The sequence below is a fragment of the Cavia porcellus genome, unplaced genomic scaffold (assembly GCF_034190915.1).
Source record: "Cavia porcellus strain 051 isolate PalLab524CR breed Dunkin Hartley unplaced genomic scaffold, mCavPor4.1 scaffold_11, whole genome shotgun sequence".
Taxonomy (NCBI): Eukaryota; Metazoa; Chordata; class Mammalia; order Rodentia; family Caviidae; genus Cavia; species Cavia porcellus.
This window is the reverse complement of record NW_026947494.1, coordinates 8,006,579-8,077,434: the sequence shown is the minus strand read 5'-3', so window position 1 is coordinate 8,077,434 and position 70,856 is coordinate 8,006,579. Positions and strand designations below refer to the sequence as shown.

The following is a 70,856-nucleotide window of genomic DNA, read 5'->3' as shown; positions in this document are numbered from 1 at the left end:
GGGGAAGATGGTGCTCTTGGTTCTCCTGGAGGAGCTTGTCACGCTGATTTACCTGATATGAACCCAACTGTTCTCATCCTCGGAGGAGCTCAGGTCCTCACTGTCACTGAGGATGGCTGCTGTTCTTTGGGGGCCTCTGGTCCTTACCTTGAGCATTGCTTCCTGGCTCCAGTGCAGATCCCTCAGCCTGCTGGCACAGCTCCTTCACCCCGCTGGCACAGACTTTCTAGCTTCCCCCACTGACGTTGAGGCCTTCCCAGCGCAGATCCTTGGTACAGACTTGCATGAGACATTGTCATGGGCTCTCGGCCTCCAGCTGGATTCATGGAGGACACTGCCATGGGCTCTAGGTCTTCAGCTGGACTCATGCAGGACATTGCCATGAGATCCAGGCCCTCAGCTGGATATTTGAACCTCTAGTGCATGGACAGACAGATCTCTTGTGCTCATCTGTATTTGACTTTTTGGGTGAATATTCTAAAATAATACTATGAATTATGTGTCTTGTATGAAGACTACTGAGTAACCCAATGCCAGCACTTGACTGTTTCAGAATTTCTTATTAAGGGGTTGGTGGGGGACCTCACTCCTGAGCTGGTCTCTGTTAGCACGTCTATTACTTGCATCCTAATTGGTGTAACTCTCTGGTCTCTGTGAAAAGCTTTGACTTTTCTTTGCTACCCCTTCTCACCTTTTTCTTCAGCCACACCTGGGAGGGGGTCCCATTTTCTCCCCAGAGCACGTTACACATCCGGGAAGCATCGTTCTCTTGGAAGAATTAGCCGGTAGACTGATTGGTACTTTTAGGGGTGACCGCCTATGACTGCAGGGCACCTCCTTTGAAGGACTGTTAATGTTCCTTCAAAATTGTTTCCTTTCGGTTTGTTTTCAGCTGAGGCCCTCTAGAGAAACTTATAAGGAATCAGCCAAAATTAGTTTCTCTGATTCACTCTTTTTAAGTGACCTAAAGTCAACTTGGTGACATTCCCTGACCCACCATTTCTTTCGTGTGGATGCACCCCCTCCAGCTGAGCACCCTCGGGAATAGTGCTGAGCTCTTTTTCCCGTATGAAAGTGTACATTTCTTTAACACAAGTCTCTTGCTGTCTTTATGCCAGGCAGGAACTGCTTTGAGAATTTTCTCCAAAGTGCTCTCTATTTGAGGCTATTTCACTCTTTTATCTCCCAATTGTGTTCAGGGCTTTTGCACTTGCCAAGAGGCAAACCCATTGTGTTCACTTACAGAGAGACTTGGGCCAACCAGTGCAGTTTCCGGGCAGCCAGAGCACACAGGTTTCACACTGAGTGCTTCCCACGCTGCGCCTTCTGCTCTGCAGCGACTGGGCTGCTGCCCCTGGACACCTTCCGTGTTTGCAGCATCCTGGAGCTCCTGTTTCTGCGCCCTAATCCAGAGCTCCAGCTGCAGGCGCGCAGGCTTTCTCCAGGCACTGTTCTTCATGCTTGCCAGCCTTCCTTTCTGCTGTGCATCAAACAGCATTTCTCGTTGATAAGCAAACACTCCAGCAACCTTGGGCCACCGGCCTTTCTTCCTGCATCCGGTCCCCGCGGTGAACCGGAAACAGGGGCAACAGCAGCAGCGCACTGCTTGCATTACCTAGGCCTTTAAGTGAGTGGAGCATCGTCACGCAGGCCAGCTTGCTGAATCCTTTCCGCAGTGTATGAGGGAAGTAGAGCAGGCACAATTATTCCCATTTTACAGAAGAAGCAGTAGTTTAGAGGATGGCTGCTTGGGCCACGGTCAGACTATAGCCAGGTGGTGCAACTAGAAGTCAAATCCAAAACTAACCAGAGAAGCAGAGTTTCCCTCCGTCTGATTTAACCCCTCTCCACACATAGTCGATCAGTGTTGCCTTTGTGCACTTTCGGGCTGGCCTGGGACAACCGCTGTGTTCGTGACCCTGCTGAAGAAACAGGAGGTCAAACTGATGCCAAGCAGCGGGGTCTGGAACTGAGCAGCCTCCGACTTCACATTTGTGTGGGAATTTAATGTTTCCAGGAATTTCATAGATTCTGTCCCTTCTATAAGAATCCCTTTTGATGTGTTTTTCTGACCATCTATTGAGAATGAAGAGCAGAAAACAAAGGATGCTCAGGATTTCTAAAGCTGGCTACTATGGTTTGGATCTAAAATGTCCCCTCAAAGTCCCATTTGCATGGGAGGTGACGGGACCATGGGGTGCTATACTCAAAGGATTCATCCGTTGATGAGTTCACAGTATGCTGTTAGGATACGGGGTCTAACTGGAAGCAGCTCACTGCAGGTGTGATCTAGATGGGTGATTCCTGTCTCCCACTCCTCCCTTTTCTTTCTGCTGCCCAGCTATCATGGGATCAGCAGCTCTCATCTGCCAGGCCCTTGCACAATATTGTTCCTGCTATGGATGTGGCTAACCATGGACTGAACCATTGTCAACTGTGAGCAAAATAAATTCCTCCATTGAGTATTTTGTCCCAGGATCAGGACAGTGACTAACACACTGATCGATGCCTGTGCTGAGTGGAAAGCAGAGCCATGCAGGGCCAGAAAAGGTGAGCATGTTCAGTGGTGAAGCTGGGACTTATTTTGTGAGCTGTACAGAAATCTAGAAACTGTCACTGTATTTGCCAAAGTTGATTGTGCTCCAGGTGTGCTCAGTCAGTTATCAGTAGGTAACAAATCTCTGTGGTTATAAATGCTGTAAAACCATAACCACTGATCATTCCTGAGTCAGCTGGGTAGTTCCACCTATCAGGGCAAGGCTCAGGATCATCAGCGGGGATGGCTCATGCATCTACAGTCAGCTGGCAGGACAGCTGGGCACAGGCTGTGGTGGCTGGGCCATCTGGCTTTACCACACATGATCTTTCATTTTCTCCCCGGCTAGTGTGGGCCACTGTCACAGCAAAGCAGGAATGTGAGAGCAAACACACTAGTCTCTGCTCAGCCAGGCTCAGCCTGCCACCACGTTATCTCTGGGGCATTCCCAGGGTCACTGCAAACACAAAGCCAGGCCACACCCAGGGCTGAGGAAGCCAGTGCCACCTCATGTTATGCAGAGCTGCAAAGCCCCATGATTAAGGCTGGGGAAGAAGGAAGGGTGGACTTGAAGGGTGCAGAATAGGTTCAGCATGGGGGCTGGGTGGCTCCCACAACTTGTTAATACCTGCTGAACAGGGACACTGGAAAAGCTTCATTTGAGATTTCCTGATGACTAAGACATCAAGGTGATAATTTGACATAAAAGACTTTTGACTAAAAATACAAGAACATACCAAGGAGGACTCAGGCCAGGACAAGGCCACCAGCACCCTCCTGAAGCACTGTCACCCCCAAACTGAGGACAATGACCATATTTATGCAAAGGGCTCCACCCACAGGGTGGAGTGGAATCATCATGATGCCGAAAGCAACAAATGTTCCAAGATTTATCACTGAGTTTCATTCATCAGACTTTTGAAAACTCTGATGGAGAAAAGTAGACTGTAGATTGATCCACCGTGTATTTTACTAGAAGACCTCTTCTACAGAAATAAAAAAGAAGAGGATCCTTTATACTTCCTGTTACACAAAAGAAATACAGTTGCTTCCAGGGAGCCTCCTCAGAACTATAGAATCATTTAAGGCTGGATGTTCTTCTACTCAAAGCTCCAATGAACTGTCAGAAAAAAATATATAAATATGTGAAACAGATTAGTTCAAATATATTTTAATTGTCCAATTATAACTAGCCAATGGTTTATGAAACCCAAAAGATCACACTTGATCTAACACCTAGCAACTGTAAATCAATGGGGCAGAAATGGACATCACTCGATGAAGCCAGTCACGAGAGTGCTCTTACCTACTGCAAGGAAAGTTTTCTTCGTAGTTAACCAAGAATGTCTATCCTTAAAACCATCATGACTAGATGGAAGGGATGGAGTTAGTCCCAACCACCTGCTAAAAACAAAACTTTATGGAATTCATAAAGTTGCAAAATCCAAGCATATTTCCTTTCATTAGAAGGTAATATGTGTCAGCCATGCCAGACAAACAGGTGTGGTGGTTAAGGAAAGGAAAGTCCCCGAAGAGTTCTCTTTCCATCCCTGCTGGGGCCACATCTATTGGACGATGTGTGCTCTTGAGCCAGAAGCCAGAAAGATGGCCAATCAGAGGAGCCCGGGCAGAGCCACCGGGTGCATCTTCCTCAGCTTACCCATTCACTAGCACACACTTCGAGTACCTGTTTCACACAAGGCGTGAGCTTAGAGCCTGAAACCAAATCTTCCTCTAGCTCGACAATGTTCTTTGTGTCAGGGTCTGAGGGCGTGAAAAGACACCAGTCCACACCGCACTCCATCAGTGCCCCCACTCAAATGGTATCTGCAGCCTGCCATGCAGCCAGGACACTTCTGCATCTCTTCCCAGGCTTTTTCTTGGGTCCTCCCTGCAGCCCTGTCTGGTGGCAAACAGCCATGATTTCGTGGCCCCATAAAGTGTTCTCCATGCCTCCTCCCTCCTCCCACCAGCAAGGCTCATTCTGCACCTCCAGGGGCACAAAGAGCACAGAGGATGGTGACCGTGCTGGCCAGGGTGAGCCTGAAGTCCAGCCTCTTCCTTAGATGGAGCTTTCATTCCAGTTTTGGAGCAAGGGTCTGGGTTGGCACATGGGCACCTCCTGCTGCAAGAACCTGTTCAGTCTGCACCAGGAACTCCTTCTGGGTCCAGCAGAGTCAGAACATGGAGTAGGGCTGATGTTAAAGGCTCTTCAGCAGAGCAGGCTCGGAAGGAAAGACTTCTGTGGTCACCCTTGAGTCACAAAATCGATTGAAGACTGAATGGTTTGAATGGCTTAGATTTCCACTGCTGTCACAAAATGGCTAAGGTAAACATCTTGAAAGGATTTTTTTTTTTTTGGCTCATGGTTTCAGTCCATGACTGCTCAGCCTTATTGCTTTGGGCCTGTGGCAGGACAGAACATCATGGTGGGAGTGTGCAGTGGGTAGAGCTGCTCATGTTACAGCAGCCAGGAGAGAGAGAGAGAGAGAGAGAGAGAGAGAGAGAGAGAGAGAGAGAGAGACAGAGACAGAGAGAGAGAGAGAGAGAGAGAGAGAGAGAGAGAGAGAACCAGGTCTCAGTAGTCCCTTCAAGGCCACACCCCCCACAATCCACCTTCCTTTCCCTGGGCCCCAACTCCTGAAGTTCTCCCACCTTCCTGTGGGGTCACTGGCGTGGGACCAAGCCATCTTCACAGGGCTCTTGGGGGACCCTGAAGATACCAACTATGACTGAGAGAAATTCACAGTGGAGATGACGGAAACCAGCAAATCAACTAAAAAGCTGATTTTAGGCAGGGCAAGCAGAGTACAGATGGAGCAGGGGGCTCAGAAATGTGTCTTCCACTTCCATTTCTACCCCGTGCTAGCTAGGAGATTCTGAGCAAGTTACTTCACCTCTTAGGACTTCAGTTTCTCCACAGTACAGCAAGAACATGAAGACCCACCCATCCTCGGTGCATCCTTGCGAAGAGGCTGCTATACATCAGGACTGCAGCACAGTGAACAACAAAGACAAACCCTAAGCAACCATCAGGGTCAGGGCAGTCTGGCCTCAGCACTGGCAAACAGAGGAGGCTGGGCGGCTCCAGCCCACGTCTCTTACTTTGAGTGTTGACTGAGACCTCCACCCCCAAAGCACAAGCTGTAGATGCAGAGCCAAACAAAAACTAAGAGCTGTTCAAAAGCTCAGGTCCTTGAGGTCAGGCTATGTTTTCACTGGTAAGAAGTCAGAGAACCTTCAGAAGGTCCTAGAGCAGCCCAAGGCTCCCACACCTATGGCCAGTCCACACTCTCAGTGCCAGGCAAACACAAAGGCTTACTTCTCCCTCCTGGCCACCCCACAGCATCCAGAAGGGACAGGACAGGGGAGGAGTGGCCCTGACCCTTTGTGTTCTTAGCAAGCCCCATCTCTCAGTCTGCCCCAGCACATGAGCTTCAATGTTAGTTACTTTTCTTTTGTTGCTGAGACAAATTCCCAATGCCCAAAATCAAGGAAGGAAAGGATTATTTAGCTCACAGTTTGTGGAGGCTTCAGTCCATAATGAACAGCTGACTCCAGTGCAGGGTGGTGTGGCAGAGGGACAAAAGTTCATGGCAGGAGAAAGCAGCAAAAGCAACAAGAGCAAAAGAGGGAGGAAAACACAACTACTTCTGTCCTTTGCATTGTATGTAGGCCACACTCACATTGTATGTAGCACCCACACCCATAATCACAGCATTGGACCATGAGTCATCCACAAACTCTAGAAGCCTGCCCCATGACTGCATGAGGCTTTGGGGGGACATCCAGACACAAACATAGCAGCCTGCTAGCAGCTGTGTGCCCAGGTGCTGAATGTCCAGCCCTGGTCTGATGGGCTAAGGGACAAGGTGGGAGTGAAAATGCAGCAAGAGGAATAGGCTGCTGGGAACTTGCTTACAGGAGCTACAGGATGTGCATACATGTGAACATATGTGTACACATATGCACGAGTATATATCTGTCCCTACATGTATAGCCATACATGTACACATGCACACTCATACATGTATATGCCCACAAATAAACAAAAAGGCGCATGTGTTCAGCATATACATATGTACATTTGGCCACACACATGCACAAAGCACATGCATGAGCACACATGATTTCAGCACAAAGGGGCACACAGGCGTTCATGCACACATGCACATAGATGTACACACAGGTACACAGAGACATGCTTGAACATATAGGCTCACATATGTATGTGTACATAGGCACACAGCACATACATGAGCACACACAGACACACACAAGCTTCTCTATACACAAACACACTCAGGCACAGCTCCAGCTCCCAGGTGAGTGGCACAGAGTAGATGGCCCAGCTCCGGACAATGTTTCTCAGCCATTCCTGAAGCCACAGATCCATTTTCCGGATGGTGACTTTCTGTCCAGTACTGTCACCTGTCTCTGAGGTTTGAGGCACCAGAGATCTGAGACATTTAGCAATGAGGTCTCCGGGAGAGGGCATGAGGAGTCCTAGTGAGCAGGGGGTGCCATTCTTGTGATATAAAATCTCCCTCCTGGCCAATTTCAAGCTACCAGCATGAGGCCACTGACAGGACAGTCAGAAAGAGAGCCTAACAAGCAGCTCTTGGTCAGTGCAGAGTTCCAGCTGGCTCAGGTTCTGAGGGACCACAAGTCCTGGGAATGGCAGGGCTGGTTTTCCAAACCAAAACACTGGGATACACAAAAAGCCAGCCAGAAACAGAGATGACTCAGCGTCTCATCTCTCAACCAGAAGTTACCTGGGTCACTGACAATATTTATTCAGTAAATTAAAACAATGAGAGAATCTTAGGAAAAGCCCCCTCTATATTCTGGCACACTGTTTAAAAATGTAGAACTTTTTCCCATCTAGGAGACGCCTGGTCTTCAGAGAGTTTTGTTTGCTTTGATTTTGTTCAGAATAATCTTGAACAGCTTTATAGCACACTAACTTTAGAAAAAAGCGCCTTAGTCTATCTGAGACCAGTGTGGAAGGACTCTCTGACCCACTGTGTCAGGGTTCTTTGCCAAAGGGATTAATGGGCATCTGAACCTCAGAAATGACGAGTGAGAAGTGTAGAAGCGACCTCCGCTCCTCTGCCTAAGAATGGCTAAGACCTTCTACAAGCGGCAAGCTTGCCCCATTGTTCAGTAAAATCCTCACGAAACAACCTCTTTTCATTCCTCGCTTCCACCCAATTGTCTGCAGCTCACAGTTTTATTTCTGGATGCAAACCTGAGATGACTCCCAATGCAAACAGAGAAAGCTCTGGTTACAGTCCATTTGAAAATCTGCCCACTGGAATAAGGGAAGAGAAAACACAGTCTGTATTTACCCAAAAGCAATGGAGCCTCCAACAATAAGTTAAGTTTATAATATTCTTGAGGGAGGCCAAATCCTCAACTCCAATATAAACTACACAATTGGTTCTCTCTGTACCATTAACAAAGTGCCCTGGCTGAATGAACTAAACATACACCGGGCAGCCAGGATGCCTTACACAAAAGCCATCACAACAAAGGCAAAGATGAGATTGAGATCACAGTGCCTGCCCCACGCTGGACCCCAGGCAGAAGGCCATGACCTTGTTAGAAGCGTGGGTTTAACACCACAGCCTTCCAGAGTTTGTGAATGAGGCATTTACGAGCCTCAGACTTCTTTCCATCCTCAGATAAACACTCTGCTCCAGCTTTAAGGGCAAAGCAACCCAGGAGCCTGGGAGTGGCCACCTTTAGTAAATGTGGTACCCAGAGTTTCACCTGCAACATATGCAAATACAACTGCACACAAGCCCAACCCAACTCCAACAGAGCCTTGGGGCAGGAAAACAAGAGTGACAAATGTGAACCATCCTCCTGTTGCCACAGCTCGTGCAGAGGTTTCAGAATGGACCCCAAGTTGGCCTGCTCCAAGAGGAGCTGTGTCTCAGGTCAGGAGCTTGCACCAAGGCTGTATAATCTAGAGCATTCTTTCCGTGACACTCTCCCAACTAATAACCCCCTGTGGAGAGCTGGAAGGACCCACACATTCCATTTTGTGCACCTTCTAGAAACTTGTTCATTGAACTGAGGCCAATCTGCTTTTCCAAGAAAAGAAGCAACAGTCCAGAGGGCACAGAGCAAGGGTACAGAATGACATAGCTTCGCGTCATCCACCATCTCTGGGCAGAACACCCAGAGAGGGAGGTCTGGGGGCCCTTGTGCTGAGTCCCTTCTCCACCATATTGGAACAGTGTGGCTTTTGTGAGTTACTTATTCAGTCCGAATCTCAGTTCTTCTCACTGTAAACTGGAGCTGACAATCGGTCTCATCACTGTAGTAGGCATCATCGTTGAAAATGTTTGCCAAGATAAACTCAAAATTGCCTGGTACACGGGAAGGCTCAGCCATTTCCAACTGTTTCTGTTTTGCACCAATCCTAAGATGCATATTTTTCTCATGTTTTAATGTGACAAGCTTTGGAATCCCAGTGTTGTGTCAAATTGTGATGGTGCATCCTATAACCAATGGAATCCTGATTTGATGAAGTATAGTCTTGTGACTATCGGTATTATCGTTACTAAGAGATTTGACTATGAAGTAATAACGAGACTGCTTCCATGAGCCGTGAACAGTAAGCAGCCTTACTATTTTATAATAGCATGCCACAGATTTTCCAATGGGAAGACTCTCTCAGGGGGCTCCAAGGAATAACTAAGACAGATGTGTATTGCTGTAGAGAAGTGGCAGCCTTCCTATAGATCTGTCTTACTCAAGCATGCTCAAGATGTGAAACACTAGATTTCTGTACACAATAAGCCTTTTGAGATATTTTTGTCCTGATGACTGTTCAATGAAATTCCAGTATTGAAGACCTACTCTATGTCTTCAAAGACACTGTTTGACAATGTGAATAAAAGAGTGCCATGCTTCACACACATTCATCCCTCAAATGCATGGACATAAATAAGTCTTCACAGAATGTGAAGTTCTGTATGACTCAGGACAATTTTGTTTGCACTCAGTGTTTTCACGATGTGTCAGCTGTGGACAGGAACACAGCTGAGCCGCATCCTTGATCGAACGCCCATGGTGGGCTGCCTACTCTGTTCTCGTCACAGGCTGATGTCTGTCTAGTTGGTTTTAGGCCAAACTACCTGACCCACACATGGGAAGGTGGGACACATCTGGGCCATATTTAATTGCTTGTCTCAAAACTGAATAAAACGTTTCAAAATTAAGGGGATTTTTTAACATATGTACAAGTGTTAGTCTACCTTAAGGGGTCATTCAAATAATCACTATTCACATGATTTCTGCAATAGCTCCCCAACATTTTTTGCTTTCTCATCTTGTGATTTCTGTAGGACCTCAAAGGGACATCCTGGTCAACAATCCCCCAAATATTCTCCACGATTTAACCCTGTACTAGTTAGCTTTCTGTTGTTATCACAAATAACTGTGGTAAACCAACTTATAAAGAGAAAAGGTTTCTCTGTGCTCACAGGTTTAGAGATTCTTACATTTGGGCCAGTGCTGAGGTAGAAACACGCATCAGAACAAATCCACGGACCTCACAGCCTATACATGAACTAGAAAGACTGAAAGAGAAAGAAAGATGGAGGATCTCCTATTATCTTCAGGGGGCAACCTCCCATGAGGCCCTACTTCCTAAAAGTTCTACCTCCTCCAAGCGGAGCTTACTGGGTGTATTCCAGATCCCAGCCATAGCAAACCTTGGGGCACAATCCTGTACAGCCCTGATCTCAAGTTCCTGGATGGGTAGAAGTTTCCTCGGACCTCACCCGGCCTCCAGGCCTCAGAGGAAGGATTCTGAAGCAGCCACATCTTTTCCTGCTTCCCACTTTCTGCTTCTGACTTCCGCTTAGCTGAGGGTCTAACGCAGCAGCAGGAATGAAGGGGGAAACCTGGGGAAAACCTAGGCAGAGGTACACAGGACAGACAAAGGTCCAAGGACAGACAAGGGTACCCAGGAAATAAGCTCCGCAGAGCTGGCAACATCTGCACAAAGTCGGGAAGAACTGAGGCTAAAGGAAGACGGGGTGACAGGGCGGGGGGAGCCTCGGTTTATGTGAAGATGGCAGAGGGTCAGCTCACGAGGAGGAGGTGGCGGCTTCACAGAGCAGAACTCTGAGGAAATGGGGCTGCAGTGGGGAAGCCAGGCCTCCTAGCTACACCTGCAGCCTCGTGGTCAGAAGCCTGGGGGTGGCGCTGGTGGCTCACAGCAGTTGAGAGAGTGGTTTCCTAATTCCTGGCCACTGGGGAGCAGACTGAGAGGGCCTGAGGCTCCCTTAAGGACTGGTTTAACCTACATTCAACCTTGAATAGAATTTCCAGGTGAACCTGAGGCCAGACAGAGCAGGACCCTCACTGTAATCCCCTGCCCAGGAGACAGGCAGTTTACTTTGATGCTCGGCTGGGTAATCCAAGCTAAACCTCTTTAAAAATTTTAAAAATAAAATTGGATAAAATCCTGGGAGGGATGTAAATTAGTGTAGTCATCATGGAGAACAGTGTGGCGGTTCCCCCTCAAAACTAAACATTGAACTATCACACGATCGAGCACTCCTGTTCTAAGTGTACAGCTGAGAAAATGGAATCAGCACACCAGAAAGATCGTCCATGCTTATCGTAGTTCTGTTCACAGCTGCTGGGGTATGGAGCTAACCTAGGAACCCATCCGCAGGAGAATGGGTAGAAAGAACATGGCATTTACATGCTCTGTCAGTCAGCTTTTCATTGTTAGAACCAAATATGTGAAGAAAAAAAAAAAAAAACAACTTACAGGAGGAGAGGTTCATTTTGGCTCAGGGTTTCAGAGCCTTCAATCCAGCTGGCTCTAGTACACGTAGCACAACTGGGGTGGGAAGGCCACACCTCTGCCACCTGCCTGAATTTGTACAAACCACCCTCACCCGCCCCGTCCACTCCTCCCCCGCCCAGGGCCATTCCTCCTTCCTTGATCTAGGAGAAGCAGAAAATATAAAACAACAAAGCCCCAGGAAATCACCCTAGGCCAGCGGGCATGCACGTTAGATCCCCCAGTCCAGTCCACAGTAACCTTTTTGTCCCCTCAAAGTTCATTAATGGTTCATACGTAGGATTGCATGTCATGCGTGTGATTAAAACAGTGAGAAAGACTTGCACACTAAGGTGCTCCCGTGATGACGCAGCACCCTGTCAGTCACATTCAGAGAGCTCCAGTGAGGTCTTCACCTTCCTGCTCCCCACTGCTGTGCCACTTCTCTGTTTGTACCAACCTTTTGTTTCTGTTGGCACGGTCCTACCCTGGGCACACCTTCCTGTAAATGTAGCTGCTTTTCCTTCTTTTACCATTGGCTGTTTTCTCACAATTCTTTGTTCATTGTGCATAAAAATTCGGAATCTATTTCTCAGATGCATCATGCACGGTGTCAGAGCCAATCACTGAATGAGACCAGCAAGCCTGGGGCCCAGGAGGTGTGAGATCCTACAGTCCCTTGTGTCCCTGTCCAGGTTCCAACTCTCCAGGTGTGCCAACATCAGAGTGCTCCTTTTTGTGGCTTCTCCGGCAGACCTGTGCACCCTGCCTGCGTCTTTCATCTCTCTCCTCAGCTACTTTGCAAGGCTCCAGGTGTCTAGAAGCAGGAAGCACTTTCCTCTTCTCCGGCTTAATGTCTTCCGTTAGTTTAGTAGACTCGCTTTAGATAAATGATTGTCTTTTCAATCCTTAGTTTTAAACCAACCTGCTGCACCATGCAGGAAACTGTGACCAGCAGTTCAAGGTTCCAGGCCAGGGTGGCCTTGTTGGTCCCAGCACCTGTTAGGGGCTAAGCACCTACCTGCTGAGGCCCCCCACTTCCGGGCCTCAGGATAAAAGTTCACTTAACAGTTGGATCTTTGTAGAGGAAAAAGGCTTACTGCTTTGCTTCTGCTTCTTTCCTGATACCTGTGACAAAGCTACAGTGTGAAAGAAGGAATCCTTGACCTAGTTTAGTGTCCACAAATAAATCTGTGTCTAATCCCGAGATGCTGCCCTGATTGGGGCCATGAAGAGACACAAGGAGCAGAGGTACCTCTTCTGAGTCTACGAAGACCCATCTAGTAAAGATGCTTTATTCTGAGGGCATCTGGCCCCTGACACAGTTATTAATCCTGCTACTGTAACACAAGTTGCCACACAAAATGGGTAAAAAACAGTGGGTGGGACTGTGTGCCAATTAAACTTTATTGACATGAACAGACACCAGCTCGGATTTATAGTTTACCACCAGCTCAGGCTGTAGTTTATCCGTCCTACCAAAAAGAATAACCTGTATTCTACTTGGGAATAAAACTAAAAATACTCATACAGTAGAGCTAATATGTTACTGTTTCTGTTAATACATTAAGGTGTTGTGTTGGTTCCTTTTCTCTCACTTCTGGAACAAAATACTCAGCACCCAAAATTAAGGAAGGAAAGGTTGATTTAGCTTACAGTTTGTGGAGGTTTCAGGCCATAATCAGCTGACTCCAAGGCAGGGTGGCATGGCACAGGGGCAAGAGTTCAAGGCAGCAGCCAGAGCAAAAAGGAAGAAGAGCAAACCTCTTTTCCTCCTTTATATTGTACACAGGCCACCAAACCCACCCCCTAACTAAGGCTGGTGTAGCACTCACAAAATCCCTGTGCCCTCCTCGTGCACAGGATGAGAGTATTTACAAAGTAAGAGTTTTGGCTCCCTGATGAGTTGTTTAAACTTCTAAACTTCTCAAGTTGACACAATGTATCAACCATAACAGGTGTAATGTCTACAAAATGCTTTACAATAAATATATGCTGAATGTATTAACAAGATCTACTGACAGTTGCCACCCAAGTACTGAAAGGCGACCTCCTAACCCTCTTTGTCTGTTATCATTTAAAAATTGTGTGAAAGGGGGCTGGGGATTTAGCTCAGTGGCATAAGCACCTGCCTTGCAAGCAGGCAGTCAAGCGGGTGGTCGTGAGTTCGATCCCCAATACTGATAAAAAAATTGTGTGAAACTATGGAGCCAATGAGATGATGGTGGCAAGACCTCAAATCTTCCCTTTGTTCTCCCAGGGATGAGGGTTTTATCTAATAACCAGAGCAGTGGGACCAACCTCTTTTAGTTAATAATGTGATCAAATTTTTTTAAAAAATTACTAGATTTCTTATAAAAATTCTATTTGGGGGATACAATTAATACAAATGAAAAAAAAATCTCACAACAGTAATTCCTAAACCTGAAATGAAGACAAAGGAGAAGTTTGATCAAAATTTTACAAGTCTGAATGTCTATAAGCAAGAGTCAATCCAGTCATAAGTCAAAAAACAAAGGCTGATGGAATCTTACACTTGTAGTCCATGCACACAGCCAGCAAAGTGCATTATTTCAAACAACAGCCTGATGGCTCCTCGGGTGGCTCATGCGTTGGTTTCATCATTTACATTGCATCTTGGGTGGAACTCGGTCTGGTGTGTGCTGTGGGGAGGTTGCCAGGCTTCCAAGTTTCCCTTTTGGTTCCTGTGTCAGAAATTACTCCCAAAATAATGCCAAGAGATGAAATCTTCGAGAGGTGATAAGGGGCAGAGAATGTAGCTCACTGGAAAAGCACTTGCCCAGCATGTGTGAGGCCCTGGGTTCAATCTTTAGACTGGGGACAGGGTGAAACTATGTCAAGACTGACTGAGTTAATGAGAACTGTGGTTTAGATCTAAAATGTCCCCACAAAGTCTCACAAATGGAAAGTGATCCAGTCATGGGAGTGCTGTAGCCACCAGTGGATCCATCCATGGATGGATTTAAGGCTGGGTGTGTGTCAGGAGTGGGCCTGGCCTGAGTTGGCCGCTGACTCTGACTTGGAAGGTTGCATCCTCATCTCTGCTGCTCCTCTGTCTCTCTGCTTCCTCACTGCCAGGTGGCGCCCATCTTTCCTCCACCCCGCCTTCTGCCTTGGAGCCAATGTACCACGAATGAATCCCCAAAAATCTTGAGTCAAAGTAAACTCCTCCTTCTTTGAGTCATCAATGGTGGGTATTTCATCCCAGTGACAAGAAAGTGACTTATACAATGAAAAACTGTTTCATTATCATGAGACTGGTTTTATTACAAAGCAAGTTTTGTCCTTTTTTGCTCTCTCTCATTCTCTCCTTTCTTTCTTTCTTTCTTTCTCTCTTTCTTTCTTTCTTTCTTTCTTTCTTTCTTTCTTTCTTTCTCTATTGCTCTCTCTGACATAGTGCCTTCCACCATGTTTATAAGGCAACTAGAAGCTCCCTCACCTCATGCAACCCCTGACCTTGCTCTCCCAAGACTCTGGAGCTGTAAGAAATAAATCTCTGTTCTTCATGAATTACCAGTCTGTGATGCTCTGTTGCAAAGCAGAGTAAACCAAACAGAGACCAATAGTGGCCAGCAGACAGAAACCTCAGCTGCAGCCACACAACCCACCCCAGACTCTGCAGTATTCAGACTTTCCCATGCCTTTTATGGGAGTCTGTCCTCCCAGGACAGCATGGGCACTGTCTATAATCACAGCACACCAACACACACCATCAATCAATGTCTTCTCAACTGTGATAAAAAATTGAGAGAGATTTAACTTGAAAAAGGACATTGATGTAAGGTTCATAAATCAATGAACTAATTATTCACTCTCATAAATATTATAAAATCAGTTAATGATTCTTTCTGTGGTAAACACAGTTCTTAATTATTAACACCATTACACAAACAGCATCTCCTGACATGGTTCTGACAATACTTCACAGAACACAAAATTCAGTTTCTAAGCAATCTCATGAATAAACAAGGAGGTATTAGGAGTTCAAAATTCCTGCAAGTTCCAGAGTTCATGCAAGTTCCAGAGTCCAAGTTCCAGGCTGAGTTCTCTAGAAACTATGGATCACTGGGTCCGTTGAATGGTTCTCAAACTCCGTCTAGCACCCAATCACTAGGAAGGCCCCCATCTGTTTCTGGTTTAGCAGATCTGGGAGCAGGGGAGAACCTGGGCTTCTTTATAAGCAATTAGTGATGCTAATGCTGCTGGACCTGGGACCACGCTTAGAACCACTGCTCTGGAGAAGAAACCTGCAAACTTCTGTAAGATGCCTGGCAAATATCGTGGCTTTGCAGGCCACAGCACCCCTGTGGAACTACTCAGCTATGCTGCTGTAGGGCAGAAGCTGCTGTGGACAACACACACCCCCTGGGAGGGGTGGAGGTGCTCAGGGAAACCTAACGCACAAGCCTGGATGGCAGGCTGGATTTGCACTGACTCCTGGAGGGAATGAAGGCCTCTACAAAAGCCCTGCCCTTCCTCCCCACATGATCAATTAGGAAGTATAAAGTACACGCCAGCCGGTCCACACTCACCCCAAACCCACGACTCCCTGGAGGATCTTGCCTTTAGATAGCCCGAAGCAGAAATGCCATAATATTAAGCTTCTATCTGTGAAAATACACCCCAGGGAAACACCAGTAGAGCCAGGAGCAGTGCCACATGCATGTAGTCACATCGCTCTGGAGATCGGAGGACCACAGGTTCGAACTCAGTCTGCGTAACTTACCAATTTAGTGAGGTCCTGCCTCAAAATAAGAACAAAAACATTTTTCACATGGCCAGGAATGTAGCTAAGTGCCAAGGCCCTGGGTTCCAGCCCCAGTACCACAAACAACAAAAGGAAGCGGAAGCAGCCCTTGCCCAGACACTACAGAGCACTAGATTAACACTGCAAAGCCTCAGCAACTGCTGCATCATTCAGCATGGCACTTCATTTTGGGGACCATCCAGTCCTTCCTCTGTCACTTGTCACCAGGCATGTTCATCCCCCGACGGAGTAGATACTCACACCGTATCCTCACTTTCTAGAAAAGTGCTTGGTTTAAAGCACATGCTCAGAAATATTTGTTGAATGAAATTCTGCAAGTTTAACAAATCCTTTCCAGCCTTGAAATTCCTAGATGTGGCCTTGGAGCCTGGTACTGCGCCTCCCCAATCCCAGCATCCCACTGTGGAGTTGTAGGCATGGGAAGAGCCCACCCGCCAGGAGGGAGCTCAGGGCGAGCAAATGGAATCACAAATGGGAGGTGTCAAGGAGAGGACTCTTCAGCCACTCGGCTACTGAAGCAGCAGCTGCTCAAGGACCACTTAGCTCTCCAGGCACTTAAAGGAAGCTGGAGAAGCTGGAAGCCCAGAATGTGGTGCCATGAGTGGTGGGAGACCGGAGTGAACTCTGGGTCTTGCGGAATGATCAGACTCAGTATCAGAAAGATCGGCAGGGTAGCGCAGGCTGGTGGGGGGAGGTAGGGGGGAAAAGGTAGGGAGCAAGACTTCCTGTTGGGGTATTAATCCATTACATGGAAGCAGCCCAATGGCTATCAACAGGGAAAAGCATAACAGGAGTTACTGAGACAGGAGCTAGGATTCTAACAGACAGGAGAGCAGCCCCTGGACGGAGTCTGCTGAGCAGGACCCTCCAGGGGTCTTACAAAGGCATCGGCCAGATGTCATCTGGCTGTCCAGAACCTCTCCACACATGATCAGGTGGGCCACTGGCTGGAGGGCTCGTGGGCCCTGCATGACACTGTGGGAGTGTCTGAGTACAGTCTCCTCTACAGTACAGATTGTGCCATTCACACAACAGTCTAAGCTCCTGTCTCAGACCCATCAAACCCCCACACAAAGAGTCTTCATGAGTGTCCTCCTCTGAGCACTGTATGGCTAGTGAAAGCTTTACCTCCTTGCCTTTATACTTGTTACTTTCTTCTTGTTTTTATATGTTTTAAATAAATTTGCTTTCACCTTATCTCCTCCATCTGCACTTCCATTCTTTGTCACCATGGGACATGACTTCGTGTTCTGGTAACAAAAAGATACAGAAAATATGGTTTTGCACATGCAGAGAACACTACTCAACCTTTGAAAAGGAGCAAATCTGCTCACGAATCATAGCTTGAATCAAGCAGGAGGACACGCTTCCAAGTGAAATAAGACAATCAGAGATGAACGAAGGCTGCACAGTCCCACTTGTACGAGAATAATCTAGAACAATCCAACTCATAGAAGCTGAATAAAACACTGAGAGGCAGGAGCAGAGGGAGAGGAAATGGAGAGTCACCACCCAACCAGTACAAAGGCCAATTAGGCAAGGCCATTAAGCTGCAGACGCGCACTCTACAGCTCTAGGCCTGCAGTTAACAGTGCTGCCTTGTGAACTTTGTCAAGAGGTGCTGTGGTTTAGATCTAGAAAGTCCCTCATGGTGAAAAGATTTAAGACGTGTTATACACACGTACCCACTCCCTGCATGACTGTCAACATTGTGTACTCAAATGTGTACTAATAATAAACGTTTTAAAATGGACTATTCCCCAAAAGCCTCATGTGCTCCGAGGCAGGAATGGGTTTAGAAATGTGATTGGAGCATGGTGTAGCCGTACTCACAGTGGATCTCTCCGCTAGTGAGTTCAGCAGCTGAATCTGGTGTGCATTGGAGGAGGTCACTGGGCTGTGACCCGGAAGGGCTTATGTCCATCTCCAGCTTTTCCTTCTGTCCCTACTTCCCGGCTGCAGCTCTCTCCTGCCCAGGCTCCATGAGTTTCCGCCTTGGAGCCCGCTGATCATGGACTGAAAACATGAAGCAAAATAAACTTCCCCCACTTTCAGTGTGAGCGTTCAGTGTTTCTGCCAACGACTGCAGGGTGATTAAGAGAAGAAGGTAGATCTTACATCAGATGTTCTTACTGCAATTTTAGAACTTCACTAACAGCACTACTTTTTAATTATGTGCCATTCACAAGTTAGTGAAGAGAAAAACTAGACTGAGGCTTGAGAATCTTCTGACAAGTCAGAGAATTTACCTAAGGCCTATAACCTAGTGGACAGCTAAGCTAATTAAATAAGGCCAAAAGTCCGTTTTGAAGTTTAATTCATTGATCATAGCTATGACTTATGAAGTGGCACTCTTTCTTAAAAGAGAGACTAATGGAATTCTCTTATATTTGTTTTACAACTTGAAGTTATATAAGATATGAGGTTAAGGGGTAAAGATGGAATTGGAGAATAGGAGTATCCTTACCTCTTGATGTGGAATTCCAGAAAAACCCATAGGGGAGGATCGGGAACTTTGAGAGGTAACAGAACAGACAAAAAACTAAGTATGACTTGAGATCTCCTAGCCTATTCACTAAAAGGGCTCCTGGATTGGTCACTGGGTTGTAAATATTCTATCCCCTTTATGTTGCAGATCAGCACTTGAAAGGTTACTGCAGCCCGGCATCTGAACTCCAGCAGGCTGAGGCCTCAGGGCGTTGAGTGCTCTCTGAATCAGAATGGTTGTCCCACTGAAGGGAGTTTTATGGTGGAATGCATTAATTAGGGTTCCTCAGAGGAACAGGGGTGCCTGAGTTACTTTGCTCATTGCTGAGACAAAATACTGGATGCCCAAAGTTAAGGAAGGAAAGGATGATTTAGCTCACCAATTTGTAGATTTCAGTCCATAGTTGGCTGGCTCCAGGGCAGGGTGGCTTTACAGTGAACAGTTCATGTAGAGCAGAAGACAGCAAAACCAATAATAGACCCTCACAGCATCTTTCTGCCCCTTTTATACTCATGCAGGCTGCTGGGATTAGGGCGGTGCCAAACCAATCAGAGGGCTGATCACGCCCTTAATCCCAGCGTCACACGATCTAGATTCAGCCACCTCTAAAAAAACTCACCCCCTCATGACTGCATGAGGCTTTGGGGGACATCTAGATGCAAACCATACCAAGGCCCAACAGGAGTGTGTGTGTGTGTGTGTGTGTGTGTGTGTGCACGTGCGCACGCACATATGGGTAAAGAGAGGCAGAGGCAAAGAGGCAGAGACACAGGAAGAGAAAGGTTTACTGTGAAGGGTTGGTTTTGGGGGATGTAGCAGCCGCAATTTGTATTTTTCTATGAAGGCCTGGGGGGAGGGCTACTCACATAGTGAAGGTAACCTGCTCCACACAAAGTTCACCGGTGTGAAGGTTCATCTCATCACAAAACACCTTCACAGAAACAGCCAGAACAATGCTTGGCTGCAGAGCTGGGTACTGCAGTCCAGCTGTGTTGACTCCTAAAGTGAGCTGTGGTGAGGAGTTGCCTGCTGGTGGGTCCTGGGTAGAGAAGGTCACTTGCTGGGGTACCCAGAGCGTCCCTGGCTTTCCTCCCTCCTGAGGCTGCAGGGGTCTCCTCTCCTCTCCTCTCCTCTCCTCTCCTCTCCTCTTCTCTCCTCAGTTCCAGAGCTCCTCCTGTATTTGTAAATACACCAATATTCCAACACAAACTCAAAGCTGATTTCTTTTGAGAAAAGAAAGGCAAAAAAAAAAAAAAAAACAAAACAAAAAACAATACCCTTAAGTGGCAGAGGAACCATAAGTAAGTCAAGTTCAAGCCATTCTGGCCCATCATGTCACCTTCTGACATTTCTGCTGGGCCATATCAAGCTTTTTAACTTCCTGGCGTAGAAACCTTAAATTACCTTTTCTCTACTGGAAGACCTCATGGTTCTTGGTTACAAAAAGAATAGTCATGTTGTGAGTCTCAAGTGAGCCACTGAAATTGTACATTTCCTTTTTCCCCCTGACCAAAGGTAGCCTATTAATTTGTGTCAGTAAAAAGTCCCAGAGTAGCACCCCTGAGGGTCCCTCCAGCCCTAAAGGATAGGTTTGAGATATGTTTTTATATGGATTCAAACAACTGTATTTCCCAGACTCAGACTTTTTCTAAAATTAAATAAGAACAGAATGCAACTTTCTGCAAACACATTTAGGACTAGGATCTAACAGAAGTCATTGCTTACAACCTTCTAGGCTTTCAGCCTGAACGGAATAATTAACCCATGATGGGAAATCACCAGCTCAGAAGAAAAATGGTTTTAAAAGAAGCTCAGGTAACTTTACCAGGAAAAACTGGCTTAAACTCACTGTAGAGGACTTGCTGTCTGTAACCCCAGAACAGGCAAAGAACAAAGCTGAGATGGGAAGACCACACAGGTGTCCTCCAGAGCCTGCCGGTGTGTGCAGGCCTTGGCGGTCACTGGGACGCATTAAGGGTATTGCTACAGTTTAGCTTTCCTTACCATAATGAAGTACCTGAAGCAAGCTACTTTGTAACAAAGAAGGTTTATTTGGCTCACAGTTCTGGAGGTGCAAGGTGTAGAGACTTCCTCTGCTGATGACCTTGCTGCTGGCAGCATCCCGAGGCAGGACATGTGACACATGGCAAGAGACAGGAAAACACGCATGTTTTTCTTCCTTTTCTCATAACTCTATCAGGATGCAAGCACAGGGCTCCACCTTCATGAATTTACCTGGTCCCCCTCAGTGCTATACTTAAGTGAGGTCTTTTCGCTCTGGGGGATTAGATCTTAACACATGAAGTCTTGGGTGACACCCACATCTCCGAACACAGAGAACTGAGCTCATGTTCACTGACTCCTGGTAAACAGCTGGATTCTCCAATAAATTAACTTAACCTTTATTAAATGACCTTATTTTGAGACCCTTTCTATCAGCCAGACAATCCAGGTAACCTCTTCAGTGGTGAATCCCTCTTAGTCACATACCACCTTGCCCGGAGGGACTGATGACAGCCCTGTGGGGTCCCTCACAGTTAGGAGGTGAGAGAGTTAAAAACAACGCTTCTAGTTTACTCTGGGGGGGGGGGCTGGAGGGGCACAGAACTCCATAAGTGGTCAGTCCCATATATTAGTGGGAATTGTGGTTTACAGCTAGATGTTCCCCACAATTTCTCACTCAATTGTAGATGGGGCTCTAGGGAGGAGACTGGATCACGGGGGTTTATAGCTGGCTGTTGTGGGGAGGCCTAGAGGGCATTAGGGCCGTGGCCTGGAAGAGTTTGTGTCCCTCCCCGGCTCCTCTCTTCTCGCTTTGCTTCCTGTATGCCCAGTGGTAAGAAGCTGTCCTCCACCAGGCCCTCTGGTGTGAGCATCAGGTGTTTTGCTCCAGCAGTGATGGAAGTAATTAAGACACCGGTTTATTGAGAAGCAGTGACTCGCTGTTTCCTCTGGAAATTTATGATTTTCCCAAGCCCACACCCCTCTGCCAGGAAGGGGCTGTTCAGGGCCTTGAATCAGAGCAGAAATTGAGACCCCCAAGAACCCCCCTGCTAACCCTGGCCCCTGGGGGCAACACCAGTGCCCTCTGCAGTCCCAGCATGGGGTAGGACCATGTCCCCACCTGCCTACACTATCATGGTAGTTTTATTAATCCAGATTCGTTCGGACTCCGAGTACTCAATCAGTAGGTATCTAACGAATAATCCAGAATGGCAAAACCCTGCGGGTTCCCTGGCCTATTCAAGGGGGGGGGGTGTGTGTGTGTGTGTGGAAACTCCGTGATCGTACCAGAATCTTTGTTTGCCACTTTCATCCTCTTTTGACTGTGCTGTTTGTTTCCCAGTGGCTCTGTGACAGGACACAGCCAGAGACCGCAGAAACATAGCCAGGATCCAGCTGTTTTCTGCCAGGTGGGGCCAGGGCAGGACCTGTCTGTGCTCACCCCACCCTCAGATTGGATACGCTGGGGGCGTGGCCTGATGGGTTCTGCCTCTGTGTGGGACACGCTCTCCCTATCACCTGCATGTAAAAGGTTCAAGTCCACCCTCCTTCCCACAGCACCCTCCCTCCCCACCCAAGCCAGTGAGAGCCTCTCACCATTTTAAAATATTCGCCACATTCTGCCTGATATGGTAAGTACAGGGCATGATGCTATTTCTGTAGTCTCCAGTGAGAAGTGCTCTTGCACTGTGCTATGGGCCACACCTCTGGTTAACATTCTAGTTGGTGCATTATCGTCTGTGCTAAGATGAGGACCTAAGACCTGAGCGCATGGGGTATCCAGACAGCACTGTTTGGAGTGGAGTAAGTCTGGGTCCCAAACCCAGGTCTGGAGACCCCACCAGCTCAGTGCTTGGTCATTGATAGGCTCTCTTCCGAGGCTGTCCCCTGCAAAATGTCTGAGCCAGGTCACATCGGGCTGAAAGGGGACCCATTTCCCCTCTGTGGTGTCTCTCACACTTTCTCGGTATGACATGCTCACACCTAAAGAGCCTTCTGAAAGGTTTTCATGTATTCTTAAGGGCAAAGGGGTAACACAATGTCCTTGTACCGTTGCCTCCTGGATTCTTTTCTTAAAAAGTATAAAAAATATTTTTCTTCAATTTCAAATTTCAGGCTCCCTTGAGATTATTTTGTCTTGCTGAGAGCCTCTTTATTCTTGATGTCTTTGTCATGTTTATTTTTCATACTTACAGCAATTCATATACCCTTGTGAGAATTTTTTTACAAGGAGATAAGTGCTAAGACATAATATTGAATAACTGTTTGAATCCCTAAATAAGATAAGCATTATTGCCTCCAATGTGGAATTATAATCACAGAATGTGTTAAGTAGCTTGCACAAGGCCAAATAATGATTCAGAGAGAGCCAGGAACACAATTTATCTCTACTTTTCTTCTCCTTTCTCTGCTAAAAAATGCTTTTTTCATAAATAACTGCCAGGAAGTTCTGTAGGAAATCAGTATTCATGGTTGCATTACTCTCCTCTGCTTTTGTAGTTTCTATATTCTAACTTCCAAATAAAATAAGAGGGATATTTTTCCAAGGTTCAGATTGCTTTTAAACCTCTTTTACTAAAGTATAACTTCTTAAAATTGACCTCAGTGTTACTAGCTGTTGAATTACTTTTAAAAATTCCCCCAAATGTTTCTCAATTATCCTGTGACTCAGTGACAAGCAGGTAAGTGAAACCCCCAGGAATTCCTCACAGGTGCATGTGTGAGATGTGTAACACTCCACCATTTTGTGTACCCTCTTTAAGTATTGTATGTGCATGTCGAATTAGCTATCTCTACATTAATATTATTTAAAATCTACATAACAACATAAAGAAATATTCTGAGTGTTAGAAAGCAAAGTCACAAATAACCGTTGTTTTCCCTTTACGAGCAAAATCAACACTGAAAATAAATCCTGTGTCTTGGGTAAGAATGGAAAAATTCTCATGCATCAGATGACAGCACAGGGAGACAAAAGGAGCTAGCCTAGAATAAGCAAGCAGTGCACTGACTTGATAACGGAGTTATTTTAATATGCCAGTGGACAAGTCCTGTATTTCATGAATGTTGATGAAAAACCCCATGGGAGTAATGACACTACCTTCTCTACATGGAATCAGTGTAGTAGCAAAAGCTAAGTTCTCTCTGGCCTTCTCCTCTCATCACCAATCCCATGGGGCCCTGCATTGGCTGCTTCTCCATCGTGAGCAGCAGAGAAGTCCTCAGGTCTCAGGACATTGTGGTAACAAGTGAGAGGGTACGCAGCTGATTTCTCACAACATCCAGACACAGGTTCTTAGACTGGATCTGAAATGCCCAAAGGGCCCATGTGGTAAAGGCCTGCTGCTACTGGGAGGCCCTGGGACCCTTAAGAGATGGGGCCAAGCAGGAGGCTTGAAGCAGCATCCCAGACTTCCCAGCCATGAAGTGGGCAGCTGTGTTCCACCACGTACACTCGTGATGCACCGTCTCACTGCAACAAGACCCATCAATCAGGGAATAAAGCCTCCAAAATCATGAAGAGTAGATGAATTAATGAGATCGCCATACTTGCAAGGAAATATCTCCACCCAAAGTGACTGCATAGCTCAGCACAAAACAAACAAAAACAACACAAATACGAGAAGACAAGGCAGCCAAATGCATTCCAAACTCCCAACTCCCCTCAGCCAACCTGTGGGCCAGTGATGGGAGGAAAGCAAAAGCACATGTAGCTGAATTATTTAAAATAACAGGGGATTTAAAAAAACAAATCAGTGAGGTGCTCAGCAGGCTCACAGAAAATATAACCACCAGGTAATAGAGGCTTTCAGGGAGCTTATCAAAGACACTAACAAAAAATTAGCTGAGATAAACAAAATGATATTTAGCAAAGAACAAGTCCACAGAAAGGTTCCAAACAGACATGCAGGTTAAAAACTAAACTGAAAGTACGGGCAGCAGAAGTGACTCATGGGAGGGTAGATTATCAGCAGGAGTAGACAGGGATGCTTTTAAAGACCAGTAACTCAGACACATTAAAAACAGGAGAACATAAATTGGATTCAACAGCTGCTAGACGAGGCAAAGAGTAAGGTCAATCGGAATAAGTAAAAAAAAGACACAAGAAACACAAATGGCATAAAAAACCCATTTACAGGAATAGCAGAAAACTTTCCAAATATTGGGAAAGAATTAAACATACTGATGAGGCATAGAGAATGATCAGAAGCTACAATCAAAAGAGAGCCTCCTACATCACATCACAGTCAAAATAAAGAAGTCCAACACAGGAACAGAGTCAGAAAGAAAGACAGACAGAGTCAGAGACAGAGACGGAGACGGAGACAGAGACAGAGACAGAGACAGAGACAGAGACAGAGAGAGAAGAAAAAAGAAAGAAAAAGAGAAATATTCCTGAATTCTACAAGAACTTTTGGGAAGAGACCTGACACCAATACTCCTCAAACACCTTAATGAAATAAAAAAGGGAAGGTTTACACCCAAAGTCATTCCTGGAAGAAAATACTACCTTGATTCCAATACCAGAGAAAGATCCCACCTAAAAAGGGAACTACAGGCCAAACTCTTTAATGAACATTGACACAAAAAAAATCCTTAACAAAATACTGGCAAAAAGAATGCAACAAATCATCAAAAACAATACCCATCATGACCAAGTAGGATACACTCAGGGATGCAATGATGGTTGAACCTATATAAATCAATAAATGTAATGCATCACATAAACACAAGCAGTGACAAAAATCACATAATCACCTCAATTCATACAGAAAAAGAAAGGAAAAAAAGACAGAAGAATATAGGTATAGAAGAACCTTTTCTCAATTTGATAAAAAAAAAATTATGACAAACCAACAGATGGGGCAAGGCTGAAAGACTCCCCTCTAAAATCAGGAACACGACAAGGAGGTTCACTTCACCATTACTGTTAGTATAATGCTCAAAACATTAGCCAGAATAATCAAGCAAGAGAAACAAACATGTACTGGAAAGGAAAAAGTAAAACTGTCATTATTTGCAGATGACATGATCTACATAGAAGACCAAAAAAATTCCGGCAAAAATGCCTATAAATAATTACCAAATTCAGGAGTATAGCAGGGTACAAGGTCAACACACACCACTAGTACATTTATACACCAACAATAAACTCACCAAGAGACAAATTAAGGAAATGAAACCTCTCACAATAGTATCAAGAAAAAGGAAATACGTAGGACCTAACCAAGGAAGTAAAAGGCTTCTACACCGAAACCTGCAATACTCTGTAAAGAGATTGACTGGAAAGATATCTTGCTTTTGGACAGACAGAACCAATATAGTCAAAATGGCCATACTTTCAAAACTGATATACAGATTTAACACAACCCCAATCAAAATACCAACAGCATTCTTCACAGGACTAGAGAAAACAATTTGGAAATACACATAGAACCAAGAGAGACCTAAATAGTAAAAGCAATGCTGGACAACTAGAGCAAGGCAGGAGGAATCACAATTCTTGACTGCAAAGCTACAGTGATTAAAAACAGCAGAAAACAGACATGTGGATCAATGGACAGAACAGCAAATTTAGAACAAACTTAGCATAATTTGCTACCTGTTCTTGATCAAAGTGCCAAAAAATTAAACTGTAGGAAAGATAAGTCTCTTTAATTAATGGTGCTGGAAAAACTGGCTATAAATATGTAGAAAATTGAATCAACTCATATTTCTCACCATGCACTAGACTAAAATCGAAATAGATGGAACAGGTAAATACTAAAATAGAAACACTTAATCTGCTGGAAGATTAAGTAGGTAAAATTCTTGGAGACAAAGGTGTAGGCAAGGACTTTCTGGACAAACCTCAACTGCACAAGAAGTAACGTCAAGAATCAACAAGTGGGATTATATCAAATTTAAAAGCTTCTGGACAGTAAAGAAAGAGAGACAGTCTACAGAATGAGAAAAGCCCTTTGCCAGCTATTCTTCAGATAGAGGACTAATATCTAGAACATAAAAGGAATTCAGTATAATTAGACCCACCTAAATTAAAAGAAAAAGATGAGCAACTTAAAAGATACTTCTCTGAAGAAGAAATAGAAACAGTCAGCAAATGCATGAAAAAACGTTCAGCATCTCTGGCCATTAGAGAAATGAAAATTAAAAGATCACTAAGATTCTATCGTGCTCCAGAAAGAATGGTTATCATCAAGAAATCAGGTACCAACAAATTCTTATGAGGCTGCAGAGGAAAAAGAAGCCCTCCTTTATCATCAGTAGGAAGGTAACAGTACAATCATTAAGGAAATCAGTATGGAGACATCTCAAAAAATTAAAAATACAAATTCCATTCAACTAAGCTGTTCTCCTAGGTATCCTCAATAGTTTTGGTTTTTTTTTTTTTGTCTTTTTCCTTTTTATCGGTACCAGGGATCGAACTCATGACTGCCTGCTTGCAAGGCAGACGCTTATGCCGCTGAGCTAGATCCCCAGCCCCTAATAGTTTTAATCACCATATTATAGTGCTCACATTTATAGTAACACATGTTACTATAGTAACCCATGGCCACGTTTATAGTAACATAATTCACAACAGCTGAATCTTGGAAGTGACCCATATGTCCATCCACAGGTGAATGGATGGAGAAAATGTGCTATTTATACACAGTGGACTATTTACTGCTTGCCTACAAAAGATAAACTTCAGCCATTTGTAGGAAAATGGATACACCTTGAGACCATAATCTTAATTGAAACAAATCACACACAAACTTAAACATTTTATGTTTATTTTATATGAGAAATCAAAAATATACAGAGCAAAATAAAAGACAGATAATGGGGGGGGGGTAAAGGGAAGTCAGGAAAGTACGGAAAAAATGAAGCCAAAAGCAAAGGATGGGAAAGAGGATGTAAAAGAATTAAGATGCGTTAGATACACAAATAACGCCATGTAATGAATACAATCAGTATGTACTGCAAACATATACTAACACAAACAATACTGTACATGCAATACTGTTTGCAACACAAACAATACTGTACACAAACAATACTGTACAAGTTCATCACTTCCTTAAACAACATTTCCCTCAACAGGAATGCTATTGAGTAGGTGGATTACTCCACACTGGATTCTGTTCCAAATGGGAAGCTACTTGCAGGTAGACGGGTGAAACTGGATTTGAACGTGTGAAACTGGACATATTGTTACATTAGGTTGTCCCAGTAAGTGTACTCCTGGAACACAGGTCAGGGGCAAAGGAAAGTGCTCTCACAGGTCAGGCCAGTTTGGTGGTACGTGGGCCACCAGAATCTGAGTGGCCCTGCTCCTTCCTCAGAAAGCGCCTGCCCATAACCCAGCATTTGCTAACAAAGCTCTTTGCTTTTGAATCTATTGAATCTAGATGCCAGAGTGTATGCTTACAACTTTGAGTACTACAAAGGGAAAAAAATGTTGCCAATTAAATAGTGATACAGTGTTTTTTAGCAACCTAAAGTATTTCTTAGAAACTGTTTAAACTTAAGATAATCAGGGTCTTTTTTCCTCGTATTTCAGCAAGTGTTAGTGATGTAGCGTTTCTTAAAAGGTACTCTAGGACTGAGATATATCTTGATGGTAGAGTGCTTGCCTCACATGCAAGATTCATGTTCAATACCCAGTCTGGGGAAAAAGAATTCTCCACTAGATTTCAAGATTTTCTTCTACACTGTTGATTCCTGGCCTGTAAATTTTTGTGTGAATGCAAGACAATGAAAATTGCGTCATTACTGCTGCTTGGCCAACAGCTATTAGTGGTACTGCAATATGTGAGTGGGGTGCAAGATCAATGTACACAGTAGTATGTGCATTTCCAGATGTACCCCAATGCTGAGAGATTTGGGTAGTGCTCACTTTGCGACATCCATGCATATGCAGTGGGATATATAAACCTGGAACTCAATCAAGAGATCAAGGATAAACAGGTTTGTAGAACTGGCATTTGTAAGCAAATGGATTAAACTCATGGGCCTGCACATGGTCACCTGTTGTGATCTGAATATATCCTCCAAAGTTCGTAAGTGGAAAACCGAATTCTCAATGCAAGAGTGATGGGAGAGGGGGTTCTAATAAAAGATGATAAGGTTATGGCCTTCTTGAACAGACTGATGTTGCTACTGAAGAAATGAGTTAGCTTGAGAGTGGATTTCATACCAAGGTAAAGTTCAGCTCTCTCTTGGTCCCTTCCTTGTTCTCACCGTCTTCCCGCCTTCCACCCTGGGATGACACAGCGCCAAGGCCCAAACCAGATGCCAGCATCATGCCCTTGCATTTCCCAGTCTGCAGAATTCTAAGCCACCTAAACCCTTTTTCTTTATAAATTGCCCACTTGCAGCTATTTCCATAGCACCAGAAACCCGACTAAGACACTGTCTTAACAAAGTCTAGGGAAGAGAGCCAATGCTGAGCCTTAGAATAAATATTTAGAAATCTAGAAGAGAAGCCAGCCAAGCCAACTGAGTGAACAACCTTGGTGGCCCAGACTGGACGTCATCCCCAAAGCTAAAGAGGAGGAGGACGGCCAGCTACCTCATACACCGCTGGCCAGGTCACACAAGAGGCGCGCGTCAAAAGCCACTGATTTCAGCAGCAAGGAGGTCATCAGAGACCTCGACCAAAAGGACTGCGAGTGGCTGTGGCCAGCACAGAGGGAGCTGGCTGCAGAGCAGACAGGCTGGAGTGGGAGAAGGGATGAGGTGTCCAACCCCTTGGAGCAGCCGAGAGCGGCGGCCAGTGGCGCCAGCCCTTCCGAGGCCGTGGAACCTGAATGCAGGACGGTTCCGGAGGGAACCACGGCTGCGAAACGACTCGCAGCGTAAGAGCAAACGGTGGTTCTGGCCGGAAGCCAGGGCCACGGCGGCGGCAGCCTGCAGGGCGCAGGCTCTCCACGCTTCAGCCTCTCCTGCGCACCTCTCTCCCGCCGTCCCGTCGCCCAGCTGGTGCCCTCAGAGCCGCACACCAGGGGCGCCGCAGGGCCGGGCACTTGGCAGGCGGCCCCTTTGTTGCGGAGACCCCCTCAGTTTCCCGGGGACTCTGCACCGTGCGGCTCAGCATCCCACCGCCTCCCCCACCTATCTAGCAGCTTTCATTGAGCGGTTTCTATAAGGAAGCACTATTCTTATTCCGGGACCGGTTTAACTTCTGTGACGATATCCCGCCATCAGCCCGGGCCCGGCTCTTTCTACCCCTAGACACTAGGGCCCTGCGCTCCCCACTCATCTCGCCACAATTTCCGACGTGGCACAGACCATTGCGCATGCTCCGTAGGGCGCGCGCCCGAGACCGCCGTTATTGCGTCAGCGCGCACAGCGTGTGTGGGCGGGGCGCGCCACGTCGGTGCCTGGCGCTCACGCCCCTGCCCGGCGGCGGGGTTGATGTACCCGCGCGGCGCGCGCCTCACTCGCTTCCTCATAGGCGCGCTCCCGCCCCGGAGCCGCCGCCCCAGCCCCAGATCAAGCTCCAGTCCCTTGGAAGCCCGGTGTCACCATGTCTTCGCCTCCCGAAGGGAAAGTAGAGACTAAAGCTGGACACCCGCCCGCCGGTACTGACTCTTTCCGCTTTCTCGGGGGCGCCGGGCGGGTAGGGCCCGGGTACAGGGTCGGGGTCCGGGCGCCCTGGTGCGCATGCGCGGGCGCCCCGGCCTGCGAAGGCCGCCCCGAACCTGCGACCGGCTGCACCCTGCGGGCCCGCGCTGCGAGCACACGCTCCACACGCCCGCGCCTGGGGGCTGCACGCGGAGGGGGCGGCCAGAGCCGCGGGCGATCTGAGCGCAGTTTCGCTGGTTATTTATTCACTGCGAACGTGCAGATGCAGGAAAAGAAAAAATTAAAGGGCAGTGTTTTTCATATGATGATCGCACTTTACACGAAAGAGCCAAAGAAGCGCAAATCATTCTTAAGCGCAGTCTCTCAGTATGACTTCTTTCACCACCTCTTTCCTGTCCAGCTTTTGTTCAAAAGTCCTTAAAAGAAAAACAGCAAATCCTAAACTTCTGAGCCAAGGAAGTTAGGCCCGGGAACGGGCCGTCTTTTTTGGACAATAGGAACTGAAGCAACCTTCTGTTCGTGCCCACAGTTCACACCGGTCGGTTTCCATCGCTGCTGTCTTTCCGGAAGCCACTTGTCTCTTTGGAAGGACAGTGGTGAGTGGCCCGAATGCTTCGGGCCCCAGAAACTAAGTCCCATCAGGGTGCGAGGGCCTTTTAGGGCCATCGTTACACACATCAATGCTAAAAACTCAGTCTTCTGGTACTGGAAGCTTAAAGGAACTCTTTTATGCCATAGAGTGCGGTGATCTCAGACCTTTGCCTCTCCCCTTCCCCACAGGGCACGCACTATCTGCCTTAGCAGGGAATTTGAGCGATTCTTTAAATAGGCTACATTCCAAGATAGAAATAAGATGTTTCTCAACAGCAACAAAAGTTAACCAGCAGTGGGGTGGAAAAATGCCTGACTTAAGAGGCAGAGGTGTAGAAAGTGGCCCGCTGTAACGGGAAGGGATTGGGGAGCTTTGGTGTTGCATTGGTTTAAAAAAAAAAAAAAAAAAAAGGAGGCTGGGGTGTAACTCGGAGGTAGAGGACTGGAGAAACCAGCACCAAAAAGAAAACAAAAGCAAAAACACCCTCATCAGAATCTCCGTTCAGGATAATTGACCTTTCCTTCCTGCAGCCGGGGTTTCTGTCTGCTCCGCAGGCCGATGAGGTGGTTGATGTGTTTCTGTTGGAACAATTCCAAGTCATGGTGGCAGTGAGTAGGTTGCATATGGAGACATATGCGTAGGGAGACTTTTTTAAGATCAGAGGTATAAACTGTACCTATTAAGTCCTTGGGGGAAATTTCCTGCGGGATTCTGATTGAGTTGTGAGCAGCTAAGTTTTTGAATTTACAAATTAAAGGGCTTATCTCTGCCTATGGAGAGAGGAGGCCGCTTGTTTGCATTGATTGACTCGGGGCTTGGGCCCAGGTTTTGAGGCCCACTACTGCCCTTTTCTGAGACTGATTTCCTCATCTGTGAAGCAGGAGGCCGCCTCCATCCTCCTCTAGGCGGTGGGAGGAGGGACTGCCTGTGCTGCTGGGAAGCTGGGACTCTCACTCTGTCGCCTGCAGCTGTCCCCCTTCTTCAGGATCGAAGCCCTGGGGCAGGTCATCCACTGGTAAACTCAGCAACTCCAAGCCAGGTCCCCTAGTCTGGGGACCCCAAATTTAGCAGGTGGGCTGAGGGGAGCTGTTGCTGCTACTTGGCGGTGTCGCAGGCCCCTTAGAGACATGATCCGAGCTGAAGGAAGGGGCGGGGCCCCGGGTGAAGGTGCCTGACTGCTGCGGTATTACACTCTCCACAGGGCGTGTCTCCCGTGCACACCCATCTGCAGAGGCCCCTGCGTGCACACATTTTCCTCAGAAAGTGCACAGTGTTATCGTTTACTCTGGCATTGTCAGAGAATAGACTTTTAGAGTCAACATTAGGCCAAAAAAAAAAAAAATGCAGCTTGCTGTTACAAAGGGTAACCATCAAGGGTAACTAAGAGCACAGTTCATAGATTGAAATAACTGCCTTATAAACTTTGGGAACACTTTAATTAAGTGACTAAATTGTTTAACAGACGTGTGTTTAAATCTTCAGTCCGAAATAATAAAAAATTCTTCCACAGCGACTCTCTTGCTGTTCTTTTGTGTTTTCTCTTTACTGCTCTCAGAACCCCATCCCTTCTCCTCCTGTATCCCCGTGGTACCCCCCCTTCTCCCTCTCTCCGTGCCTGCCTTTCCTCTTCGTGCTTCCCCAGTTGGGTCAAATGCATGTCTTCATCTACAGTGCCTGGCACAAGTAAACTCAGTAAGTAGCTCCAGATGGTGCTTCTTTTTCTACGCGTCACCGCTGTGCCACTGCTGCACGGCGAGCTGGGCCCGCAGGCTTGATCTCAGAGCCCTCTGCAGCCTGGAGTGACGGTACAAGGGTTGGTTGCCTTGGCCCATTTAGGCGAAACAGTCACGAAATCTGTTGAGTGGAACAGCGTGTCCACACACTTCTAAGAACCTGACACTTTCCTTATGGTAAGGGCACTGAGGACAGTGCCATCCACAGCTGTAGTGAGCCCAGCCTGGGCAACTTAGCAAGACCCTGTCTCGATAAAAGGACAGAACATGTAGCTGCAGAGGCCTGGGGTTTGATTCCCAATGCTACAACAAGACCCTGCCACTGCTCTCCAATGCAGAATACTTTGGAGAAGGGAGGCGAAACCATGTGTGATGAGAATGACTACAAAGCTACATGAGCAGACAGAATTAGTGGAGGCTTCCTGCTTTATCTAACAGCAGTAATAACATCCCACAGCCTGTACAAGGCACACTATTGCTCCTCTCTGCCAGACCTTGGCTTTGCCAGTGGTGTGGATGAACTCTGTAGATGCACGTTGCTGGCCCTGTTCTTACGCATCCCCATTTCCCAGGGGAGCCCGAACCCTGTGTCAGTAAAGTCTCCTAAATCACTGTTGTGTTTTGCTAACTTAATGTCAATTTTCTGCAAAAAGTAGACAACGTTCGTATGGATCTGAGTCAAATGAAAATAATGAGCATGATTGTACCGAAACTGAAGTGGGAGATACAGACCATTTTGCTTCTAGTAATTCAGTTCTGTTGCATGAATCAAACTGGCATTGAGGCTGCATTTAAAAGGTTACAGGTGATGACTCTCCCTGAATTATCTTCCTGCAGGTAGGTCTTCAGGTGGTCCAGGCGGCTGTGCTGCTAGAATTGGAAGGCCGATCTGTGTTTTGCTGTATGTAGCTCCCCCTCTCAGGCTCCCTACACAGGCTCCCCATGTGTGCGTCGTCAGCCCTGGTCAGAGGTCACAGGCACCAGGAGCAGGGACTGGATCTGCCCTTGCTATCTCCCAGCATGCACAGGACCAGCCCATTAGTCAATGACTGTGTTGTTTCAGCAGCTGCCAAGCAGTTTGCTTTCTCTGGGGTGCAGGTTCAGGAACGCATCAGGGACGTTGCTTCCACTTGTGCGCATACCAGCACACCCCTGGCGGGACCCACATGGCCAGGGGTAGATGCAGGGCTGTGTTGTGATCTCCACTACTGATGATGCTGTTGGACATCAGTACTTGGGTTCCGCAAACATTTTCTCTGCCTTGGGCTTCTTACTCTCCTCCGATTTCCCCTTGCAGGCTCCCCACCCTCAGGTGTCAGCCTCCATGAGAGACTGTTGGATTGCCCAGTGATTCCAGTCTCCTCTGTCCCCAAAGATCTGCCTCTCTTGACAGAAATAGACTGCATTCCCAGCCAGGCATGGTGACCCATTCACCTTATATGTCGCCCTCCTGCACAGCCACCCTGCAGGGTAGAACCCAGAGGCACAGCCAGCACACTGCATCCTGGGAGCTGCAGAGGCCCTCACATGCTGGGCCTCCAGCCAGCACATAGTATCCGCCTGGAGACAGATCTGGCTGTAATCCCAGCCCCCTGAGCATAGAAGCAGGAGGCTCACAGGTTCCAGCTCAGCCTAGCAGTGTAGTCAGTGAGTGAGACCGTCTCAAAATTAAATTAATACATGGAGGCCCGGGTATAGCTGAGTGCAAAGATAGGTCCTGGGTTTGGCCCCCAGTACCACAAATTAATTAAACTGGATTCAGTGGCCAAACTGTTTTGTCCCGTTCCCTTCAGGAAATTCCTCCCTCCTCTTCTCTCAGGACATGGAGGCATTCAGTTCTGTTTCCCCTTGCTCACTGCCACCGCAGGACTCTACCTGAGAGCCTTAAACATAATCCTACCTATAGCACGCTGGCGATTTTCTTCTGTTCTTCCTGCCAGAGCAGTCCTGAGGACCTCTCAGCTCCCTAGGGGGACTAGCATCCCTTGGAATAACATCTCAGCTCTTCCCAGGAGAACAAAGGCAACTGCACTTGCCAGTCATGCTTCAGCTCCTGCAGGCACCGCTTTGGGGACACCTGTGTCCTCAGCAGCCCCTCCTCCCTGCTGGACGCTGCATGCAGCTCATAGGCTCCTATGGCAGCAAGCAGCCCTGGGAAGACCTCACTGCCCACCCCTCCTCCCCAGGTTTCCCAGCCTGCTAATGTGTGTTAGCAGTACCCTGATGCTGCAGGAAGTGTGGCCAGTGACGGTCCAGAGTCTTGCCTTCCCAGAGCTCCTGGACGTGACACAGTACCTGGGATCTGTCTCCAGGCCAGTACCGTGGGTCACTGCAGTGCCCAGCTCTGTGTTGGCGGGATGGCCAGCAGGTGACTGACTGTGGCCCCAGAATGCCATGTGTGCTGCTGGGCAGGAAGGGTACACATGGGGTGGAGGGGCAGCACCTCGCCCAGCAGTGATGAGACGGAGCATACCTGGCTGTTACTCAGGCCCTGGAATTCTCCCAAAGCAAACAGAAAACTTTTAAACTAGGATTCACAGGTGAGCAAAAAGGGCTGTGCTGCGAACCACAAAGGAGACTGATCGTGAACGTCCTGGTGATGTTTGAAATGACCGAGGCATGTGGTGCTGGCTGACAGTCCTGGTGACAGTTGCATGGCCACTTGGTCCACACTGTGGTTGGCGTGCCTGTCGTGTATCTCCTCAGCTGCATATGGCTGGGTGCAGAGATGTCACACACCAGGGAGCCGAGCCCCGCAGGAGGACTCTGCAGCGATGAGTTCTGATTTGTAAAGCCTGTTCACCAGACTGTACGGCCCTGCTGGAGGCATTTCTCACATCCTCTGCTGTCCCTGGGAAGCAGGACACTGTCACTCTTTCTTCCCAGATGGAGGACACATGTGAGCACACAGGCAGAGCTGGGATTTGAACCCATCAGGCCCAATCCGGGGACCCAGGCCCTGCATAGCTCTCTTGCTAAAAGGAGATGTGACACTCTCGTGTTAATAACAACCACCACAACGAAAATCTTTCTTTTTCAGTGTTTCCTCATGAAAATACCTAGGTTCTCAAATGATTCGGCAGAGATTTCTGAAAACGTTATTCTGCCATTGTAGTTTTACGAATGGAGACATCCAGAGACACTGATGCAACCTTCACAATGAATACGGCTGTCACATTTTTTGGCAGGAGTGCAAGTTCCAATGAATCCGTCTCAGCCTTGAGTTATTGTTATTATCGCCACTTTTTATTGCTGCATTAATCACCAAACATACTGAGAGGAATTAACAGAGTGAATTGTTTTTAGCGTCTGGATTAAATGTGAGCGCTCAGGCTGGGCGACTGAGCCCTGACGCGGGGTCCTGCTTTGCCAGGGGAGTGGGTGAGCACTGTGGAGTCGCGCTGGTCTCAGACGTCACCTCGACAGTCATTATCGGTTTCCTTTGTGCTTAGGTGCTCAGCCCTTTTTACTTTTAGTCAGTTTATAAAACACATCTGTGAGTAGTAGTTTAAAAGGTGTATCTTCCAGGCAGCAAGGACTCGGAGCCCCTTTCTAAACAGGCACCGTAACCGTGCCACACCTGTGCAGCTGAAGCAGCAGACATTCGTGTCCTTGGTTCTGGACACTGGAAGCCCAAGACCAAGGTGTTGCAGGTCTGGTCTCACCTTCTGGCCTGTGTGTGGCATGTGGATGGCCACCTCCTCCCAGGGACCTCACAGAGCTATTTCTCTGTGCACGTGCATCCCTGGTGCCCTCCTTAGAAGGACACAAGTCCTATTGGAGTAGTACCTACCCTGTTTTACCTTTATGACCTCTTTACAGAACCTACCTCCAAATCCAGGCACAATCTAAACTTATAGGTGTTAGGACTTCATGTTCTGTGCCTTAGTGGGACAGTTCTAAGTCCTTCCTTTCAGCAAAAACAAACTTCTCAGAGCCCACATTTCAGGATAGAGGTAGAGAGCTATCATTGTATACTACAGAAGCAAAGACATGAAATCAGAGCATAAGACCTGGACCCACACACGGGACAGAGCGGGACCCCAGGCCCCAGCACAGGGCTGGATCCTCACAGGCCAGAGCTGGACGGAGACCATGAGGGACACAGGAGGATAGCAGCAAAGCTGGGCGGTGTCAGCCTGGGCCATAGATGTGACAGGTGTCCCCTGAGAACTTGTGAGCACAGACTTGCTTTTCCGTGAGTTGAGTTCAGGTTTGCACGGTCTGGTCTGGCAGTTCCCATTCTGAGAAAGCCATAGAAAGGGTGCCCAGGCACTGTGCACATCTGAGAGAAGTAGATGCCCCTCTGTCCAGAGGTGCCATCTGCTCCAAAGCCACAGGCCCTAGCAGTGGCCAGCACCCAATCCGAAAGCACCCAGCACAAGAGTGAGAATCAGCAGACAAATCGCAGGATTAGACCCACAGGGACCTCCAGGATCAAGTGATGAACACAGCTGTAGGCAGCTGTGCCTAATGACTGTCAAATATAGAGAAGGATGGGAAATAAAGAGAGGGAAGAGGAGGACCCCGTCAAATAAAGTCCTGTTGAATCAGACAAAAACAGATGCTCTAGAATCAGAAAGTGATTAGAAAGTCAGTTAACTGTTGTACAAAGCAGGTTTGAGGGAGGATCACTGCACAGGACCCTATTTCTTTCAAAGTAGACTCCACTCTCCATTAAAAGAGGGGAGGCAGAGAGAGATGTGGTTCCAGCCTCGGCCCACCTTGTGCGGTCTAAACACAAGTGATTCTGTGCTGGCTCCCTGCGCTGCCCTGTCTGAGAGCCACGAGGACACTGCTGGGTCTGAGAAGCCAGCTCTCTCTTCCTGAAGTCAGGGACTGGCAGCGTCACCCTAGGGGCTGGGATCAGGGCTGTGCAGTGCCAGAGACTCTGTGGCTCTCCCGAGGGTGGAGGAGGGACAAAGGAACCCAGCACCTCAGTCTGAGGAGATTTGGCCCTTTTCTGCGGATGCAGCAGGGTGCTGATGACCCCTGTTAACTTAGAGTCACAGCTGTGCTTTAAAGGAAGCAAGAAATTAGTTTATTCCAAGCCAAATATGAGTGGCCATGGCCTAGGGACATAGACTCAAGTGACCGAGGATGGCGTATCCCTCAAAAGAGGTGCTACATGGGCTGCTGTAGCCACAGGACAAAGAAAGTCACAAATGTAGGTGATGTGCACGGGGGTGGGGCGGCAGAGATGGGGCTTCCGCCCGGGCAGGAGATCTTTCCAGCCATCTTAGCTACAGGGCTGCCCCGTTCAGCAGTGCAGGCTGAGAGTTTTACCCAAGCCCTGAGAACATTAGGTCAGCTTCAGCACTGAACGTAAGTGGCTGTTAAAGGGACTAACAGCCCAGATGATAAATTCAGCTCCTGTCTGCCAACATTTCATGTTCCACAGTTAGGATGCTTTACTCCGCCGATGTCAGGCAACAGGATCTATAACAGGGATACAGCTTCTCAGAGATCCAGTGCTACATGAAGCCAGACTTCTGGATGTGGGGTCAGCACCTCCATTCTATTCCCCAGAACACTGTGATGCTGAAAGATAATAACCAGAGTCACCGACAGAAGAAAAGCTGCAGTCGCACGTGTTTGGGGAGAGTGCAAGCTCTGTGAAGCTGCACGGTGCAGGGTGGCACACTGAAGGCCCAGAGAATCTCTCTTGGGGAAACACTGGGTTTTGTGGTGCTGGGTCCTGCACTTGTCAGACCCTAGAAGCCTAGTGCCTGCCCACTCCATGCAAAATCGTATTACATGTTAGTTATTAGCATAGTGCAAATCACCACAATGAGCTGCCAGTTCACACCCACCAGGGTGGCCACAGTGGGAAAGATAGAGAACAGCAGTGTGGGCTCCACACAGCGGTGAGTACGCCAGGGCTGCCACGGCTTTGGAAAGCAGGCTGGTGAGCCCGTCAGATAAACAGGTCCTGGGTCCCCAGCCATTCCATCCCAAGGTCCAGGTCCAAGAAGATGGGGAAGTGGGCCGCAGGAAGATGATCAGACCATGCCCTAAGTTATCTGTTTCATTGTTTCAAAAGTATTTCAAGATAGGCACTAATTTATTTCATTTTACTACTAGTTTCTCTTTGTTCGGGGAAGAGAAAGTTTTGGCTTTTTGTTTTGTTTCTTCTTTGTCTGTAACTGGTACTCCAAGTGACTTTTGGCCATTCTTTTAAGATTGTGATACACAGTATGTTAACTTTTGTTATTCTCTAATTATTTTGTTACAAATTTTGAGTTTTCCTTAATACAAGCAAAAAGTGCTTTTTATAGTATTGATATCTACTTGTATTTCACTAAAAGCAAATGAAAACATATGCCCAGTCTTATTAATAATATTAGAACGGTATTATTCATGACAGCCAAAAAGCGGACATAGCCACCATGGACCTCACGCCTGACGAGTGAGCAGGATGTGGCGTATCCACGCTGTGGGGGACATTTGCACTCAGAAGGGTGCAGGTCTGAACTGCGCTGCCACACAGACGGACCCTGAAAACGGGCCAGTGAGCAGAGCAGACAGCCCCAGAGGACTGGAGGCCAGCAGCCGGTCAGGGGTAGATGGGAATGAAAGCTCGCAGGCCTGGGTGTCTGCTGCTTGCAGTATGGTCATTACTAGGGGCTGTGTAACTCCAAATACACTCGAAACCACTATTCTACATAGTCTAAGTGAGTGAATCGTATTAAGTCAATCCCAACAAAGCTATTTCTGAAGGGGAATTAACAACTGTCAACAGCACAGTAGCTGTCCTGGGTCCCCCAGTACCCCATCACTCCATCTAAAGCATCACTATTGTCTGAGGAGATAAAGTGCCACAGGGCAAGGTTTGAGTGGCTCCTATCAGCTCAAGAAGGTGTGCAGATCCTAAGCAAGCAGCCACTTGGCTGGTCTGTGCCCCAGTGACACTGCTGTTCTTACAAAGTACTTGAAAGGTGACCAAAGAGGGACCCAAACACCCCGGCAAGGTTCTATACGAAGATTCTGCGGGAAAGATGGTGGTGAGCACCATGCCCTATTGAATCTGCTCCACCCTGGCCTTGGCCCCATGCCTGGTCAGCAATGCTGGCCATCCCCGGGCTCTAGAGGCTGCCCATGGCGGTGGGCAGGCCACACCACAACAAGCCCGAGGCAGGCAGCTCTGCTCCCGCTCTAACCCGAGCCCTTCTGCTTGCCTTGCAGTGAAGGCTGGCGGGATGCGGATCGTGCAGAAACACCCGCACACCGGAGACGCTAGAGAGGAGCGGGACAAGGAGGACCAGGAGTGGGAAAGCCCCAGGTGGGTGAGTCTGGTGACTGAGCAGACTTTGCTAACACCATTGTTATGTTAAACATTAACAGGTGTCCTCTGCCCTGTGCTTCTGATAACTAGGCCACATGGTGTGTTTCCTTTCCCAGTGGGTGGGGGTGGTTGTACCAGGCAGGCAGCAGCATGGAAAGTATACCCCTCTTCCATGCAGGTGCAGAGGAGGTGCCTGCGGGCCACAGGCACAGTGGCCGGTGGCCTGGCTCAGCCTAGGCTTCCCAGTTCTGCAAGCAGGGCCCAAGGCCACCCTAAAGCAGCTCACCATGCCCTCCCTGGCTTCTGGTAGGCCACAGCCCCCAGCAACCCTCTTCCCACCAGCCAGGCCACCAGAGTGGAGGACGTGGCAAATTCTCCCAGGTCCCACTCAGGGGACCCCTGAGACCCCAGCTGAGTCTCAGCCCCTGCACAGCCAGGCAGAGGACTTGTGCCAGGCAATCCAGAGGGAGCCAGGCGGCCCGTGAGAGTGACCACACACCCTGGAGTGGCACCTCTGCCCTGTCCTCCTGGGTCTGGGGCCCTCTCTGTTCACCCCGCTGTCCAACAACTGTGTTCCTTGGACATTTTGGTCTCAGCTCTTTTGAGGGGCTTGGCCTGCGCCGTGTGTGACTTTGTCATACACTGTGTGAATGTGCCCACAGAGAGGATCAGGAGCCTTTCATTCTCTGTGCCTTGCCTCCAGGCCATCCCTCAGCAGTGGAGGAGAGGAGGGCACAGGAGGAAACAGGCTTTATTTCAGGCATGAGGAGCAGCCATGAGGTTTGGCTCGTTCCTGTCTGTAGCCTGAGGAGTTGGTGGCCCTGTCCCCAGCTTACACACGAGGAACCAGGGTCCTGCGAGGCCAAATGTTTGCCTTCATCGTCTCCTTCCCTGGAGATGCAGTAGGGACTGAAGTGCAGCTCTGCTGGCTCCAACAGAGGGTCCACCCTGCCCCAGAGCCCTTGCCCACAGGAGGCCCCAGGTGGCTGCTCGGGTGCCCCTGCCCTGCAGCTCCTGGATCAGCCCTGAAGGGGAGAGTAACATTTTGGGGGAAGTTTCTGAGTAATTACTGCCCGTTTTAAATCTTGAGGTAGCAGCATCAGGAACGTCTGGCCGCAGTTCTGGTTTTATTTGTCTTACTTTTGTGTTATCTGATGCTGGGGATTGAACTCAGGACCTCGTGCCTGCTAAGAAAATTCTCCAGTTCCATTTCTCACAGGCTGCTTTTGCAGGGACCTCGGTACCTGGCAGGTCTGCAGTCCTGGATCTGAAAGCCTTGGGGTGCTGCTTATTTCAGGATTCAGGAAGCAGGGCTCTTAGAAGAACCACACAGACTCCAGCAGAGTGAGGCAGAGGCCATCCCAGCCAGCAGCAGCAGAGCTGGCTGCTGTCATAATCTGCCTGTGTATGTGTGTGTATGGTCAGGGGGACCCAGGCGTGTGCCTCTGTTCAGGCCGAGTGCTACCTGCAGGCAGACAGGTTTGGGTCCTCGGAACGCCCTTGAATTCCAAAGAACATGCGAGCACAAGGACCTTCAGCAGTTTCCTCCGCCAGGAGCCTAAGTGTCCTTGCCTTCCTCATCTCCTGCTGCTGCCCAGGAAGGCAGGCAGAGGACAGAAGCAAAAGCCTTGCTGGATTAAAGTCCTGGGCTGTGGCTTTACTGCGTGTTGGTGGAGGGAGGGACCGTCAGCTGCTCCCTGCCTGAGGCGGTGTCCAGAATATGAGCCATGACAGAGCCTTCACCTGTTCAGAGATCTGGGCAGGGGCCGGCGAAGCATTTTGGTTGTGGAGCACTTGCCTGGCATGTACAGGGCTCTGAGTCTGGTCCCCAGCACTGGCAAAAATGAAGACTCAGAGAAAGAGAGCGAGAACTGTTGATTAGACTGTTAGTTTTCTTTCTGCAAATTTTTCCAGGAGACAGAATACAGCATTTCAGAAGATGAGCAATTTAAATCACTATGCCTGAGGATGCATGGTGCGAGAGAAAAGATCAAGGACCCGGCACTTTCTGTTTTAGCATTGTTTTAACTGAAATTTTTGCTCTGTATCTGTGAATACCCAAATATTTTGAAGCAAGCCAGCTACCGCGCGTTAATAGGAGGGAAGGGGCTTGTTGTTCTCCTCGTTGTTGCTGTGATTGTTGCCAGCCACTAAGCTGCTGTGCCAGGCTCCTTACGGATGTGTTGCCTTGTCCTCTGGTTAAGCCAGGTGACACTGAAGGTGTAGAGTGGGAGGAGCTGTGTGTGTTCGAGGCCCTGAGCTTCACGAGCGAAAGTTGTGGGAGTCTTCTGGTCACAAACAAAACAACCTGGTTCCTGCTCTGGTCGTTACTTTTTCTCTGTAATCAGTGCTTGCTTTTGCAGTGAAAAGGGAAGGAAGCCACCAGAGATGAGTCGGTGAATTGGGGCCTGTGACTCTACCCCTCCCCCAGCGCCGGCCTGATCCCCCCTGCAGAGGCTGCCTGGTCCACCACACCCTCCCGGGTGGCTGTTGGGTAATCGAATAATCGCTGTCAGTAGTAATCATCGCCGGTTCCCAAGAAGGCAGTGTGGCTACCTTACCGCCAGGGGCGCTTCCACCTCCGCTCACTCACATGAACCTCAGGATTGTATTTCAGAGTCATGTCTTTATTCCAGGTTACTATTTCCTGTTCAGTGGCTCGCAGATTCAAGTGATTTTCTGGGTCACTCAGTAGATAAGTGGGAGAGCCCTGGCACCTACATCCAGACTCCGCTTCCTTGGCTTGGAGGCTGCGCCTACCAGCTGGCTCCTGTCCTGTTCTGGACCCCTACTGATCACTGATGCTTTGGTGCTGGCGCGCTCCTCACACAGACGGTTGAAGCAGGCTTAGGGAGGTGATCCAGCCTGCTGGCAGCCTGGTCGGTGTTCAGCCCAGAGTTTGTCCCAACTTGGAAGCCTAAGCCCATGGTGTGTTGTAGGCGCCCCTATTTGACATAGACCGCAATCTAGATCCTTCTATAATCAAAACCTACAGGCTTAGAGGTTGCCACAACCTTACCTGCGCTTCTCAAACCCATAATCCTGCCCTTCTGCAGCCTCGCCATCAGGAAATGGGCTAGTTACTAGTTCAGGACAGGACCCCAGGGATTGCATTGGGTTTGATTTGCATTTGGAAAGGCCGAGTTGTTTGCAGAATTTAGAAAACATGTCATTACCCACCTTGGAAATGTCCTATGGCAAGTGACTTGATCATCCACATTACCCCAATCACAACATTTTGAATTTTTGATGTTTTGACTCAAGTATTCTCCAACTATAACAATAAGTGCATGCTGTCAGTGGCCAATCTTTTCCAGACTCTTCTCTGCTTTCCCCCATCATGATTACTGAAGCCTGGTTCACCGAGTCCTCTCGGGTGGCTTTCTTTCCTGTTCCCTGCAAAATCAAGCACCGATTATAAAGCACGTAACAACCAGCACACGAAAGGGGTTATGCTGTGACCAGAAGAAATCCCACAACTTTCCCTAGTAATTATTTTTCTCACTTGCTCTAATCTTATAATTTTCAAGAGATTTAGAAATAATTTCTTATGCCACCTCATTTTTTGAGATGCTACAGTAAAAAGATTGCAACCAAAAGGTGAAAACATTGCCCCAGAATTTCCATCAGGCCGAGTTCTAGTTCTCCGAGTCTTCACGTGGGGGAAGAGACGGCGGCTCTGTGGTGCCAGCTGATGCTTCCTGAGTGGCCGCTGGCTCCTGTCCCGGAAGTGACCTGGTGGAGGGAAGCAGTTTCCTGAGAGCCTGAGGTGACGTACCCAGTGTCGTAGTGCAGTGGAGGACCTGCAGGCATGGAACCGACCTGAAGAGTCACAGTTCACAGGAGGCCACAGCTGCATGTTGGGCACTTCCTAAAAATCCGGCAGGACCAGGCTTAGGCCAAGACATTACAGTGGAACGAGCGCCAGGAGGAGTCAAGTAGGAACAGATGGGTTCACCCCCAACAGGGGTCGGTAAAAATGGGCTAAATAGAAAGGATGGGACTGAGTCGCAGGGATAAAGAGGGAGCAGGCAGCTCTCTGACCTCAGCGCCCTGTATTTCCGCCTCAGGAACCCTGGTGCTGCTTAGCACAGCCAGGATGCGGGAGGGAAGGGGCTTGCATACCAACAGTAACAGATGAGCCTGCCTGTAATACAGAGGATTACTATAACTGCACTGGAGGCTGAGGGAAAAAATGCCACTGATCAATGTAACCACACTGAGGAGGGCGGCAAGTTTCCAAGTAACTCTGGAATAGCATTTTGATTGAATACTGTGAGGCTACAAAGACAAAAAAGAACTATACCTCAATACGGTATTCCAGTTAGTAAGCAGGTTTCTTGAGGGGTTTAGAGTAGCAATTCTGGAGTTGTTCAGTAGGACTGAAAAATTAGCAAAATATTATGGGTCAGGGGAAGTAAGTTTCTTGCTGCCAAAAAAAGAGTTTACAAATTCCAAAGAGGGCTGGGCATGATGACACATGTCTGTAATCCCAGCACTGTGGAAGCTGAGGCAGGCAGAGCGTTGTGAGTTCAAGACCAGATTGGACTACAAAGTGAGCTCAAGTCCAGCCTAAACTGCATAGTGAAACCCTGTCTCAAAAAGACCAAGAAAAAATAATCCAAAAGAGGCAAGGTTGAGGTGAACTTTGTACTATTGGATGGGAATTAAAGGGCTCTGTAAGAACCAATGGTTTTAGGTGAATGGAGGGATGGGTGGCTGGACAGGGAGGCATACATGCACATATGTACACGCAGAAGCAAAGGTAGGCGGATGGTCAGTGTACATACACACACCGCCTACCTTTGCCCACTGAGAGGGCCCACAAGAGGGCCCACAAGAACAGAGCGCTCCAATCAGAGGAACAGGGTTCCTTGGAGAAGTGGCTGATTCCAGAACAAGGAAAAACACTAGATGAGCCTGGAAATCAGAAAGTGCTAGAACATAAAGAAGTGCTCCCAAAAGGATGTGGTCACAGCAGCCACTTGGGAGCCCACCCACCCCGCAATGGTCTCCTCATGGCCAAAGTTGGAACAACTTTTACAAAACAATTGATGACTGCATTGAGCTAGTACTGATCCAGTAAAAATATCCGCAATTCCGTGGCATAAGGAGTTAAGTTTTCTCTGCTGAAGAATTCCAATTCATCAGTGCATAAGGAGGGAGGGCAGCGGTGTGTCACTAGTCTCAGGAAGCACAGGAATTAGGCAGGAAGATCCATCAGTGGGAGGCGGGATTTGTGGATAAAAGCTCAAGGATGACCAGGATATTTGCATAGTCTCGAAGTATCTTCCCCAAATACCACAAACCTTATTACTGGAAGAATACTGTGTTAGTTTCCTGGGATGCTGCTATGCTTTAGCTCTAAAATGTACCCCAAAAGTCTCACTGCTCTGAGGTGGGGCATGCAGAAGGAGATTGAATGGACGATTTCATAGCAACGTGAGCTGTTAGGGAGTGGAGCCCAGGTGGAGGAGATAGGTCCCCAGGAGAGGGCTTTGAGGGGTTTAGCTTTCCTCAGGCTCTTAGCATCCTCCTGCCTGTGGGCTGCCATGAGGCAAGCATCGTTCCTCCACTGGGCCCTTCCACCGCATCTGGCACCCACCTGCCATGAACTGAACCCCCTAGAACCACGGCCCAAAGTAAGCTGTGCGTGGCAGGTCTGCTGTCCCCGCATCATGGAGCTGACTATCCCAGCTGCCGGGCAGCCTACGGTGTGGAGTGCATGGCCTGCCCATCCGTGGGGCTGCATGACTGCCGTAGCGGTGGTGGCAGGCGTGTCCCATGTCTCCTGAGCTTCTGGTGACTTCATGAGCAGCTCTTCTGCCTTTGCCCATGCATCCCTCTTTGTCTGCTTCCACCTGAGGTCTCCCTGCAGTTTCGTCTCTTGTCTGCATGTCTGCCCCTGATCTTCATTTCCTTCACTGGACTGGAGCTGGTCGGATGTTCACCTCTGCAAATACCCTCTTTCCACAGGAGGTCACACTACTGTCCTGGAGGACTGGATTTCAACACAGCCTTCTTGGGAGACACAAATGAACCCATAACAGATGCGAAACTGATTCGTGGCAATGCTTAATGATACAGTACCGTTAGCTGTTAAGAAATAGAAATTTAAGAAGTCTGAGGTTAAAAGACCTATGCTGTGTACCAGCGTAAGTCCTGTGGCCAGCGTGCTCAGGGATTTTTGTCTCTGGGCTGTGTTCTAAGTGCCTGATCTTTAGTGATTCTGGGTGGTGAACCCTGTCAGCATCACACACAGGACCCGCTGCCCTCTTACTCCAGGCTGTTGCCAGCTGCCTTTCAAGCATGTATCCTTTTCCCCAGGATGTATGTGGAGGTTTCAGTGAGGCGGAGGTACCTCGAGCCAGCCAGAGACCAAGTCCAGTGTGACATGGCAGCCCCAGCTCCTGGCATGTGGCGGACCGCAGAGCCCTGTCCTGACCAAAGGCAGAGTCTCCGCGTACTCGGTGCCTGTGTGACAGGCAGCATCCCCAGGAAGGGACCTGCCTGCAGCCTGAGGAGCCTCTGCAAAAAGCCATAGGGAGGCAGAGCGAGATCCTGAGGACACGAGGCATTCAAGGTTGAACAGCCCATCTTCCAGGGAAGGAAAATGGGGAAGAGCCCAGTTGCTGTGGAGCAGCAGCTCTTCCTGTCAGGGTCGCCCATGCGAGACTTGTAGCTCAGCATCCTCAGTCTGCAGCAGCGTGGCACTGATGAAGCGCTGCAGTTTGCAGTCCAGCTAGGGGGCACGGAAGGCATCGCATGGCTGCTGGTCACTGGGGCATGAGGAGGTGGACAGGGCTGGGACAGAACCCCACATTCCTAGCTCGTTCCCAAGGGAGCTGGCAGTGTCAGCTACACGCTAAGTACCTGAGAGGTGGCATCCACGAGAGGCCACGCTGGGACTCTGTTGTCTCCTCCAGCCTTCTCTGTGGCTCTGCAAAGGCTCATCGCCACCTTGTCCCATGGGCAGGACACCCAGCAGGCCACCTCCTCTGGGCAGTAGGGGGCTGGGTGGTCGCAGGAGCAGAATTGTGCTGACTTGCAGTTCTGCAAGCTGAACATTCAAGGTCAGAGCATGAGCAGGGATGCGCCCCTGTGCAGGTGCTGGGATGGCTCCAGGCCTCTGCTGGCTTCTCAGAGCGTCTCGGGGGTCCTCCTGTGGCATCTGCCTGTGCACGCTTGTGTGACCAAACTGCGCCTTTGAAGAAGAGTGTGTTCCTGTAGGGTGAGGGGCTTACCCTGCTTCAGTGCGCCCTTTCCTTAACTAATGACTTCCACAACAACCTTGGCCCCGGATAGGGGCTGGGGGCGGGATGCCAGAGTCTGTTCTCCCAGGCAGGGCACAGTTCCACAGCTGGCATCAACCCCTGGTGCCTCCTGATGGGCAGTGCTGGCTCTCTGGGTCAGCCGTGAGGCCCGTACTGTATGGCAGACGAGCCCCTTCCTCCTGTGCCCACTTGCTGCCCACTGCACTGGGTACCAGGTGGGAGGTTCTCTGCCAGGGTTGCAACTCCAACCTGTAAGTGAGCACTCATCAGTGCAAAAGAATGTTTTCTGAATTTCCCCACTGTGTGCATGTTCAAACTGCGCAGGTGAACTTAGGAAGCGCATAGGAAACGGAGGCTGGGAGACAGCAGTCTTTCAGTTGGGGCCAGCCCTTGCAGCTCTGTGCTTATCATTAGCTAATATCTCAAGGTCCCAATACCCTTGAGGTGGAGTTTCTCATTAGTGATGCAGGATGCGAATCTACATTTCTAACGACCTTGTGAGTAATTTCAGGATGCGCGCAGGGCGGGGCGAGCTTGTCAAATCTGATTAGATTGTGGTGTTTGTAATGTTGTTGTTAATGAGTAGGCGCTAAGAGTCTCCTTTCCATTCCTATGCTTGTATTTGGATTAACTGCAGCCTCCCGGGTATTTCTCATATGAATTTTCTTAAACCCCTTGTCCATTTTGTAGACTCCGGGTTAAATTCATCCTCACTACATCCCCACACAGTTCTGGGCACTTGGGATACATCAGGGACCAAGCTAGGGAACTTAATTCATTACCCGCCCCCCAGCCGAGCACGGTGTTGTCTGTGGTGCAAGCCCCTGAAGAAGGGAAGGGAAGAGCGTCTGTGGTCAGGGACCCTAGTCCTTCCTGGGGAGCCCTCAGGACCACGGGACAGGGTGAGGGACTGTCGGCCTGCAGACCCCCAAAACAGCCTAATGAGATAGATAATGGCAGAATCTCATTTGTATTTGCTCTCTCTTTAGATTAAAAAAGTAAATAGAACAGTTTTTTTTTTGTTTTTCTTACTCTTTAGCTCATCTTTCTGACTGAATGATACCCCTAACCACAAGGGACTGCCCAGTTTTGTTGCTGGTAGAAATTAAACATTTCTTCTAAAACCCACGCGTGTGTGTATTTTAGTCTGATCTATAGCGGTGCGGCTATGAGCATTTTAAGCAGATTTGTCCAGAATTGCCCTAGTACTAGTCAGCTTTGTCCTGGGCCTGATTTCTCCAGAGCCAGCCTGCCTCCTCTCCAGAGCTGGGCACTGGAGGAAGGCAGGAGCCCAGCAGGTGTCAGGGGTGTGGCCGGGAGCAGACGGCAGTGTGTCGCAGGATCCTGGCTGGTCCCCTTGGACCTGGAGTTGAGCAAGGCAGTGCACAAGGCTGGGTTCTGCCCAGGGCTGAGTGCTGCTGGTTAGGCTTTGCGATGGCCTTTGTGCAACCTCTGTTTCCGGAAAGGGTAAGGAAGCCAGGGCTGATGGATGAGCTTCGGAGCAGCCTGACAGCAGAGAGCTCTTCTGACCAGATGCAGAGAGGGCACCATCCCTTCCAGATGCTGCTCTGTGCCTCTAGTCAGCCTCTCCAGACAGACGACTCTTTGTTTCTACTGCGTGGTTCAGAGGGTTCATACTACGTGAGCAAACGAGCGGGATTTAAACCCTCTCTAGCAGCCTGAGCTTATGGGATGACACACGTAACAATAACGACATAGAAACAAGAGCCCTTTATGAGCTCAGTAAAATCACTTACCTAAAACTTCCAAACCCTCTTTATTTCAACAAATCCTGTTGACTTCGACAGCCTCAGACACACAGCACTCCGAAAATCGTGGTGAAACAGCACAAACCAGCTTTGATTCTTTGAAAGGAAAACAGTTGAGTAACTCAGGACCTTGACACGGCTTGCTCCTGGCTGGGGAGGGGGTGGCAGTGGTGAAGATTCCTGCTCGGGCCGTCAGGTCAGTGCTCTCGCTCTCGGGTGGGACCTCCGTGTGGTTCTCAGTTCTCTGTTGCGTGCACCTTCAGGGCGGGGCTGCAGGCACTGGCGGAGTGGCCTGGAGTGCAGCGCGCGTGTGACACTTGGAAAATGCCCAGAGACTCATCAGATTTGGGGCTGGGCATGGCCCAAGAGGTCCCCTGATCCAGGCGTTACCATGTAGGTCCCTGGAGAGGCAGGACTGCAGATTCCGCTGCAGGTCCAGAAGGATCCAGATGCCGAACGTCTGCTGGAGAAGGGGGCCGTGGTTTCTTTGTTTCAGTTGTTGCTGTTCCCACTTCTGTGCACATATCCAGAAGAGCGGGAGCAGGTGCCACAAGGGTGTTCACACCCCTGAGGGTTCACAGAGACCCTGCTTACAGGCCCAGGGCAGAGGTCCATCGACTGACGAGCAAACCACATGTGGGATGCACACAGTCGGAACTTGTCAGAACGAGGAAAGGAATCTGTCCTGCGCCACCACAGGCACGGCCCTTGAGGACACTGTGCTAAGGGAAAGAATCCATGACCGGAGGACACTGCCACACGGCACCCTTGCCTGAGACACCTGACACCGTCATGGCATAGGCACAGGAAGGAGGATGCTGGTACTGGGTCAGGGGCTGGCCAGGATGAGGAGTTAGTGTTTAACATGTACCCAGTTTCAGATTTGCAGAAGGAAAAGTTCTGACAGTCTGTTTCATAACACTGCAAATATACTCAGCACTGCCGAGCTATACTCTGCAAATGGCCACCACGATAAATTTAATTATTGCTTTTTATCACAGTAAATACATTTTGAAGCAAAAGACAAGAAGCCCCTGCTGCTATGGAAGGCGTTTTGTGGCTCCTTCAGAAACTACTGTTACCCCATCACTCCACAAGTCTGCTCCTAAGTGTGTGCCCAAGAGAACTAAAGACGAGTGTTCTGACAAAAACTTATCCATGAGTGTTTGTCAGATCCCCCGGTAGCTAAAAGATGGAAACAAGCCGAATGTCAGTCGATGAATGGATAAACAAAGTAGGGCATATCTCCACGGTGGAATATTACTCAGCCTGAAAGAGAAGGAAGTGCCAGTTCATGTTACCCTATCAGAGGGGCCTTAAAAAGGTTATGCGGCGTGGGTGTGGTGGTACACACCTACAACCCAGGCCTTGGGTGACTGGGACAAGAGGACAGTGGGTTTGAGGCCAGCCTGAGCTGTGTAGTGGGTTCAAGGCCAGCCTCAACTGGTGAGACCCTGTTAGAAAACGAAAAGAAAAAATTAAAAGCTCATTAAGCTAAGTAAAAGAAACCAGCCACAGATAACCAGACACCATATGGTTCCCTGTACTTGAAGCACTAAAAAGAAACAAATCGCACAGACAGAAAGCAGATTGTTGACTGCCCGTGCCTGGGGTCAATGCGGAGTGACTGCTTAATAGCTCCGAGTCACTTTTTTTCTAGGACTCAATAGTGGTGACAGTTGTACACTAATAGGAGTGCATTGAAGCCACTTAATTATAAAATTTAAGGTGCCAGAAAGGTACATTTATGTCCTGCAAATGTTCCCTCCAAAAGGAAGTCCTTTTGCAGGAAAGCAGTAGTCCAGTGGCTGTAGTCCAGTCCAGTCCACAGTTCTGTAGCTGGGAAAGTAGACACTCACTGAGTGCCAGGGCCTCCTGGGGGGCTGTGGCTGGATCCGGGGACCCAGGACTGTTTTGGGCAAGTGAGGATCGAGGCATGCTCATGCGGAAAGGGTCCGTGCTCAAATGACATGGACACGATGGTCACTTGAGGCAGGGCCAGGTGGCGCTGGCTATGGGAGAGGTGAGGCCCACGGGCTGTCCCCACAGACTTCCGTTCTGTGCTGCTGGGAGCTCTGCCGTCCTCCTGGGCCACTTCCCCTGCTGCCTCTGAGGGTTGGCATGACAGGTCCAGGGTGCATCCAGGAAAGTACTTTCCAAAGGCTGAAACAGACGTCTTTTGGTCTTTTTTTAAAAGCAAGAAAAGCTTTTCTCAGTGCTCCTAGCAATGGCTAGAAGTGGGTCACCTGTATCTAAAGCTTCCCCTGTGACTTTGGGACATTGTTGAAATGTTTCCATGGTAATTAAAGCCTAACTTAGATGGTCAGAGTGAGCGGGATATCCACACAAATCAGTATTGAAAACATCAGGTCCTCTAAGGGTGTCATGCTCCTGCCTTGGAGGAACCTCCCAGCCCAGCGTGGGGAGCACTGTGCCCTAAGACTGGCGACACCGGGCTGCATATAGCTGTGCTCCCAGATCTCACAGGCCAGAAGGGCAGACTCCTCAGGGCGGCTGCAGAGCCAAGAAGTCAGAGGGGGAAAAGTACAATCAGGAGGAAGTGGGAGCCGGGAAGCCAGTGACTCACTGCAGCTTGTCTGTTCTGAGCTTCAGTGGGAAAAGTTGTCTCCAGGGGGAAGGGCGGGCCCAAATGCTGCGGGACAGGGAGAGTTTGAGTTCCTCTGCCAAGGCCCCAGAGGTGAAGAGCCCCAGGCTTCACTTTGGCAGGGGAAGAGGGGGAAGCAGGTCAGGTCTGCTCCAGGAGAAAGAGAACCATGCCCAGGCCTTGGCACTTGTCAGTGCTCACTCTGTGCCCTGTTGTCTGAGTCCCTGGGTGATGGGCAAGAAAACCCCGGGCCAAGGTGGGCACAAAGGCCCCTCCCCACCCCCGAGGTTTCATCCCTAAGAGGACAGAGCCAGAGAAGTGACATGTGTCTCCAGGGGGCCTGCGCTTGAGGCAGCCTAGTGTGTTGCTGTCTGGATAGTTTCTCTCATTGCTCCCAGGCACGTTTATGTCACCAAAAGCACAGGTGAGCCTCTTGAGCCAGGCTTCCTGCGTCCATCTGACGCAGGCAGGAAGCATTTCCGTCTTGGAAAGTTCCAAGCTAAGGGAGCGGTCCCGGGCTTCCTGAGGTCCAGGCCAGGGCTGCTGCTGGCCCAGGGAAGGCACCGAGCTTTGGCACCTCTGTCTCCATCTGCAGCACAAGTTTGTGCATGCATCTGTTTCTTTTCTGGGACTTTGATGTGCAAATGAAGTGAGAGAGACTTGAGTGGGCATCTGCCAGTTTTGTTTAGAGTAAAATATACAGCGTGCTGAGTACAGTCCCATATTTGTGGGGTTGCTGAAGCTGGAACTGTGCTAGATCACTGGCGGAGAGAAGATAATAGAAGTAAGGATGCCAGGAACACCCCAAGATTGGCTCATCCACAGCAAGGTGGTCTCCCTGCTTTGGTCGGGGGCAGGGGAGCTCCTGGGTGGACGTTTATGAGTTATCTCAGCCTTAAACAGAATTAAAGTCGCTGTGCTTTTCAGATTTCTAGTTTAAAGTTTTCAGAGTCATATTCTGGGACAGCACAGGAAAGGGAAAGGGAGCCCTGTGCTCCCTTTGAGCTTGTGCCCTGGACCGGGCTTGCAGGCTCTCCTTGGTGCTGTATGTTTTGCTTTGCACCCAAACAGTGCACCATTTGTGTTTTGGCATTTGCTTCAGTAATCTTCCAAGCTGACGCCTGGCAAACCCACATGGCTAGCCAACAGTCCCCCCAGGAGGCGAGGTGGGCAAGTGGCCTTTTCAGTGCCTTTGGGAACTCTGCCAACACCAAAGCGGTCCCAGCTCAGCATTGCAATGATGTGTATAATCCAGTGCGTAGCCAGCAGGACTAGCCGAGGCGGGACCTCGGTGTCACATGCCTGTGCTTTTCCCCGTGTTTGTGGCCTGGCACCTGGGACACACTCTCTCCTTGGAAAGTGTGATGTGTTAATTAGTGACCCTAACACCCTGCCTTTCTCTTCACTAAAGAGCTCAGCAGCTCTTCCTCTCTTGCGTGGGCCTATGCTCCCACCCCTCCGCTGCCTGCCTGCCCGTAGCATCCCACAGGTGGGAAGTTTTGCCACGATGGTACAGAGGAGTGAAGCTGCATGACCAGCATCCTGTGTGTCCCACTGTCCTTGGAAGGCATCGTGGCAAAATGCAAGGACCCCCTTAGGAGGCTGAGTTGGTGGGCTGTATCACCAGCGAGCTTGGTGACCTTGTGCACACCAAATTATTATGGGATAGAATCGGCACGAGCATGTGCATGGAGTTGGATTTTAATCATCCTTCTAGTTTTTTGATCCAGTGAGCTATCAATGCAATAACGTGCCTTTTCTACTGGCATCTGGTGTCATAAATACTCTTTCAAAGGGACAAACACTCCGCTGTTGAAATTGCTTTGCACATCTTAGGGAAACTGTGGTGGCGAGAGGGCGGAGCGGTGGTGGATTTGTACGGCAGGTCGGTCCATATTTCTTTGGCATTGACGTTTCATCAAGGAACATGGCTCTAAAAGATGGCTGTGCCTCCTAACGGCCGGGACTCTGCTGCGGCGATGGCCAGAAGCATCAGGACGTGTGAAGTAGATTTCTCGGTACATCAGGCACTGGATGTCCGGCTCTGTGCTGCTGCTGTGATTGATGCTTGGGTCTGCGGCTCCTTCTAACTGCAGTCCTCAGAGAGGGCTGCGGAATTGTAACTCCGGGGCAGACTTTGCATGAGTGGCCATCACTGGGTGGTGGGCATCCTTTCACCCAGATGGTTTTTGTTAAGATGGCATTGCTTTGGCATCGCGTCTAGGCTGGGAGATGAATAAATTTAGAATCAGTTTTTAAAAATACTGCTTTTCCTTGCTACCTGCAGATATCTAGACTTTCAAGGGTGTTTAATTTGCACTATGGATGTGTTTTTAAGCTCATTATAAATTGTAATTTTCAGAACCTATTTTGAGCTTCTTTACTTCATATTCCCTTTAATTCTTCACTGATAGCTCTCAGGTGGGTTTCTCCCCGTTATAGCCCTTGGCCTCTGAAAACATCAGCTGACCTGCCGGCAGCCTGAGATCACGAGCATCCTCACACTGGCCTCGGTTAGCTCGGGCCATGCTGGTGAGGGGTGGGCGCTGAAGAAGCTGGGGCGGAAATCAATGAAAGTGACCTTGGGCTGGAGAAATAAGGAGCGGCATTTATCTGCCACATCTAAGCGCGTGTATCGTCGAGGGGCGCCCTGTCAGGCCCAATTTGAGATCATCGAATTAATTGTTCCATGTGACAAGCTGACATGGCCAGAAGGTGATAAACAGCAGTGTTGAAATTCCACGGCGGGTCCCAGGGGCCAGAGCGGGGATGATGGACAAGGCTGTCATCCTCCAAGCCGGCAGCAGCCTGCCCTGGGCTTCCCATGGCCCCGGCGGACCGGGCCCTGGCCCTCCGGAGCTCCCTTACCCCATTCGCCCCCAGCTCTCGAGTTTACACTCCCCCTGCTTGCCAGGGCCGCTGTTCCCTGAGGAGGGACCCAGCAGCTGTTTCACAGGAACACACACCGGGTCCTCTGCCAGAGCCTGCTAAATGTACACCAGACGTTACCCATGTCCCCGAGGTTCTCTGCTCCACATTGCTGCGGGTGGAGTGGTGAGTGTGGCCAGCCCTGCAGCGGGCGCCAGAGGACAGTGACTTGGGCCACCGCTTGTCGCCACTGCACCCTGTGTGACACAGGAAGCCGCAGTGCCCTCAGCCTGCCCAGCATTTCAGGTGTGGGGCCCCCCACTTCCTGCTCCTACGCCTGGATCACAACCACTGTCCCCCTGACAGGCATCAGTGTGGGTACGGACAACTTACGTGGCATCGGACGTCCTTATGGTCTGCTGCTTCGTGTGCCGTCATCTGTCGAATCCTTTCAAGATCTCCTCTTTCCATTTCCTGGTTTTCAGCAACAACAGCAACTTGGTATAAAACCATCTGCGCTTTCTACCAATGAAAAAGTTACCAGCATCGCCAAGACCCCATTACCTGAATTCAAGTTAGAAGGTTGCTGAAGGTCAGTTAGATGGCACAGACCTAAAGCTGGGGGCGGAGGTAGCCCATTGGTCCAGCTGGTCAGTCAGCTGCCCCCCCCCCAGCCCGTGTGCCTATCTGTGTCCTGATCGATTGGTGCTTCTTACAAGGACACCAGTCGTGTGGAGTGGGGTCCACCTTGGAGACCCTGTTTTTGGGGTTTGGTGGATTAGGACAGGCGAGCCTGTCTCTAGCACATAGTCCCCACCTGCACCAGGTGCGAGTGTGTTGGTCCTCAGAGAATGTCTCCCAGTGGAGGAGTGGTGAGGACTGTCCCCTCTGTGCCTCTGCAGACCTGAAGCTCTGGCTACTCACTCGGCCATTTTTAGGTGAAAAACTGACCTGTGGCTTGAGCTCACCCGAGCTGCCTGCTGCCACCCCTCAGGCTCCCAGGACTGTGGGACCTGTGGACATTCATCAGCCTGGGGAGACTGGACACATAGTGCTGCATAGAGAAAAGGGGACACTGATGGACTGGGTGGCAGGGAGTTTGCTGTCCCCAGGGAGGCACAGAGGGCTGCTGCTGGGATGTCAGCTGCTTTGCATGAGCCCAGCCCTGCCACCGAGGCACGGGGTGTCCTAGCACGCCTGGTCAAGCCAGTGCTCAGGGACGGCTTAGCGGTGTCAGGCAGGCATCCCCCAGGGGGCCCTCCTGGAAACCCCCAGTGCAGCCCAGCTCAGAGAAATCCCCCTGGTCCTGTTTAATCCCCCTCAGCCGTGAAGTGGGGGGGGGGGGCGGGATGCTGCAGGTGTTTCTGAATGCGCCCTGGGCCGTGAGGAGGGGCTGGGCCAGGAAGCCCCTCAGCAGGGGCAGGGTGTACCTGGCATCTCAGCCCATTGCCTCGCGCCTCTCGGGGCAGTGAGGGTCTGGGTCTTTGTCCTCGTGTCATCCTGTGCAACTATATGTGGCTGGACTTGAGCTCTGTGTGTCTTCTGTGCCCAGTGACCCATCCGGATCCTCATCAGAAAGTGTGTGTGCACAGAATTCTGAGTCACAGACACCAACACAGGTGTGAAGTGTGCTTGCGTGCTGTGGGATCTCTCCAGCTGGGTTAGTGGTGGTGAACGGTAGTCCCAGCGGCCTCCTAGGAATACTGAGTCTAAAATACGCATGAAGAAGTGTGGCGCTGCTTTCAGAGCACACGGTAGCTCAGATTTGTCTATCTGATAAATTCCCCTCAGAGGAGACATGATTGCACCAAGAGAATTATATGTGATAAATATATCAATTATTTTGTGCAAAAAAATTAATGATAGTATGCTATGGGTTTCTTCACCAAAGCCTATTTTCTTAAGGGTTTTAATGTTTTTCTTCCCTCCTGTGTATGTGGCCTAAAGCCCTTCAGTTCATAAACCCAAACTTCAAATCAGTGAATCTCAACTCAATATAGCTGCAGCCTGGGAAAGATCACCCCATATTAATGAGTAGAGCCCCCGCTGATTCTTGGGGTCTGGTTCCAGGCTCCAAGGCCATCTCGTGGGGGATGCAGCCCCATCTGCAGCTGACCTGGCCTGAGGACCAGGAGCTGTGTGCTGAGCCTCCCTGCCTCTCCCATACGATTTCTAGACGTGTGCAAGTTCAGGAGCACCGCACAGCCATTTCCAGAGCGACCTGTGTGTGTTGAACTAAGCTCCGGCCCACTTGTGGGTCCCCAGGTCAGTCCAGTGGGGGAGATGAGTAGTTCTGGCCATGAAATGGGATCTAGCAGAGACAGAGTCTGTGCCACGCTGCAGGGACCAGCCTTGTTTGTTTCAGGGGTGCACGTGTGTATGTGTGTGTTTCTCCATGTGCCAAATGAATGCTGTTCCTGTGGCTAAGGGACCTGATGTCCTGCCAAACACACTCGGTCCACGCCCCAACCTGACTAACAGGCTCATCACATCTGGGGTTTCCCCCCAAGCAGATGTGTCAGTTGCTCCCCACAGGTGCCCCCCTGGGCCTTGCTTTTCAGTCTGCTGCCCTCCCAGGCAGGGTGTGTAGCAGGTCCAGCGGCCTGCAGGAGGGCAGAGTGTCCCCTTGCTGTTAAATGTGCCACTGCCTACCAGGCTTGCAGGGTGCTTGGTGGAGCTTGTGTTTCTCCATGGTCACAGCTGAAAAGCAGAGGTCGAACACCCCACCCTGCTCGCAGCCAGCCCTGCAGAGGCTCCAGCTCTCGCTGTGTAGCCCGGTGGCCCTATAGCACAGGGGCCGGCACCCGCAGAGGTGCAGAAGAACAGCAGATCTCCGCAGAGTTCTGCATTAGCTGCAGGGTGCGACCTTCCCAAGAACACACACTGCTTTCCTCTGTACATGTGACACGGGACCCAGCCGGAGCTCTGCCTCTGACCCTGGTCTCGTGGTGGTCATCAGCAGCAGGTTCTGAGAGGTCACTGCTGACAGGACTTCTGGCCCAAGGCCTCCTTCTGCAAACACAGTTACCAGTGGGTTACCTGGTTTTCATCTGATGGCCTGGCGGCCTAATTCACCCGGGGCAGCTAGCTGTGTAGGGGACAATCAAGAAGCAGTGTCCCGGAACTCAGCTGACCCCTGGTCACATTGCACAACAGAACATCTGGACCTGAAGGCTGAGGCTGTACATGTAGCAGGTTTGGGGCAAGCAGGGCTTCCCCAAGCACTTGGGGACCCGGCTGTGCCCCTGGCTGAGCCCAGTCCTGGGCTTCCTGCTCTCCCGGTGCCTCCTGGACTGTGTGGGTGGCAGTCGGTGCTGTGTGCTGCTCCTCCCGCGTGGCACAGCGAAGGTGCAGGGCCACGGGTGCCTGAGCTCTGACCGTGCAGGGCCACACAGACACAGGAGAGGCTTGCTGGAGCTTGGCTTTGTGAAGAGGCCGGGTGGGGCTGGCACTGTGAGGGCTCCCCCGTCTCCTTTGTTCTATCTGTCTGGCCAAGGGTTTGATTAAACAGACCTAGGGTTACTCTGCGGATAAATGCACGACCCGAAATGTTTCTGGTGCTCCTGACGCACGTGTTCCAACTTCCTCCCTCTTCCTCGTGGTCCTGGGGGGGGTCACATAGAGACATGGAGGATGCAGTGAGTGGCAAGTGCTGGCATTGCCAGCGAGAGCACGTGAACATCCAGGGACCTGGAAAACTGCGAAGGTTCTTTATCTTCCTGCTAAATCTCATGGTGGCAGAAACTGAACGACGCCAGGCTATTTGCAGCCCCGAGACTCTTGCACATGATATCCGCACATGCTCTTGTAGGGAAGCTGAGGACTTGAACACGGAGCCCCTGGGCCCTTCTGCGTGCTCTTCACATAATTTACGTAACTCGCTGCCTCTATAAGATCCAAAGATGTCTGCCTTGCAGAAAGCCCACAGGTGGAAGAGGCTGCAGGCGCAGAGCAGAGGGGTGAAGTGATCCCCGGCTGGCTGGGTGTGGGGGGCAGGCTGCACTGGCCCTAATGGGGGGAGAGGTTGACACCCCTGGGAGTACACCTTCCTGCATGGCAGAGGCGGCACAGGCCTCCTTCCCAGGCCCAGCCAGGCACGTGGACAGCCAAGAGCACCTCACAGCAAGGCCCTGCCCTGTGCCCCTGAGGTGCCAGGGAGGAGGCTCCCCAGCACCCCGCTCCAGGCTGCTGTGTAAAGAGGCAATTGGCACATGTCCAGGACTCCGGCTACCTCCAAAAGCCAGCGGTATTTCATGAGCCTTAAGAATTGTGTTCTACCAGCCCATTATGAATTATTGAAGTAACATCACATATTTATAGCAACTTCTTAATAGTTTAATAATTTATTCATCCCTCATGGGCCCTTCGGTCTATTTCTTTTAATTGTTGGGAAAGAGTCTTTTCAGTGCCTGCTTCACTGGGCTGCTCCCTGGCAATGCTTCCAGGATTCTAGGACAGAATCCCGCACTGCTGACCTATCCCCCATCAGAGGCACCGAGTGGTCCACAGAGCTGCCCGTGCTGTAGCAGAGGCGGCTCCTGCCTGTGCTGGCTGAAGGAGCTAACTAGGCCCTCTCAGGCCTGGGAGCTGCCGTACAAGCATTAGTATCCTGCACTTGGGTTTCCTGTGTTAGGAGAAGGTTTGGGCCCTTAGAAAGCCTCATGGACGCTCCCTGTTTGGGAGCACCCTCCTTTATAAGGCATGGCCAATCACCCCCCAGGGAGTCAGGCATTCCCCACAAACCCTGTGCCTCACTCTGATGACAAAAGGAAAGAACAGAAATAAGCTGTTTCCTACTACTGACCAGCAGGTCACTGAGCCCAGTGATTGGCATGGGACCTGAGGTAAGGAGAGGAAAGTCTCAGAAGCAAGACTCAGTGCGTCAGGGGTGAGACCTTCAGTCGGAGACTCTAGCTGAGGAGGCAGAGCAGGCTCCCCGCCACGGTGAGGAGAGAAGAATGGCTGCGTAGCTCTGTCTGCAGAAAACGCCTTGGGTGTTGTGTCAGGCACTTTCCTGTGGACCCAGCCGGGCCAGCTTAGCGGGTAACGAGAAGGGAGCCACAGCTATCTGATGGCTGCTTCTCAAGCCCTGAGACCCACCAGGCACGTGGAGTCGCGTGTGCTCCTAAGAAGGTCACGGTGAACGGCCCAGATGGATCACCTGCCTAATCGCCCTGACTGCCACTGCAGGCTCCTGCTCAACTGAGGTGCTGGCCCACCGTGCTCGTGACGGGCTCTGTGGGCACCTGTGGGCATCGGGCACGGTGCTGGGCCCTGAGTGCAGCACATCCACGTCACCCTTGCCTCTCCCATCTGGTGACATGGGAAGTCCTTGGGGCTGCACAGCTGGGAAGGCCACGGGAGATACGGTGCGGGCAGCCCCAGAGCTGGGATTTACTGGCTGCTCCGATCCGAAGGGCAGGCAGGCAGAGGGAGCATGAGCAGAGGAAAGCCCTGAGGGCCAAGATACGGTGTCCCAGCTCAGCATGGCCACACCGCGTTTCCAGGGTGCTGTGCCCTCCAGAGTGACGGAAGGCCCTGCCTGAGCCAGCCCTGTGGCTCAGTCTGGAACCTGCGCCACCCGGAGCCCGCAGGCACCTGATTCTCCCTGAGTGACGTGATTCTCCCTCTGCTGGTCAGAGCAGGGACGGCAGGGGATTATGACACCACCCCCACCCCACCTCTTTTTACTTGTTTCTGCTTTAAAAGAATGGAAGACTAAGATACAGTGCCGCCTGCCATGGGAATCATTTCTGAAAACTAAGTGCAGAAAATGTGCTTTAGTCCCAGTTTAGGTTCCTCAGCCCCGTTACTGAACTGGAACAATGCTGGAATGTTCTGTGTTTAAATGGCTGTGTACACCGGACGTGGTGGCACACGCTTGTAATCTCAGCACTTGGGAGGCTGAGGCAGGAGGATCACTGTGACTTCAAAGCCAGCCTGGGCTATATAGTGAGTTCAAGGTCAACCTGAACCATGTAGAGAAACCCTGCCTCAAAAAAGACCAAAAAAAAAAAGTGGTTGTTACTGAGGCAGATGCAGAGGGAGAGCTGCAGACTGCACTTTGAACTCACAAAGCCGGCCCATCCAGCCGGTGCTCATCTCGTGGGCTGTGGCTCGCTGCCTCCAAGACTGCTCTGTGGCAGTGGCCTGCACTTCCCGCCTGCTCGTGCCCAGGCACCATCCATGCACATGGGCTCCATCCGGGAGCTTCACCCATGGACGCTATGCTAAACACCGCTCCAGCTGAGCCCAACCTGCATGTCCTCCCGACTCCCTGGTAGTCCCACGACCCCTCCCCACGACCAATCCCCAGACTGGATTTTCTGGGCCAGTTCTGGCATGTCTACGCAGCCACTCGAGGACTTGTTGCTGGGCAGTGCGTTCTGGTGCTGAGTAACACTGTGCACAGCAGTGGGGTCACCTTGGGAGCAGCATGGGGTCCCACGGAGCATGGGCACCAGTCAGCCTGCAGAGCAGTCCCAGCCCGTCTGAGCCCACTGCACCGTGCGGGCCAGTGTCCTTATGTGGACAGAGCCAGAAGGCCAGTATGTCCATGCTGGGCATCGTTAGGTCCCACAGCACCAGCCCTGTGCCAGTCACCTGGCTTCCCTTTGGGGACCGCGTGCAGTGGGCAGGCACGGTGGGGGGTGGCAGCACAGACGCCCACACTCCGGGTGCCCCGGAGCTCCCCAGCCAGGCACAGCAGTCACAGAGCTGCTCTGTCACCTGTCACATCCCCGCCACCCCCACCGCACACAGCCCCCTCCCATCTGACCCTAACCTCAGGCTCACCTGTGTGCCTGAGCACCTGTGTGGCCGTAGCTGATGGCTGTCACCAGCGACCGTCGCAGCCTTCTTAAACCGCTGTAAGAGTCAGGTGGTGTGAGCAAGACATTTCGTTTAGATTAAAAGCTGGTAATGGATTACACTAACGGCACGTGGCCACGCATCCCCTCACAATAGTCCGTCACTGGAACCCGCGGGTCCCGTCTTCCTCGCCGCTTTCTGAAGCAGCTCTGGGCGCAAGTCCTGGTTCATGGGTGTCTCTGAGCGGGCCTTGCTGGCCTGAACTGATTGGAAGTGTTGATGGCTGTTTCTGCCAGGGAAACAGATGGTGGGTGGCGGCCTCTGCAAGTGATTCCCCGGATAGGCTCTGGTGACTTCCGGGTCTTCCCCAAAGTCAAAGTGACCCTGAAGGGGACCATTCTGGACAGTGAGGCAGCCATGACAGCACAGCTAAAGACACTAGGAAAGGGACTTCAGGACTGCTCGGGAAAGGCCAGAACGTGGGATGGGCGCGATAAAGCCAAGGCGGCCTTGTGAGGTGCGCAACTTCACCACATGGCTCAAGAGCACACCTGGAATTAGCCAGCCATGATGGAAGAAGAAAGGTTCTAGCAGGGTCAGCTCACACTCACCTCAAGGTGAGGAGGGAGGAAAGCAGTATGTTCACACTTAGCCCTAGGGCCAGTCCTCTTCCCGGCTGCCCGCTTTGTACTGTGGCCACGGCCTCTCCCGGGGCAGAGGGGCCAGCCCTAGGGCCCTGCTTGGTTTGTTCTCTGCAGGATGCCTGCTATGGCCACACCACGGTCCAGGAGCCGCCGTCCTCTGCGCCCAAGCCCGGTGTTTCTCTGCCCTCCTTTATACCCAGAGCCCCATCTTCCCGTCCCCACACTGCCTTCTGGCCCTGCACCTGCCTGGCTCACAGTCACCTCTGACCAGGTCTCCCCTGGGTCGCACCTGCCATGCCATGGAGCTCTCAGGAGGGGATGCTCGGCTCTTGAGCTCAGATGAGAAATGCAGGCTTAGCGAGCTTAGGTCCAGCACTGTCCCTCCTGGTGGGTCTGTCTGCTCTCTCTGGTGTCACCCAGCTTTGTACCCCATCCCTTATCTGCCTCCCCACTTTGTAAGTAACAAGGCTGGCCTAGCTGCATCGGTGGGGCTGGCAGCTGTGAGAGCCGTCCCCAGCCCCTCCTCTCCAGCATGACCCTTGACCTGGAAGGTCTTATTCCAAAACCCAACAACAGTCCCTGTGCAGGTTGTCATCGCTGATGATTTACTTGGCACTTCCACATGACTGAAATTCAAAAGCATGAGCCTGAAACACAGATGTGTTCAGAATCAAAGAGAGTGGCGTTATTGGAGTTAACGCCCTAAATAAACTCGAGAGAAATTGCTGTCCTGTGTTCGGACCGCAGTTTGAGAACACTTCAGAATAGCTTCGAGTGCATTATTGAAATCAGGTGACTTGTAAATCTCTACTGCATGCCTTGCAGTCTCAGAGGGTCCCAGGACTGCGCAGGCTGCCCCCACATGGAAGGTGGCCGCCTTTGCCCCTCCTAGAAGTTATGAGACACCAGCAGGGAATTGGCGGTTGCCTACACCGTGGCAGGAACCGTAGGTACTGCGCTGGGTGAGGACTCTGATTCCCTGGCCCTGGGAAACCTTTCTCATCATGGTGCCCCCAGTCCCACCTCAGGGAACCTAGGTGCTCACAGCAAACTCAGTTAAAATAAAACCCTGATGGGTGACCTGGTGCCCTCGGGGACACACTCAGAAACCTGGAATTCTCTGATGTGACAGGAAGGTGGGAGGCAGGCATTCTCACCTACAATCTGAACACACAACAGCGTTATTTAAGGATTAGTTCCATCAATGTCACTAAGTGTACACTGTCGGGCAGTCCTATCCTGAGCTCAGTGAAGTACCTCTTAAACCTCGGCTGCTCTGCCAAGTGGGTGCCGCTCCATCCTACAGACCAGCACTGAGGGCAGGGCTTCCCCCAGCCCCGTGGCTGGCCCCTATGTGGACTGTAAGCTCTGGGTGTGTCTGAGTCAGATAAGAGCAGAGGGAGTGGGTGTGGTTCTGACTTGTCGGGGGCACAGCCCAGCATCTGATCCGCTGATCCAGACCCGCTCTGGGTGGACTCAGGAGATGGGCGGGGGGGGGGGGGCGGGGGGGAGCGGGGCTCTTCCTCTTGTCCCAGGGCTGCAGGAGGGAAGGGAGGACTGAGGCAGGCCAGGCTGAAGCCTCTACCTGCAGGACTTGCAGGCTGTGATTCCGGTGCTAGGAAACCCCAAGTCCCAGAGAAGAGTCTCAGATCCGTGCAGCAAAGCCCGCAGGGGTCCGGGCCCCGGCTGTCCCCTCTTGGGTTTGGAGCTGCAGTTAAAGTACTCGCCTGGTTTCCTTTACCTTCAGTCAGGCGCCCTTGACAGCCAGTGGCTGGGGCACTGTCCCCAGGAGACACTGCCGCCCTGAGAGGACCAGCACTGCCATCTGGTGGGCTGGTCCGCAGCTCCGAGCCAGCCACCTCCACTGTCACACTGACGTGTGGCCTTCCCTCTGCTACCAGCCCTGCAATTACTGTTTTGGTGTCCAGAAAAATCAATAACCCCAATCAATTAAGACCAGGCCTGGGAAATTTTTCAAGAACTAGAAACGGCAACCAGGGGTTTGTTTTCTGCCTGCTCGTGTTTACAGAGAAATATTTTAAAAGCTCCCAGGTGGGAATGTACTTTTCCGTAGACTTCACAAAGGCACCAAGCCAGGGGTTCAGAGCAAAGTAAAACAGAGGTTCAGGTTTTGCTTTGAAACTGTTTCCAGAGCTCTGTAGTTTGTGAGGAGGGCATTGAGAAGGGCGTGCTCACTGGGCATGGCAGGGCACGCCTGTAACCTCCGCACTCTGGGAAGCTGAGGCAGGAGGATCGTGACCAGCTTGAGGCCACCCTGAACTACATACTGAGTTATAGTCCAGTCCAAACTGTGTAATGAGAAAAAAATGGAGGGAAGGAGGAGGGAGAAAAAGAGAGGGAGGAGGGCAGCGTTCTCCCGGGCACGGGCAGGTGTGCCAGCCACACCCCGCTCACCGGCCCCTCTCAGGTGCCAGCAGAATGCCACGGGTCTCTGTGTCTGCTCTGTGCTGGTGAAAGCTCACCGCAGCCGCCCTCTGCATTCGGTGCCAGCCCTGTCCCCAGGCACCCATCTCGGAGCAGCCTCCCGTGTCACAGCCCAGCACCACAGCCGTCCACGTCCCCGTGGGACTGAGCCCCCCAGGTGGCCGCAAGAGGCATGGTCAGTGCCCAGGCCATGTGGGGTGAGCTCTGAGCCCCCAAGGGGACAGCAGTGTCCTCCTGTCCCCAGCTCAGCCTACTGCTCCACCTGGCAGGGACTGCCCTGAGGTTTCCCAGCACTGTGTGGGCCTCCAAGCAGCAGACAATGTCGGGGACAGTCCCTCTCACTCCGAGGTGCTTCTGCACTGTGCAGAGAGGAAGTGGCACTTGACAGCCTGGCTGGCTACTGAGGCGGCGTCAGGTGACACCACGCATCTGTGGCCACCATCAGTGTCACAGCTGCTGCTTCCTGGCTGTCGTCAGAGGCAGTGCAGGAGCTGGTGGCTCGGTGACCCTGTCCTCTGGGCGCTTTCCCTACACAGCGGCTGTCTGCCGTCACAGGACGCCAGCCCCAGCCCCACACGACACAGCGTGCCCAGCCACCATGTTGCTTTCACTGGCTCCCTCTGCCTGCAGCGGCTGGGAAGCTAAGCAGTCCTCGGGCTGTTCCCAGTCAGGAGAACACAGACCCACAGACTGCGGGCTTGGCGAGCTGCTGCACACCAGCCGCGTCCCTCTGTCCTCCCAGAGTCCTATGCACTGCACCTTCGCTGCACAGAGTAGCTGCAGCCTCCCCGCACAGTGGTCCCAGAGCCCAGAAACCAAGGACTGAGGTGGCGGGTGGGTACCAAGTGAGGATGTGAGTCGGAGGTCCCAGATACGTGGGCAGCCTCTTTGGCCACTGTCACCCATCCCACAGTGGCCGCACTGCTAGAGGATCAGGCGCGGTTGTAACTGGATGTACTGTATGGTAGGTGAGTGCTGCAGGTAGAGATAATAATATTTAGGAAAAAACCACTTTGGAGTCAGAAGGTAAATGTTTGGAGAGAGGCAGATGTGAGGATAATTACTGTCTGGTTGAATCAAGGCTCTCAGAGTGTGTTCAGACTGCAAAAATCTGCAACCCTTCATCACACACAGAGGACAGAACCAAAAACTCGAGGCCCCTAAAAGGAGGGTGTGGCTTAGGGCTGATCGCCAGCTCCAAACCACTTTGTTCCACATCCCCGGCACTCAGTGCTGTAACCTTTGGGAAGTCGCCCGCCTTCTCTGATTCATCCTTCTGGCCCCATTGGAGATGACAATTCCCTCCTGGCTGGGTCAAGAGGGAGCCACACCGTCCTCTAAGGAGAGCTCTTAACTCGGTGCCGGCCTCTCGTAAGTGATTGATAGTCACTTTTATCACCGAACACTGTCCCTGTCCTTGAGAGGAAAAAGCAGGACAAACAGTGCTATAACTCGCATGTCCTTCTCCATGAACACCATGCACTGGAGCCTCTCTGTGTGTTTCCCTGATCGGGAGAGAGCACTGCAGGAAATGCCCTAGCTCCGAACCCTGCTGCCTGACGAGGTTCTGTGAAATGGGACCCCCGAACATGCTGCGCAGCCACCCTGACTCCCAGGGAGCAGCAACTCACCCAGCTGCTGGCCTGGCCCTACACACACACACACACACACACACACACACACACACACACACACACGCCAAGTGCTCCCTGCGGAAATTCCACCACCCTCAACCCTGCCGGGTGCTGGGGAGCAACAGGCTGAGCAGTCCAGAGGGCTTTGAGGCCCCTGCTCCCTAGCATGGAATCCCTTCTGGTAACGGGGGCTCTGCATTTTCTCAGGGTGGTGCAGAAGCCCCCGGGGTAGAGGGGAGAAGGCAAAAGACCCTGCACTGTAGCCGGGAGCAGGACTGGGGTGCAGGGACTGCCTGGCCTCGGGAGGCATGTGAGGAGGAGCCCTTCACATGGCCGAGCTAACCTCGGCATCCCTGCAGAGCACTGGCTGAAGGGGTGGGGGAGGGGAGCCTGCAGGGCAGCTGGCAAAGTGCTGGGCAAAGTGAAGAATGTCACTGGAAGCTGGCACAGGGCCTAAGGGGTGGGAATTGGAGCCTGGGAGTGGGAGTGCCAGGGCCCACGCAGCCTCCCCAGGCATGGAGAGGCTGTATCCGGAACAGCGTTAGGCTCTGGAGACCCAGGCCTGGGAGACACCTGGCTGCCCGAGGATGCTTCAGCTGTGTCGTGCATGAGAGGGACACAGGAAGCAGTCACCGCTGGGCTCCTGTCTGGCTCCCTCAAGAGTAGCCTCTCAGAGGGGGGCAGAAGTCAGATCAGAAGCATCTCTGTGCAACACACAAGGTTGCAGTCCTAGAAATCACAGAAAAGGTGTCAGGTGATTTAGGTCATCTTTGTGTTGGAGACAGGTTGGAACATTAACTCAGATCCATTGACCACACTGCAGTACCTGGGGGCTCAGAGTTCCGGCTCTAAGGAGTATTAATTCCGGCCTCTTGGGACTTTGAGTGCAAGAGACCTCAGGCTTGGTCTTGTGACATGTGAACTCCTGAGGGTCACTTGTGCCCTCAGCATCTCCAGGACTTCATTCTGTGGACCTCGGCTTCCACAGAATGCCAGCAAGGTGGAAGGCAGACTCTACAGGGCGCTGCAGAGCGAGGTGAGGGGACTTGTGTAAGGACGGTGAGCCCGGCGAGGTGACAGGACACACGCTCGGCAGCCACGTGGTCCTGCTGGCAGGAGGCTCCTTCCCTGGACTAACCCAGATGCGTCCCACCTGCCCTGCAGTTCCTTGTGATTTCAGTAGGTGTCTTTATAAAGATTGGGGAGCCTTGAGAATCTGGGGGGCAGAGAGGTGACAGTCTTCACCGTCTCTGCCTCCTGAGAGAAAACTGGTGCATCTTCAAAACAGCATCTGTCGGGTGATTTTCATCAGATTACAGAAATCCTCAAAGCTGCCCCCCATCTGCAGAACCTGGGAAATGTAGGTTACGCCGCGCATGTGGGCCCTGGCAGGACTGCACACACTGCCCCCCGACTGCCTCCCAGGCTCCTGGTTTGTCACTTCGCTAGAGTCGCTGTCTCGCGATGGGCTCCAGACTTCTCTGCTGCTGCAGAAGTGCAGCAAACAGCAGTCACAGATGTCAGATGCCATTAAAGGCAGGAGGCTGAACCCAGTGGAAACTGCGGTGCCAGAGCTCTGCCAGCACCGGGGCCCCAGGCAGACCTCGCCATGGCTGTCACAGGCAGAGCCAGGGTCCTCACGGCCCAGGAGGCTTTTAGGTTTGAGGAGACGAGAAGAACTGGGGCAGACGGATGCCCTCATCCCAGAAGACCTTGAGCAATCAAAACACACGGATGTGTTTCCTTCCTTTTACAAGGAAGCCAACTCTTAACATGAGCTGCTAAATCTGAACTGTGATGAGACACCACTTCTCACCCATTAGGATGGTTTTCAACCAAAACAGAAAATAACACGGGCTTTCAGAGTGGAGAGACCAGCACGATTGTGCATTTCTGGTCAGAGCATAAAATGGTGGAGCCACCATGTAAAACAGCTCGGCGGCTCCTCCGGAAGCTAATCATAAGCCAGGTGTGGTGATGCAGGCCTATAATCCTGTCGCTCTAGGAGGCTGAGGCAGGAGGATCTTGAGCTCAAGCCTAGCCTGAGTGGCTCAGCAACTTAGCAGACCTCTGTCTCAAAAAGAAAAGGGGGCAGGGCCTGGGGAGGTAGCACAATACAAAGGCTGGGGTTCAACCCCTAGTACTGCAAAGGGGGAGGGACTGGGAGCGCAGCTCAGTGGGGGATCCTTGAGGCCTGGGTTCAATTCCCAGCACCATTAAAATAAGAAAAGCCTAAGCAGGGCATCACCGTAGGACCCAGCAGTCCCTCTGAGCGCACACGCAGAGGATTGGAGGGAGGAACCTGAACCAGATCCGTGTACCCTACTCACTGCTGCCTCGTTCACGGCGCCCAGCAAGTGGGACGGCCGTGTGTCTGGGAATAAGCAAAATGTGTTTGGCACATGCGTGTGTGTGTGTGTGTGTGTGTGTGTGTGTGTGTGTGCATGAAATATCTTGTAGACTCTGAAAGGGGGGAGATGACGTGTGCTCCGACAGGGAGGGACCTTGAAGACACTGTCCCAGACCTCGGACACCAAGCGCAGGTGCTCCTGCAGGTCCAGCATCTGTGGAAAGGGTGGGAGAGCAGCGAGCTGTGGGGGTTCGCACTGGCTCTGGGGTCTCCCGGGTAGAAGCTGCTGGAAGCCACAGGCTCTGGGGCCATGGTGGGGTGGGGCAGGAAGTGCATCCCAGCACTCCATGGCTCCGGCCTGGCTTCAGGCCAGCGCCTGTTCCATTTGTTTCTGTAACTGAACCTGCACCGCTGAGTTTGGCCATCGTGGAAATTTGAGTTAACCCAAAAGCAAACGGAAAGCACCCCTCGTAGGAGTTTGCCCGCTGCTGCTGCCACCCTTTATCTCACCCTGCCCAGACAAACCTCAGGAGAGAGGGCAATCGGGCCCCACATGAAAAGCAACACAGAGGACGAGGTCTGCACCCTGATTGCTCCATCCTCTCCTCCACGGAGCTACTGAGACCACCTTTGAGGTCACGCACCCCAAACCCAGCCTCGCCCACCTCCACGCAGTCACTGCCTCCCGTCCCCTGCCCCCTTCCGGGACAGCTCTGCTAAACCCGGCTCCCCTTCTTTTCCAGCCCGCCCAAGCCCACCGTGTTCATCTCCGGCGTCATCGCCCGGGTAAGTAAGAGCCGTCACCTCTTCCCATCCGCGGTGCTCACAACCCCATCCTGGCCTCTGTCGTTAGGAAGTGCAGACCGCACCCAGCCTGAGGTGCTGTCCCCATGGCGGGGCCCAGGGGTCAGAGTGACCTGAACAGAGAGGTTTCCCATGTGTAAATGAGAGAGAACCGGCACAGCAGCCATCTTCCCAACACACGGGCAGGAAATGTGAATTCTGGGCCCGTGAACCCGGCTGGGCCCGTGCACAGCCCTCACCGAGGTGCCGTCTCCCCTGGCTAAGCTGGTGCTCTGTCCTCACTCTTGTCTTCTGGGGATTCTGGTGGGGAAGACAGGCCCCTCCCACTGGGACAGTGTCCAGGCTCTGTGTCCCTTACACAGGGGCTGAAGAAAATGCCACTGCTAGGGACAACTCCGCTGAAAGAGCCAGGGCCACCACCAGCTAAGAGCCCGGGGCAGACGTGGCTGCAGCCGCGTGTGAGATCCTCAGCTGCAGCACAGCAGGCTCCAGCCTGGCCTGGCCCTGCTCACTTCCTGCACAGAAAGCCCGCTGGCCCCTCGATGAGCACAGCAGGCACCTCCCCGAGGCCAGGCGGGTCACAGTGCTCCTCCCCGACTTCCAGCCCGCCCTGTGCCTCTCTGCCCACCAGCTCCCCAGTCTGGCTGACACATCCGTACATGAGCCTCAGCATTAGGTCCCCACGTGCTCCAGTTCGGACCATCAGAAAAGCAGCTCTGGCATGGCAGAGCCTGCCACACCCAGTGGCACCCGAGCCTCCTCACAGGGCAGAGCCCTGAGCGTCACCCGTCCTGTGATGCGTGGCTCCTGCTGCCTGTACCTCCTGCTCTGACAGCTTTGGGAGCCCCTGCCACAGGGGCAGCTTCTCGCTGTCCACAGGCCTGCGCCTGTCACTCGTTTGCAGCCGCTGTCCCCATGTACAAAGCTGGGCCCCTAGGGCTTCTGTGCATGAATGCATTTGCTCTTGAGTAACCAGCCTGTGTGTTCCTGTCTCCTTGCAGGGTGACAAAGACTTCCCCCCAGCAGCAGCGCAGGTGGCTCACCAGAAGCCCCACGCCTCCATAGACAAGCACCCGTCCCCGCGGCCCCAGAACATCCAGCAGCCTCGAAAGTGACCTGGTGTCACGCACCCAGGCTCCGCGGCAGCAGTGCCTGGCTGGCCCGGTTCCACCGCACAATGTGGCTGGCGCTGTCTTTGGAAAACAGCTCACTGGGCGATCTGAGGCCAAGCAGAGCCTCCCGCCTCTGTCTTGTATTCGCAACCTCAAACTAGAAATGGCTCCAACCCCCATGTTTGTGGGAGGGCCACTGAAGGGTCAGTGTGCCTCCCGAAGTGCCACCAGCAAGTTGCCAAGATCTAATTAAAAAGCAGCCTTTCACACAGTAGTGTGAATTGTCTCAGCCATGCCTATAGTCTCCAGGCCCCAGGGCACACATTGAGATGGGCCCAGAGGGAAGCACAGTCCCTGCTTCCAACAGAGTAAGAAATAAGGGGTGGTGGCCACCAGGGGCGGCCTCCAGACAGGCTCAGGAGACTGCGGGTCCACCCAGAGTAGCAAGGGATGGCGGGAAGGAGACCAAGTACACAGAAGAGTTGGAGGAAAGGGTTCGCCTTTCTGGATACAGAGTGTGGAGACCCTCCTACCTGTGATGGGCACAGCCCTGCAGGCCAGCCAGGCCAGCCTGTGTCCCTCATCACCTCTCTAGAGCTCTTCTGGGCCCTGGAAATGACTGTCTTTCTCCAGGTGGAAAGGAGACACTAATTCTGGACCCCTTGGGTGAGAGGGTGAATCATGAAAAGACAGCAGTCCATTTGTACTCAAGGGTCCTTTGCGAGG

At 50.8% G+C, this 70,856-nt stretch overlaps 1 protein-coding gene across 2 annotated transcripts; it reads left to right on the top strand.

Moving 5' to 3' along the window:
- Window positions 1-29,976: 29,976 nt before the first annotated feature.
- On the top strand, window positions 29,977-70,404 carry Dap (death associated protein). 2 transcript variants are annotated; one of them, XM_003466706.5, is made up of 4 exons: window positions 29,984-30,201; window positions 39,716-39,812; window positions 68,958-69,000; window positions 70,020-70,404. In XM_003466706.5, exons 1-4 carry the CDS (start codon window positions 30,147-30,149, stop codon window positions 70,131-70,133), a joined length of 309 nt encoding a protein of 102 aa, XP_003466754.1. In that variant the 5' UTR covers window positions 29,984-30,146; the 3' UTR covers window positions 70,134-70,404. The 2 variants fall into 2 exon arrangements, with proteins under 2 accessions (XP_063114040.1, XP_003466754.1); XM_063257970.1 differs by lacking the exons at window positions 68,958-69,000; window positions 70,020-70,404 and adding an exon at window positions 45,792-48,213 and having other exon boundaries at window positions 29,977-30,201.
- The last annotated feature ends 452 nt before the right edge of the window (window positions 70,405-70,856 follow it).

Excerpts from the sequence above, each read along its gene's own strand:
- Dap (XM_003466706.5), top strand. The coding sequence starts at position 30,147 with ATGTCTTCGCCTCCCGAAGGGAAAGTAGAGACTAAAGCTGGACACCCG. Across the intron at positions 30,202-39,715 it reads AGCTGGACACCCGCCCGCCG|TGAAGGCTGGCGGGATGCGG; the intron begins GTACTGACTCTT and ends CTTGCCTTGCAG. Across the intron at positions 69,001-70,019 it reads TCTCCGGCGTCATCGCCCGG|GGTGACAAAGACTTCCCCCC; the intron begins GTAAGTAAGAGC and ends GTCTCCTTGCAG.